The sequence below is a fragment of the Amborella trichopoda genome, chromosome 7, assembly GCF_054954075.1.
Source record: "Amborella trichopoda isolate Santa Cruz 75 chromosome 7, AtrichopodaSantaCruz75HAP2 v2.0, whole genome shotgun sequence".
Classification (NCBI taxonomy): Eukaryota; Viridiplantae; Streptophyta; class Magnoliopsida; order Amborellales; family Amborellaceae; genus Amborella; species Amborella trichopoda.
Window position 1 is genome coordinate 25,213,532 of NC_142342.1, and position 72,089 is coordinate 25,285,620.

The 72,089-nt window shown below is 41.0% G+C and overlaps 1 protein-coding gene and 1 long non-coding RNA gene across 6 annotated transcripts in view; one reads left to right on the forward strand and one right to left on the reverse strand.

Annotated features, from left to right (window-relative positions):
* The window catches only part of LOC18426790 (putative xyloglucan endotransglucosylase/hydrolase protein 32), a 7,075-nt gene extending 3,715 nt beyond the window's left edge, over positions 1 to 3,360 (reverse strand). Inside the window, exons 1-2 of one of the 2 annotated variants that reach the window (XM_006833430.4) lie at positions 2,455 to 3,360; positions 2,260 to 2,360 (exon numbers count right to left, since the gene is read on the reverse strand). In XM_006833430.4, coding sequence (XP_006833493.1) covers positions 2,260 to 2,360; positions 2,455 to 2,650 — 297 coding nt within the window. In that variant the 5' untranslated portion in view covers positions 2,651 to 3,360. The remainder of the gene's footprint in view (positions 1 to 2,259; positions 2,361 to 2,454) is intronic. The other variant, XM_088872850.1, reaches the window with a different exon arrangement.
* Positions 3,361 to 31,557: 28,197 nt separating this feature from the next.
* LOC110006615 (uncharacterized) lies at positions 31,558 to 41,238 on the forward strand. 4 transcript variants are annotated; one of them, XR_016059974.1, is made up of 3 exons: positions 31,565 to 33,395; positions 33,495 to 33,614; positions 37,566 to 37,808. It is a non-coding gene; the product is annotated as an uncharacterized LOC110006615 (long non-coding RNA). The 4 variants fall into 4 exon arrangements; XR_016059975.1 differs by lacking the exons at positions 31,565 to 33,395; positions 33,495 to 33,614 and adding exons at positions 33,931 to 35,181; positions 40,989 to 41,238 and having other exon boundaries at positions 37,566 to 37,653; XR_016059973.1 differs by lacking the exon at positions 33,495 to 33,614 and having other exon boundaries at positions 31,558 to 33,395.
* The last annotated feature ends 30,851 nt before the right edge of the window (positions 41,239 to 72,089 follow it).

Consider the following 72,089-nt stretch of genomic DNA (forward strand, 5'->3'; position numbering starts at 1 on the left):
AGTAGTCCGTTGAGTTAAAAATAAGAGAAAACTATAGATACCTCTTCACATAGTTCTAGGCATGCTCATCCCATTATTTAAATCACACCACTAACTTTAAAATTTTTTATTTTTATAATTATCCTCAAATAAAAAATTTAGAATTTTTAAGAAAAAAATACCAAATACAACACATTTTCTCGAAAAAAAAATCAAACTGGCTCAGCATAATGTGCACTAAACTAGTTTTATTTTAAAGAACCACACATATTATGCTGGACCGCTTCATTTTAAACAATCCGCCGGTTTGGCAAACATTATGTCAGACTAACTTTTTAAAAAATAAAGCCAACATGGCACAATGTGTGCTAGACCGGCTTTATTTTAAATAATCTGTCGGTTTGGCACACATTGTGTCAGAATGACAGTATTTTAAAAAACGAGAGCTGGTGAGAGAAGCTCATGTCATAAAGGGTATTTTTGTCTTAAAATGCTTCTTGACTGAGGAGGTAGTTGCAAATATAAATAATTTGAAACTAGTGGTATGATATGAAAAACAATGGCGTGTCTGAATAATTTGATCATGGGTAGTATTCATGATTTTCCCTTAAAATAAAGAAACATATCATAGGATGGACCCACTCACGCACGAAAATCCGTAGCCATGGACCAACTGCTCTCGCATTAATCCATATGGGCCACTTCATAGACGATGGTTTTTCCCGTTGTTAATGCATGCGGTGTCTACTAGCAACCACACAAACAAGGCATTGCCTCTATTCACAAAATGGACGGTGGAGATGAACCGTTTCATGGACATGACAACAGACTAGTCCAGGGTTGTAAAACATATCATCTCCTTCATCAATCTTCTTGAACAGATGGTGGATATGTTGTCAATGTACCATACATCATGCACAACGTGTCTATACAATACGATAGATCCCTGAGCTTCATCAAGCTTTGGTGTTTTGGGTGAAAATAGATAATATTTAAAATCTTTTTAGACTGGCAAGAGAGAAGTGTTCTAGGTATGTAGAGCTAAAATGCAGCATGAATTGTGTCACCTAGGCCCGAAGGTAGGTGGTCAGGGTTTGCAAAGCCCCATAACACAACATCTTGAATTCCAATTTTGACATGGGTAGAGGATCCATCCCTATTGAACTACTCAAAATAAATAAAAAAAGTAATAATATATATATATATATATATATATATATATATATGAAAAACTCTTCCCAACGCCTATAGGTGAAAATGAATCGTGATTTTACCGACCCTCATCACCATCCAAACTTTATCGCACGGTCACAGTTATTTGGTAGTGTTTCAATTTTCATTTTTTTCTACAAATTCAAATTACTTGAAATTTGGTACGTGTGTACATCTTAGTGAGGCATACCTAATAAAAATATGAAAAAATAATTCATAAAATATAAATTGACCAAAATACCCCCCAAAATTTATGGGGGTATTTTGGTCTATTTTTATTTTATAAATTATTTTTTTCATATTTTTATTAGGTGCACCTAACTAAGATACAGCCACGATTCAAATTTCAAATCATTCTAATTAGTAAAAAAAAAAGAAAATTAAAATACTACTAGACAATTGTGACCGTACGAGAAGTTTGGATGGTGAGGAGAGCAAACAAACCCACTGTATCATTGCTATAGACGTTTTATAATATCTTCATTTATATATATATATATATATAATGTTCCACCCAAACCGATTTTAAATGTTGGCTAAAAAACCTTGTCAGCAGTTCGGTTTAAAAGAGAGAAATACCACTCAAAAGTCTTGGTTCAAACGATTGATTATCTTTTTCGGGTAGTTTAACCATAAGAATCAATAATATTTTCTTTTAACAAAAATAAGTACGGAACTCAGAATATAGTGTTCCAATCATGAACAATAGTGATTGATAATCCAATAAATACTTTTGAACACAACTCAACCAATTATGTAACACAATTAAAAGGCAATTAGGGAAAAGTTACGGGTATTACATTATAGATTGGATAGGTAATGCCAAGAACCTCAAAACTAGTGCCCAACTTACATTATTTTTAGGAGAAAACAAAACAAAAATACATCATTTTTTTTAAAAAAAAATTAAATAAATAAAGTTCATAGAAACTTGAGCCTTCATTTTCTTTTTTTTTTTTTTTTAAAAGTAAAATCAATCGAAAGACTTGTTGGTATTACCACCAAAGCTCCAGCCTATTTCTGTCTTGAAATTTCTTTTTGGGAAGAAGAAGCAAAAGAAACACTTACGTAGAAGGCAGTTATAACACCTGCTGTGTAACCAGGCTGCAGCTTAATGGCTGCCCCGAAATACCCTGATCGAAATGGTCTCGTTGACTTAAACCCACTTCCTGCGACAAACACCAAAAACCAGATGATTAGTGTATCCATGGGCACGTAGAGAAGGAAAATAATTTTCAGAGAGAGAGGGAGAGAGCGCAAAACCGGAGCTCCTGTCGAGCCAAATCGCTAACTGGTCATTAGACAGTGTTTGATGCTGAGGGCCCCATAGATTACTGAAAGCCTGGCCAAATTGCAGAGCTCGAAATCGAGAAGTTGGAGAGAAACCAGGATAAGGCGGCCTTTGTGCATTGCAAGAAGATGAGTAGAGCAGCATCAAAAGGAGGAGAGGGAAAGCCATTAAAGCTCAATGAAGCTCAATGAGAACCCTTGAAGCCTGCTTTAATGGGGTTGATATGAGATGAGAAGATGAGGAATCAGAAAACCTCTCTCACCCCTCAGGCTCTTCCTTTCTCTAAGAAACTAGGGTGGTTCACAAATAAATAGGATCGCTATTGATTGTCGACAAAACATCGGAGGAGAAAGGGTAGGGCATCAAGCATTTGAAGAGGGAGGATAGAGTTAAAAAGGAGAGGGGGCAGTAATAATAAGTGCAGGTGGTTTTTTCTAGAAGTAGCATGGGTCATGAGTAAGGGTGCGTGTGGGGGCCTTTAATGGGGTGATGGGCGGTCCACCAAAATCACTGTTCGTTTCATCCTTTTAGTACTTTCTTGGCTCTCTCTCTCTCCTCCTGTTTAAAGACTAAAAGAACCCAAAAAGTTTTCTCTGTCACGAACAGTGTTCGAAAAATTGTGAACTAGCATTGGATACCGGCCAACCACTAGGTTCGCGTAACCCGTAAACCAGCCCATTCAACTGCCGTAACAAGCAGGTCCCGATTAGTTTAAAATCATTAAAAAATACAAAAAATATGTAAAATATATTTAAAATATGATTAAACAATATTTATACAAATGAAGTTGAATAGTAGTGAAAAAATGGTTTATACATAGGGGTATTTTCGAAATTTTCAAAAAATGTAAAAATAAGTAGTCATGCAAAACACTTTTCAATTTATACCTAAATGATAAAATACATTAAATAGATTCTGTTTGGACTTTCATATTTTTTTTATTTTTTATTTTTTAAATATCCGGCCAGACACCCAAAACTAATCAAAATCGAGTTGGCCGGAAACCGGTTCTGAGTTGGACCGCCCAAGTTTGGGAACACTACTCTTGAATGTGGTTGTGTTGTACGTTATAGGTCGCCAATGATCATAGTTGCATCCAACCGGCTACTAAATTTTAGAGTGTTTGTTTTGGGTAATTTAATGGTGAGGACAAGCTCCAAAAGGTATTTTTCTAAATAGAGTAGGCGTTAGTTTTGGTATTAGTAGGTGGTGTCAATGGGAATAGAGTGTTTGTTTTGGGTAATTTAATGGTAAAGACAGGCCCCAACAGGTATTTTTTTAAATAGAGTAGGAGTTAGTTTTTTACGGTATTAGTTGGTGGTGTCAATGGGAATAAAAACTACGCATGTAGGTATAGTGGTGACTACGGTGTTTGTTCGGGTGCTACCGCCACGACCGCAGCCCTTAATTCAAACCTCAACAACTAAACGCTCTTCTTGTTGTCGGTTTAGTCTTCTAACAAGTCTTGTGATGAGAATGTGAAGAGGGGGGTGTACAGGTCTTCCTTGCCGACACTCTTTATATTCTTCTTTTCAAATAGAAAACTTGATGCTTCTTTTCCTCTCAATTTATTTCAATCCTCTCTTGCTGACTCTTTGGAAAGAGATATATAGAATTGACTCAAATACGTAAAATATGGAGTAGAAAATGACTGAAATGACACCATCCTTTCTGTATAGGTACGATCGTTGCCATTAGCAATTGAATTGAATTGAAGAGTGCTTGATTGAAAAAGAGGAAGTGAAAATAAAAAGGGAAAATTTATCAGACTACACATAGCTTTTCAGCAATTTAACAGCTTACTGTTATCGACTGTTGTAGTTCGTTATCATGTGTATTTTGAACTTAAATCAAAAGATATAAAATATTAAATAGTTGATCCCTTATGTATATTTTAAGGAAAAAGTTTATGTAAAGTTGCAACTTTAAATGGTAGAAAAAAAAATACGTATCAAAAATTCATCAAAAAATGTTGTTTTGATGACAAAAAGCCCACTAATTGATCGTTGGGAAATTTACGTACAGACTGGATTAAATGTCAGTTATAACGAAATGGCCCAAAATTGGCCCGTTAGTACCTAGAAGGATGAAATCCCAATTTGTTTTTCATTTTTTGATAAGTTTGCCTCCTGTTTGATGTTTTAAATTTTGATAAGTTTGCCTCTGTTAACTCCCCAGAATTCTTGTTAAGTGCTTTTTCTTTTCTTTTTTAACTGTTTTCAACATCAAACCTATTTACTTGTACCCCCAACCTCGTTTTCTCTCCTTTCTCACTTGTTTTCTCGTATTCTCTCTCTCCCTCTCTCTCTCTCTCTCTCTCTCTCTCTCTCTCTCTCTCTCTCTCTCTCTCTCTCTCTCTCTCTCTCTCTCCAGAAGCACCCTTGCCTGCTCTCAGGTCTCTCCCTTTGAGCGAGAGCGAGCGAGTGAGGGAGAAAGGCCACAGGATAATGGCTTTGAGAGAGAGAATGTGAGAGAGGCCCGATAGCAAGGGGAGATAAGGAGTGAGACCGAGACTAGTAGATTGAAGGGAGAGAGAGGCTCGAGAGAAGGCCAGAGTGTTTCTAGAGAGAGAGAGAGGAAAAAAAGCGAGCATAGAGAGAAAACGAGGTTGAGGGTACATCGGACCGAGGCTAGAACAGTAAGAAAAAAAAAAAAAAACACTTAACAGAACCTCCGAGGGGTTAAAGGGAAGGGGTAATATACGGTCCGATGTTTAAAACATTGAATTGTTAAAAAAAAAGAGAAAAAAATTGGGGTTATGTCATTCTAGGTAATAACGGGCTAATTTTGGGTCATTTTGTTACAACAAACCTTTAATCCGGTCCGTAAGTAAATTTCCCTTGATCATTTCAACCCGCATATTATTCGGTTTATGTGACCATTCAAGGCCTTATGAGAGCTTGTAATCAAATTTTATATAGTGGAACATCAACTCAGTGAGAGTGAAGTCTTTTATGGTCTACGATAAGAAAATGCTATTTACCGAAACTCAGAATTAGTTTGACATGCTAGGCAAGCTGGAAAAACCCTAAATGCTTGGGCATAGAATAAAATTGACGAGGATTTATGGGTTATCCCTTGATGATGCCGGAGTTGCCTAAGGGAATGAGACAAGGGACTATGTGACCCTTATGTGTGATGGTTGACCTCTAGAGACGAGGGCCAAAGCCTCATCACTAATCATCATACAATGCATGCATATGATAACCATATTGGGAGAACAAGACACTATTGAGGGTGCAATATGCACATGTGTGAAAGATTACCACTATACAACCTGGAGTTGTGGTTGCCTTCGGTCTTGGTGACCATGGGTTCATCTCTAGGAGAAAACCTGTAATCCATAGACCGAAATTATGTCCATTTACCTATTGGCTGACTTTAGTAGCTCAATCATGAACCTCTGTAGTCGTTTGTGGATCATAGGAACTACTGGGTCAGTTTAAGAAAGTAAATGTGAATTATATTCTACAGTAAAAGATGAAGTGTTTCGGAATTATTTACTCCTAAACTGAGGATCCTATTTCTATCAAAATTATTTGGTTTTATTTATTTTGATGTTAATTGATTTTTAGAATGATTATTTAAATTTTTAAAAATCTCTGAATATTTTATTTTTGCAAAATACATTTATAAAATGAGAAATATTCAATTTTCAGTTTATAAATAATAAAAAATAAATTTTGTTTCACAAAAACTAAAAGTCAATTTTACATTTTTATTATTCACATTATTGGTGTGGGCTCGTGACGGGCCCATCAAAACCCTATTAGGGATATGCATGGGGCGCACTGGGGGGCCTTAGGTGGCATGCCCCACTTCTGTAGGAGGTCCTTTTATTTTTGGACTCCTCTTTATTTTGGATATGCGTTTTATGAAATCCTTTTTGAAGTAGAATTCTAAATGGAACATGAATATGCCTTATGGAGTCATAAGGAGATTGGACTTCTAAAAGGAATATACTTAAGTATTTTTTATATCTTTTAATCTAATGGGATAAAAGTTTAAAAAATTGAAGGATAGAGTTTTGCATCATCATTTGAATCATGATGGTTGTTCTAAGAAATGAATGATTCAGATATCTCACTTTGCAGGTCTCTTAAGATCAATAAGACTGGATCAATTAAAGGAAAGACAATTCCCAATGGAACCCTGACTCCCTTGAGAAGTTCATAAATAGGGACCTCCTCACCTCTCGTTCTCTACCCTAAAATTCTCTCTCTCTCTCTCTCTCTCTCTATATATATATATATATATATATATATATATATATATATATATATATATATATATATATATATATATATATATATATATATATATATATATATATATATATATATATATATATCCTCTCATCCTATTCAAGGTCTCATCTCTCTAATGAGAGATAGGGCATGCCTCCCATAAGAACCCAAAAGGTGGGCATGCGCCACTCATTAGAAATTACGTAAGGCAGGCCTAGCTTTGGGCACTGAGGCCTAGGCTTGACCCATGTAGTCCCTTGCCATCATAATTTTGTGAAGGGGTTTAGCCTGGCTTTCTCATATTTAGAAGATCTGAGAAAGTCCATTAATCTTATGTACTATTAGAAGAGGAGACCCGGTGTGGGGTGTTCTAAATCTGATTGAGGTATTCTTCCAGCATTTTTACTTTCATGTTTTGCAGTCTATTTATCTTTTGTCATTCAATAACGAAAGTTGCAATTAGAGTCATCAAGTGAGAACCGATTTATTTATTTATTTTTTCTTTCGAGTTGAATTTATTATAAGTGAACCACTATAAGTGTTCTAGTTAGTGTAAGAATTAAAAATAAAAATTATACATACCGTGCTAGATTTCCTTATCCCACTTTCAGATATGCACATGTGTAAAGAAACAAAAAAAGAGTTTTTAAAGTACCAAAAAAGGTATATATTGTAATATATTATCTTAGACCGTCTATTCTTAGTATTTGTATATATTTATAGATTTGCTCGATCGGTACCATTTTTTGAGTTCAAATTTTATAATTAAATATGAAGTAGTTTTTCAAGTCATGTTTGAAATTTATGATACTAAAATTACATATTTCAATGAGTCTCTATAGTGCGCCTTAATTAGATTTTTTAAGTTGTTTAAGGTAGACACCCTATAATAACTACACCCATATTTTATTAATAAATGAAGTGCTTTAGCCTATATAACATTAAGGGGAATACATCAAATAATAGATCAAGAAAGCATGATTTCGTACAAAAATCTGCACGGTATCGGTGCAATCATGTCAGAAATTTTAATACCAAAAAGGAAACAGTGCTCCTTTTGGCAAGAAGCACCCATATAATATACTTCAGCTATCATTGCATAAGCCACCGATCCATGCTGAAAACATTATCATTCACCCGCTCTTATTTGTGCTGACGCTTAACCATCTTCAGCCACAATTATAACTTTATTTATCAACCCACAAAAAAAAAAAAAAAAAATATAACTCTACACTCATTTGATTCCATGACAATTTTGGCTTTTGTTTTCTTGTGCCTCAAATCACAATGGGCCAAAAAACTGATCAACCACCATGCTCCATTTTTCGTGCAAAACATTTTATGCTCCAAGGGAACACACTATTTATCTACTTCCTCTCCAAACCTCATTTGGGAGTAATTTTAAGACGCAAATTTTAGGGACTTAAACTCTTCAACCTATATACTAAATAAAAAGAAATTCCAAATTGTACTCTCTCAATACACTTGAAAATATCATGTTTCAATATTGTAAAAAGACCGTTCAATTTTGAAGGGGGAAATCCAAGTATTAGAAAAGACATAATTGAAATTTAGTCATTTGAAAAATAAGCATCTAGTGATTCTTAAGTGTTCAAAATTCCATACCAAAAAATTCTCCCAAGCATGTCTTCCGACCAAGGGAGTAGGTGTACAATATTGCTCCTACAGAAGCATGGTATAATCACTCTTTATCGCTATTGGAAATAAATTGTGGAATCCAAGAAACATTTTAAACGGTGGGGTCTGTGGAAGATGAAGGTCGCGGTCTATAAACTCCAAAGGGCTATTTCCGCCCTTGTCTTACTGTCCAAAATCGAAACAGCAACAAAAATGTTTTAATGTAGTAAGGGCATTTTTGTCATTTATAGTTGAGGTATGGGACTAATGACCGCTTCGAATGCTTTTGGGGAACAAAGATCGAGATTTTAGAATTTTGGTAGCAAGAAAATAGTAATTTGAGCCGTTGGTGCCGGTTGGATTGGTTGGGAATGGGAGTCCACAATGAAGGCATGTGCAGTCGATAACCCAAGCCCTCTTCCTCTCATCTGATCACTTTGTCTCCTTACCCCTTGCTTGCACGTGCACTTTGCAGTTGGAAGGACCTCAAAAAGGTCCTTGTACTGTCTCCATCTCTCTCCCTCTCTGTCTCTCTTTCTTAGAGGGAAAGGGGTGTCTCACGCCAAGGTCCCCACTTTTAACCATATAAGACATGAGATTGTTATATCAGAGTGGAAGAGGATTCATAAAAAATGGTCAATTGGAGCAAAGAAGTGCGAACATTCCCTTGGAAACTAATACCCTTGTTTATGAGATTTGTAGGATAATAGTGCAGTGCTGCTATGGAGAATGAGAATGCAACCAGAAGGCAGATCCCTTGGCGCATCGGGACGATTTTGATTGTCAATATATAGCTGGAGACAATGTTTTTCCTCGCCCAGGCCTTTGACTCGGCCCTGGCCTTAGACGAGTAACTTGGTGGCGTCTGAGTGAACTCAGTCAAGTAGTACTCAAAAATTAAAAACAATTCAAACAAATTCAAATAAATTTTAAATAAAAAGAAAAATATTGAAGTTGAACAAAACCAAAGTACTATATAGAAGGTTTAGAAAAGATAAAAATATGTCAAACATGGATTTAGAATATTTGATCTAGGGTTGGAGACATTTCAATACAATTCAAAAAGAAAGGGGAAAATATAAAAATGGGGCTTGTGAAAAGAAAAACTCACAAATCATTGTTGCAAAAAAAAATCCAAATTACATATGTGATTTTATACATCGGTTCCACTTTTTTATATAATTGTTTATATTTTTTATTTTTTTAATGACCTGAGTTGCAACAAGGAGCCGAGTCTGACTTGATCGAGTTTTCCACCACTGATACTAGGCTTTGTCTTGTATGCTTATTTGCAACTTATTGAAATCGACTAAATGAAATAATTAAACATTAAAAAGAAAAAAAGAGATTTCCGTTGTTCTACCATTCACATTCACATGTTGGTTATCATTCATATGTTAGTGGCACATGTGATTAAACTGGATTCTTGAATCTCATTCTATCGAAAGGGGTCAGGACAGAGATGTAACTAAATCCTTGGGGGTTATCTAGGTCATCATCATTATTTTCAGAGCTTTTTCCCAAATAATTAGGGTCAACTAAACGAATCATGGTCTGTCTCTGCTCTACTCAGGGTTATACCCTCAGTGAGGCTATAAGTCCCTTTAGCTTTTGTCATTACTTCCAACTATATCCATTTGGCCCTACCCCTTGTCTTTTTTGAGCTTTTAACTTGAAGTAATTCGTACCTTCTAAGAAGTGATGTATTAGGTATACACCTTCTTACAAGTGATGAATTTCTTGGCCGTCAATCTTAACTATTTTCTCATATGTATTTCTATTATAACTAAACTTGTATGCTATATATTCTATTTTAGTCTGCCTTATTTTTAAAACCTATAGATTCTAGAGCATCCCTTCAAAGTACTAACTTTGTGTTGACACCATTTTGGATCTCATCGATCAAAATTGTCGTCTGTAAATGACATGCACCACAATACCTCATTTTGTAATTGCCTAGTTAGGTCATCTATAAACTAAGAGGTAAGGGCTAATTGTTGATCCCTAATATAGACCTATCCAGGTACCATTGATAATCTTAGTTTGGTTCTCCACACCATACTACTTGCCCACATTTGTTGTATTAAGTTGCATTGTAGAGGCTGAGATTAAGTGTCGTGTAATTTAATGAAAATGAGTTATATTTCAAAATAAGCATTGTAATGACATCTATGCCATATTTAGAGTTGTATTTTGTATTTAATCAAGCTCAATCTTAGTTTTAGTGAGTAGGAAAAGTTGTTAGGACCAAATTGAAATGTTTTCCTCTATTTCTGGAGTCATTGTAACCTTGTAATTGTGGTTTATGCTGAAGGAGTAGTGGCTGTATTTTCGTTTTTGATCTTGTATTTTTGGAGTTTGAGTAAAGAAATACTCTCGGGCAGAGCCCCATCAATATTCCTAGAAGAGGTATGAGAGTTATTCAAGAGAGTATGTTTCCCACTCTTGCATCTAGTTTGTAAACCTAGGCTTTCCACAAATCTAGAAATGGTACACACTACTTTGGATGCTTTAGCTCGCCCAAAGCCAGAACGTTAACGAATAGGGGATCACATTTGGACTTTTAAAGTGAACATCCACGAGCTCAAAGTTGTCGGCGTGAGTTTTGGTCCCATGTCCCATGCTTCTTTTGAAAGTAGGACAATGTGATTTAGTACTAATATAAATTTTTTTTTATTTTTCTTACTAGACCGTTCGCAAGATCCAAGTACAATAACATATCATTTTGAGAAAAGCAAATAACCAATAAAACAGTTCTCACTTGTTATCACTAAATACAACTCCTTTATTCAAATAACAAAAACTTGACACATTGCTTAGGAGAATTGAAGAGCACAAAAGGAAATAAAGTAAACCAAATAAACGTTGCCGGAGATTATCTCAATCGGGCTTAGTATACCCCACACTGAGTCTCATCTACTACTGGTGCTTGAGATCAATAATCATTCTCGAATCTACTAAATATGGTAAAATCCTGCAATTATGAGAATATATGGAACTAATTTAAACCAACGTGCCAATGCCTCAGTGCCTTAGTCAACCCCTTTGGCTTAACCTATAGAGATGAGATATGAAAGATGTCGACTTGGTGGGGTGTGCACCCTTCTAATTTCTATGAGAGAGAGAGAAGACTAAAGAGAGAGAGAGAGAGAGAGCTTGGTACGTGTGGCGTGCCTTCTAGAGAGAGCAGGAAAGAGTAGAGAGATCTTAGAGAGAGAAGAGAGAAGATTGGAGGTATAGAGATTTAGGAGAGAGGGGAGTCTGTTTGAGGGTATTTTTCAATACTTGTATCTCCAGTTCAAATAAGGGGAGATCAATTTGCGACCTAGGTCCGCAAGTACCAAAATGCCTGTGGACCACGGGATCCGTAGGTCAATAAGCCCTAATCCAGATTAAAATTTTGAACAGTCTCAGAATGGCCCAAGAATGCTAAAATGCGTGGCTATAGGTCTTCTAAGAACACCTGCCAAGTTTCGTCGTGATCCGATGAGTTTAAGGCAATATAGATGCAAAACCAGTTTCCGAAATTTTGCCTCTAGCACGCTGAATATGGACCTTATAACTACAGCCCTATCACTAAAGCGTCAAACGATCATTATACTACTGCCATTGGATTCGAAATGTTCGAAAACCCTCAGGGACCAAGGTTCGGGTTGATCGGATGTTTTTAGACCAAGTTATGGTACGCCCCACAGCATGGCCCGAGCCGAGAGAAAACCTAAAGAGAAGATCAAGATTCAAAGTGAAATTGCAGAATTTTTAGCAAACACGCTCCTTGATCAAGTGATCACATCACGATGCTCGCACGTCAGATCGGCCGGAAATCAAACCCGTTACGACCACATCGTCAAGGGCATTATCCGAGGCGAACCTCGCACGTGATGGACAGTTAGATTTGTCGCATGATATGGATAAAATTGATGGTCGGAAAGCAAATTTTGGTCAAAATACCTAATGTGGAAAGCAGTCGTTCGGGCACCAAATCAAGCCACGTTCGTTGCCAAATGTTCATGACGACATGCTCGTCAATATGCGACAAATAAATCAAAGAAAAACAGCAGGAAAGGGGCGTAATCTTGAATCAAAGATCACACATTTCTCACATTTTTTCATGTCATGATCGTGGCCTAAATCTCGGATCCATGGCTCGAAATGCATACCAAAACGGCTGTCTCCCCGAGCTGATTAAGAAAGTAATATTCTTTTGGACTGGCAGAGCCCGAAAAGACCGCGAACGGGCCACGTATGATACAAGAGTTGTATAGCAATGACAAGGACTAAATCAGAATTTTAGGAATTGTGGGTAAGGGGCAAAATCATCATTTTTAGTTAATCCATTTAAATGCTACTTTTCAACAATTAGGTCAACTATTGGGCATCCACTCATGTTTGGATAACCCCTCTATAAATGCACTTAATGTAATATATTGGAACAACCCTTGGATTGTTGGAAATTTTTTGGCTTCTGTGCAATCTTTGGGTCACGTTTTTTCTTTCTTGGAGATAGAAAGAGAGGAGAGAGAAAATTTTGGTTGGAACCCTTAAGATCCATTGGGATAACTTTCTATCTCCTCTTCTTTTCCTCTCTCCTCTTCTCTTTCTCTCTCCTCTTCTCTTTCTCTATCTTCTTCTCTTTCTTTATTTCTCTCTCCTAACTGAGATGGTAGCCTGAGCGCTGTCCCAAGCAACGAGCTCAGCCGCCGTCTCTATCATCTCTCTTCTGTCTATCCTTTCTTATCTCTCTTGATTGAGACAACCGCTTGACCCATTTCCCAAGCGGTCATCTCTGTTCTCTCTCTCTTGACTGAGACGACAGCCTGAGCCGTTTCCCAAGTGTCGCCATCTCTGTCGTTTTTCTTCTCCCTCTCTTTCTTTCTCTCTCCTGACTGAGACGGTAGCTTGACCCGTTTCCCAAGTGGCAGGCTCAGCTGCCGTATCTGTCATGTCTCTTCTCTCTCTCCAGTTTCTTCTTTCCTTTTCTCTCTCTTCTTTTTTCCTTTTCTCTCTCTTCTTCTTTCCTTTCCATGCCTTCTTCATTCTTTTCTCTCTCTTTCTTTATCTTGCCTTCTCTCTTTTGACTGGGATGGAAAGCTGAGCCCTTTCTTGAGTGGCGGGCTCAGCCGCTGCCCCTGTCTTTCTATCTTCTCTCCCACTTGACTGGGATGGCATGTTGACCCCTTTCCCAAGCGGTGGGCTCAGCTGACGCCCCAGTCTTTTTATTTTCTTTTCTTTCTTCTTCTCTCTTGTCTCTGGGATGGCAGTCTTACCCGACGTCCCCAACTCTTTCCATTTCTCTCCCTTCTTCTCTCACCTCTCTGGAACGGTAGGCTCTGCTGCTGCCCAAACTCTCTCTCTCTCCCTTTCTTCTCTCATCTCACTGGGATGGAAGTCTTACCCACCGTCTCAAACGTTTTCTCTCCCTTTCTTCCCTCATCTCACTGGGATGACATTCTTACCTGCCATCCCAAACTCTTTCTCTCCCTTTTTTCTTACCCCACTGGAACGACAGTTTTACCAGCCATCCAAAACGTTTTCCCTCACTTTTCTTCCCACCTCTTTAGGACGGAAGGTTCAGCTGTCGTCCCTGCTTTCTCTTCTCTCTCTTCTCTTCTTCTTTCTTCCCTTCTCCCTTCCTCTCTTTCTTCATTCTTCTCTCTCCCTTCTTTTTTCTTTCTTCCTCTTTCTCATTTCTCTCTTTTCTTCTTCTCTTCCTTCTCTCTTGTATTTCTTCTCTCTTCCACTCGCTCTCTTATTTCACCTTCTCTCTTCTCCATCTCTGAAGGACTAGGTGAAAACCAGACTTGCCTTAATTCTCTATTTTTCTCTCTTTCGGAAGGATTAGCGATAGCCAAGCTAACCTTCATCCTCTTTCTCTCTCTACTTTCTTTTCTCTCTCTCTGAAGAGCTGGGTGAAAACCAAACTAGCATTCGTCTCTCATTTCTTTCTCTACTTTCTACTCTCTCTCTCTCTCTGAAGGACTAGGAGAAAACCATTCTAGCCTTCGTCTCTCGTTTCTCTTTCTCATTCTTTCTCTTTTCTTCTTTTCTCCAAAGCACTTGATGGAAACCAAACTAGCCTCTGTTTCTCTTTTCTCTCTCTACTTTTCCTCTGTCTTTCTGAAGAACTAAGTGAAAGCCAAACTAGTATTCGCTTCTCTTTTCTCTCTTTATTCTCTTCTCTTTATGTCTCTTATCTTTTTTATTCCCTCTCTCATTCTCTCCATGTCATTCCTTTTTTCTTATTCTCTATTAAGGAACACTGTCGTGAGTCCCCTATTATGAAGACACCAAAAGGCTATCCAATTGACATAGACTCAACAACACTATTCCCCCATTTTCCCTTTGAATGTGCACACTTGTGTGCATTCACCCACTTGTCTATACCTTTAGTGTGTATGTGTGGATGTAAGAAGGAAGAAACAGGTCAAGGGAGGCGATTTCGAACCAGCCTCAGGCCAGAGGGCATTCCTCGTGATCTAAGAGGGCCCCCACGCGAGCCACCCTAGAGTGTCACGAACCCATGTGAGGTAAGTCCCACCTCACGATCAAATTCCTCTCTCACCGGTTGGTATTCCTGCCCCCATCCTCTTTATGCGGTTCCCGAGAGAGCGATCTCCTGTCCCGGGCTCAACACGAACCTGGAGCCATGCCACCAGGTCATCCCGACCCGGAGGGCGAGATCGAGGCACCTAACTAGAGCCCTATTTATAGATTTTTTAAGGCTTAGGGTTTGCCATCTTTAATGAGATAAAATCTAGATCATTAATCTTAAGATATTTGTAGGGTGAGAGATGTGAGTCATCCATTTCTTAGATCCACTATCAAGATTCAAAGGAAGGTACTGCAATTTATCATTCATTTCGTAAACCTACTCTTATCAAATATTGCTATATAGAAAATAATCTCATACTTCCTTAATTTATGAATATTTATTCCACATTCACATAATCTTCAAATAGTCAAATGTGTTGATTCACAAGATATAGCAAATTTCATTATCTTGATTCCTAATGCATGAAGGATTTACATCAAAATGGAAAGTCAACAAGGAAGAATTCTTGAAAAAAAAAATAGTAAGCCAATTCTTCTATGGGTAGGGCATGCCACCCTAGGTGGCCTCATGTGGGGCCCCACCCAATTCTACTATGTGATAAATTTATTAATGGACCCACCCCTTTTGGTGGGCCCCATATTTTTAGTGAATATTAAAATGTTTAAAATAATTTTTAGAATATTAAAAATGTAACTTATTTCCCTTTGATTATTTAAAACGTTGAAAATTTATTTTCTCTCATTTTATAAATCCAAATAATAAAAAGAAAATATTTAGAGAATCATAAAAAATTCAAATAATCAACCTAAAAATCATATAATTTCAAAATAATTAAAATTAAATAATTTTGATGGGAATCAGATCTGTACAGGTCTTGGAATTATGAATATATTAAAGCACTTCATCTACAAATGTAGACTACAATCCACACTAGCTTCTCAAACTGACCTAGTAGTTCCCATGGCCCACTGACTACTATAGGGCTTCATGCTTAGGCCACCAAAGTTAGTCAATAAGTCAGTGAATGTAATCCCAGTCTATGGACTATAGGTTCTCCTCGTAGACAAATCCATTGTCCCCTAGACCATGATACAACCATAGCTCTATGGTGCATAGGGGTAATCTGTCTCACATGTACATACGTCACCCTGAAAGGTAGCTCTCTTTCCTGAGATGGCTATCTATGTTTATGTCGTGCAATAGTTTGAGGTTGAGGCTTTGGGCCTCGTCTTTAAAGGCCAACCATCTAGCACAAGAGTCACATAGTCCCACGGTTCACTCATATGGACAACTCTGACCTCTTCAAGGGATAACTCACAAATCATCGGTTTAGTTCTATACTCAAGTACCATGGGTTTTCCAACTTGACTAGCCTAACATGTCAAGCCAAGTCTGAGTATCGATAAATAACATTTTCCTATAATGATCTACAAAGGATCACACTCCCACTGCCTTTATATTCCACTATAGAAAATGTTTATATACAAGCTCTCATAAGGCCTTTAATGGCCACAAAAAACCAACTTCTCTCTCTTGGCCTTTTAAGGCCTTATAATATCTCTTCCTCACTTTCTCTTTTCCCCATCTGTCTCACATGCTTTACAAATACATTTGGAGCTAACCCTTTTGTAAGCAGGTTTGCTATCATTACCTCAGTAGGTATGTAACTGATCTTATTCTCTCCACATTACACCTCATTGCACAGATGATAGAATATATTGTGGTTATGTCGTCACAGATAATTTTCACCCATTTGCATTGTATGGGCTTGAAATCAAATTGATTACAATACTTTTTAATACACACTCCCTCTTTAGTTGCCATGCAATATGCCCCATACTATGATTCCATGGTGGGTGATGCAACCACATCTTGTTTCATCAATTTCCAAGAAACAATTCCTCCCTTAAGTATAAACACATATCTAAATGTGGACTTTGCATCATCCTGATCTCCCAAGTAACTAGCATCGGAATATGCTTGGAAAGCGATTTTCAATCCTCCCCTATATGTAAGCGTGTAGTCCATAATCCCTTTAATGTATCTTAAAACTCTCTTAACCGTCTTCCAATGCTCAGTCTATAGGTTGCATTGGAACTGGCTAATCATGCTCATAGACGGATTTGTTAAGTTTGTAGACTAGGTTTCCTTTATCCTTTCTTCAAATCCCTTGGCTTGTTTCATATAAATTTCCTCTTTTAAATCCATATTTAGGAAGGTTGTCTTTACGTCAACGTCAAAATGGGATGCTATGGTTATTCGGATTCTAATGGATGAAAACTTTGCAACTTGAGAGAAAATTTCCTCATAGTCTATCCCTTCGTTTTGGGTGAATCCCTTGATTAATAACCTAGCCTTGTATTTTTTTAGTTTCTCTTCGGAGTTAAGTTTTTTTCTTGTAAATTCATTGTCACCCTATCGCCATCGGTTTCAAGGTTGGGGTACTAGCTCTCAAAAATGGTTTTGGTTAATTGAAGAGTATTCATCTTTCATGGCTTCTACACAATGGTTCTTTTCAAGATAGATTATGGCCTCTTGGTTGGTCTTAGGCCCATTGTCTGGTTCATCCTCAATCCTTTCATAATGTTCACCCAAGTAAAATGTTCAAGATATTGAGGTGGTCTAGTAACTCAGTTGCTTCTTCTAGGTTTAGGTCCAAGTTTGGGTTAAAGTTCGGGTTGAAGTTCGGGTTTCGGTTCTCGATTTTCAGCCTGGTCACTAGCTATTGATCAGGGTGTCTGGGTTCACAGGCACGCGCGGGGGTCTTGTGGGTCCCCTCGAGGGCCTAGTTTCCCCCCTCTCGGACAACTGCATGGCCTCCCGAGTGGTACGCTTGCGCGGCTCTCGTTGTGTCACTTATGGGCAGATAACCTTGTCCAACTTTGTGAGAGGATTTAAAAGAACGATGAAGATATGAATTGAAGCACCTACCTCATCGTTGTTGGGGTCGTGGGAAAAGCCAGGGCAAAAACGCCTTCTTAAATCACCTCAAGAAAGCGCTCTGGTTGTCTATCAGTGCGGTTTGGACTTAAATCCCTTTCACACTGTTTACGATGAAAATCTGATAGATCTTCAGATGAAGATCCCTCGGATTTTGATACCTTAAACTTATAAAAAAAGTAAGAAATAAAGTGGTAAAGAAAGTGGGACAAATAGAATTTAGGTTTGAGGCTAGATCTGCCTGGCAACTAGCAGATCTATGGTAGGGCCAGTATGATCCAAGACATTACAAAATACGATTTTTAGGAAAAATGAAAAGATCAAAATGAAATTAAAATAATAAAGTAGAAGAATTAAAATGAAAGAAATGATATCGAAATGGGCCAGATGGCCCGGGACTCTCGAGCCTTCTAGAGCTCACCCGTATCAGAACCAATCATCTTTTGCCTCTCTGATTCAGATGTCGACCGGCCAGTCTCTGGTGTAAAATAGATCTAGGGTTGTTGTGCCCTAGCTCTAGTTATGATCTAAGATCTTTTGCCCTAGGTCTAGGTTTCCTCAAGCTAAAGGGTCAGGGTTTCAGAAGGCTATTTCAAGAGGCTAGGTTTTTTTGAAGCTATCTCTAGGGTTTCTAATCTCTCTCAGGTTTTTTATCACCATTCCCCGTCAAATGGCTACGAAAAGAGGTTTTATAGGGGTTAAAATCCATTGGAAAGGATATACTCACGTAACAAACACATCCCCATCCAAAAATCCAAGTTTTGAGGGTCTCGAATCTGGGCGACACGGGCAGTGTCAATCGAGCAACACGCCTAGTGTCGCCCAAGGCGTGTCGCCTAGTCTATGTGGGCGACATTGCTAGTGTCACCCAAGACAAACCTGGTCAAAATTGATATTTTAAACTATGGGTGTGTTCCTTAGCCTTTTTTGAAGCTACCAGAAAAAAATTGGGTCAAAACAAAATTTTTTACTATTTTTAATAAATGTTTTAGTAAAACAGGACATTTACAAAAATCTGGGACAAAACAGGGTTTTTATAAGGTTTCGGGAAGGTAGATTAGTTTTGAGTCATAAGATAGGTTGTATGAACTATGAATTTGGGTTTACTAGGTTAATTTTAGTCTTAAGGGTTAAAAAAATCACCGAATTTGCCAGATTTAAAATGGGGTGTCTACATTTGCCTCTCTTTGGCACTCCCTGTCCTTCGAGGGACAGGCGAGTCGCAAAGAAGTAGACACTTTGGCGTTCCCTATCCTTTGAGGGGCAGGTGAACGTCAAAGACAATGCAGACGTTTTTAATTTCATCCCGAGGTCAGGTGGTTAGTGGGAACACCAGCTAATCCCTCCAAGTCATAGTGCTCATCGAGCTCACCCACTTAGGGCATTTTTCCTCCTAGATTTTTTGGCGTGAGATGTTTGTGAGTTACACAAGCTTGAAACTTGAGTTGTATTTTCTGGCCATGCCACTTAACTTCAGGGGTTTTACGGTTTGAAATTTTAGACCCTGAGATGATTTTCTTTGACTTCCTTAGGGCTTCCTAAAGCTGTCTATTAGAAAAGGCTTTCTATAGGAAGAGACTTGTCTGGCCGTTCTGAAGAGAGAGATGAGGCAGCAACGCGAAAATCACGACAACGCAGTAATCATCATATACGGGTGTCCAAGCTCCTTTATTTTGAAAGTCGTTTTAGAAATTTTGAAAGTAGGGGAGATTTGAAATAGAACCTAGAGCAGGGACAAGTTACGATTTTAATAAAGAAATTAAATTATTTGAAAACGCAAGACCTATAGTGAAAATTTTAAAAAGAGAAAGATATTTCTAAAAACAGGGTTGGATAGCAGTTTTAACTCCTGCAACCATAGAGCCCTCTAAGCAGTTTAGCGTCATGCAGCGATGGGCCATACACCTGACCCTTTTACGTCATATGGGGATAGACGGCATACACCCGACCCTTTTATGTCATACGGGGATAGACGGAATACACCCGTCCCTTTTACGGCATTCGGGGACAGACGTTTTCCATTGAAGAGGGTGGTTGTGGCCTTAAACCCGACCTTTTACGGCATATGGGGCTAGATGTTACCTGTCTCGCCTCTTTTATGTCCCATGAGTTTGACGTTGAATTGAATATGCCCGACTGGTTAGGTGCCTCGATCTAGCCCTCCTGATCTGAATGATCAGGCGGCATGTGTCTCGGGTTTCAAGGGAACCCGGGGCTTGAGATCGCTCTCTCGAGAATCTTGCTAAAAAATAAGGGCAGGTATACCAACTGATGAGAGAGGAATTTAAGGTAAGAACGAGACTTACTCGGGCTGGTTCGCATGGGCACCCTCATAAATCACAAAGAAAGCCCCCCAGTCATAAAACTGGTTCGAAATAGCTCCCTTTGGCCTTTATTATTCTGTTTCTGCAATCACACACATATGGCAAATGTTACAAGACAAGTGGGTCGAGGGACCCCACCTTGCCTTTGGGGAACGTACACGGGCGTGCACATTCAAAAAGAGGAAGAAAAGAATGAGAGAAGAAAGATTAGGATTAGAAAAATTTGACCAAATGGTGAGACTGACACAATAGCTAAACTAGTAAGTAATTGACCTGGTGTAGCAGTAAAAGGGGACTGGTAACTCAGACCGGCTCACAAAATTACTATTAGACAACGATATCAATACCGATTAGCTTGACATTTTGGTTAGTCCATTGTGATAGTAAAGCGGGCATAGTAACTCAGATCGACACAACGACATTGCTGCTACACAACTGGACTACCATGGAATGCTAGTCTCTGCCTCTCTTGGTCAAACAAAAGGGTAAGAGAAAGAAATAAGAAGAATAGAAAGAGAGAGAGAGAGGAGAAGAAGAAGAAGAAAAGAAAAGGAAAGAGAAGAAGAAACAGAGTAAGAGAGAAAACAATGAGAGAAGAGGAAGAGAGAGAAGGGAAGGAATGGAGAAGGAGGACATAAATGACAGTAAGATGGGGAGAGAGAAGACTCAGACGATGATGGCTTCCGCTAGCTATGATGTGAGGAAGAAAAGTGAGGAGGAAACACATGCGACAATGGGCTCGTGCCGTCTGTGAAAAGAGAAAGAGGTAGATGAGACTCAAGCGGTGATGGTCCTCCGTCAGCTGTGACATAAAGAGAGAAGAGAGAAAAAGAACATAGGCAGTAATGTGCTTCTGCTGTCTGTGACAGAAGAGAGAGATAATGAACAGACGCGACAATAGGCTTGCACCAGCTGTGTCAGAAGAAAGAGGAGAGGGAGAGAATACAGGCAGCGATAGGTTTCTGCCGTCTGTGAAAGAAGAAAAGGGATGGAAAACACAGGAGATGCTAGGCTTGCACCGACTGTGACAAAAGAGTCGAAAGAGAGAGAAAACACAAGCGGCAATACGCTTACGTCGTCTGTGACCGAAGAGAAGAAAGAGAGAGAAAGCACAAGTGGCGATAAGCTTACGCCGTCTGTGACAAAAGAGAAAAAAGAGAGAGAAAGCACAAGTGGCGATAGGTTTGCCCCGTCTGTGATGGAAGAGAAGAAAGAGAGAGAACTTGGACAGAGGCCCGGCTCGCCAGCCGGGCTAAGGCCTGACTCACTAATCATGTCTCATGAAAAGGAAGGCATCACACCAGACGATAGGTCCGCCATGCATGAATGGAGAAAGAAAGAAAAGCAGGGAAAGAGACACATGATAGACTAGAGGAGGAGGAGAGAGAAAAGATAAAGATGAAAGCAGGAAAGAGAATGGGAGTGATGAGAGAGAAAAGAGGAGAGAAAAAGAGAGAGATAGAATTGAGAGAGAAAATAGGAGAGAGAAAGAGAGGGAGAAAGGAGGAGAAGAGAGAGAGATAAAGATGAGAGAGAAAAGAAGAGAGATAAAATTACCTTATCGAGGGGTATCGGCCCTTTTCTTCTCTCTCCACTCTCTCTCTCCAAGATGCACCCACGAACTTAAGCAAGAATTGAAATATTTATTGAATGATTGAAGAATGAACCAAAGGTCCAAGGGGTTTTTCTACATTTAGGTTTAGCATGTTTATATAGAATTGTGCCCAAACATGGGTGGATGTCAAAAAATGACCTAAATTGATGACAATTACAATTTAATTGAATTATAAAAAATTAAGAAAATAGGGTAAAAAATGACTGTTTTGCCCCTGCTAACAATAGAGGGAATTCCAGAGCAGTCCATGTTCTGCCCTAGAACTTTCACAATCTTCCGTGATTGATCCGTGGTTTCTTTGATTCCTGTTTGATGAAAAGATGATTGTTTTCTTGTAGAGCTCGACATGGCGATCAATTTGATACCAACTTCGAGCCATGAATCGTGTTTTTAGGCCACGTTCATGTGACTTGAAATTTACATTAATCTTGAAAATTTCAGACCTATAAGGTGCTCGTTCCTTGATGTTTTTCTGTGATTTTCTTCACTATGGGGCATACCACATATCGAAAGGCTTGTCTTGACGAGACAAACACGCTAAAAAAATTTGAGCACGATCCGACTCGAAACGGGTGAGATAGGGGCATTGAAAGTTACTGCCCATGACTATAAAAATAGTCACCTTGAATGGTGTTTTGGTCCAGGGTGGGCACACGGGAATAGTGTGCGGCTCCTCCTATTTCCATATTTTGCACATAACTTTGTCTTGGAGTGTCCAATTATATCGAAACTTGACCCATTAGGTTTTTCGACCATTCCGGATCCAATGGTGATCGTCCCACAGTTGTTTGACGTACTGAAAATATAGTTCTAGTTAAAAGTTCCGTTTCACGGTGCTAGCGGCTAATTTTTTGAAATTGTTTATTTGTGTTCACTGCCTTAGACATGTCGGTTTGCGACGAAACTTGGCAGGTGGCCTTTTGAAGTGCTTAGGAAGATCTTGACCAGTTTTGGGGCTCTTTTGAGACTGTCGTGAATTCAACCATTTTGTCAGGCTTTATTAGCTGGCTTCCTCTTTATTCTGCATCAAGGACCAAGGTGCTGAAAAATGTGTTCAAACACCAACCTTTTCTGTCATACGGGCCTTAACGTTACCTGTCTCGGCTCTTTTACGTCTCACAAGTTTGATGTTTTTCCATTAAACAGGTGGTTGTGCCCTGGATACACCCAAAGTTTTGCATCATACGGGGCTAGATGTTACTTGTTACGACTCTTTTACGTCAAACAAGTTTGACGTTTTCCCTATCTCAGCTCTTTTATATCTCACGAGTTTGAGGTTTTTCCTATCTCGGCTCTTTTACGTCACACGAGTTTGACGGTTTTTCTGTCTCGGCTCTTTTACGTCACACGAGTTTGACGTTTTCTGAATTGGATGTTGGTTGGCAATTTAGACTCATGCCAACAAGGAGCATTTTTTTTTTGAATTTATTTATTTATTTATTTTTTGAAATTTTGAAAAATTGATTGGAAGTTTAGGCTCATACCACAGAGGAGCAAATCATTCTTTTTTTATTGATTTTTTTTGAAATTTTATTTTTCTGGAAAATTGGTTGGCAGTTTAGGCTCGTACCACTAAGGAGCGCTTGAAATTTTTTAAAATTAATTAAAATGATATAGAATGGTCGTAAAAACACATAATAACACCAAAAACGATCCTTGGAAGGCCCCAAAATTGAGTCGAGGAAGATTTGAACAAACGTTTTTGGGCGACACTAGGCATGTCTAGGTGACATGGCTGGTGTTGCCCACTTAAAAAAAATATATATATATTTATTTTTATTAAGTGGAAGTTGGGATAAAAGGGAGAGGTTTAAACAAAAAGGATTTGGGTGACACGAGGAGTGTCGCCCTCACAGGCTGGGCGACACGCTTGGTGTTGCCCAGACAAAAAATGGGGAAATGGGATTGAAAAGGGACCTTTTCTTCAAAAAACATGTGGGCGACATTGGTAGTGTCGGTCGGGCGACACGGGTGGTTTCACCCAAGTCTGAGTATGGAATTGGGCGACACCAGGCATGTTTCCTAGACCTCCAACCCTCAAAATTCATGTTTATCATTTTTCTGGGTTTTACGATTATCTAAACTCGCTGTTGGTTGAAGTGGATAGGTACATGACGTATTTTGGGTCTGGTTTGCTTTTTTTCTATAAAAATCATCCCCCTTCCCATTCTTCTCTCATCTTTCAAACTCAATTTTCTTCCTCCCATCTTCATCTTCTTCCATCTTCATCATCCTCCCTCTGATCTTACTGATTTTTCTTGCACTCATCCTTAGGCTTTCATGGCGCCTAAGAAGGACAACGCAATCTCCAAGGGCAAGGGGAAGGTTCTCGAGCGGGTTGGCAATGGAAGACAAGAAAATGCCTCTCCTCTTATCCCTAGGGTTAGGCACTTCTCTGAAGGTCCGCCCTCTCATATCTTGCTGGGTCTTCGATCGGGTGATGTTCCTCGATGTGTCAATGGCTTTCCTATCATCGGACCTTGGTTCTGGGATTGGTTTCTAATCGCTCGGTAGTGGCCCGAGCTCAGGGCCTTTTGGCTTCAATTTTGATGATAGGCATCTTAAACATGGCCTCTTGTCATGTGAACTTTCCACTCTTTGAAGCTCTTGCTGAGAGGTTCAACCATCAAACAAACACCTTCTTCCTTCCTATAGGCGAGACAATGCCAACTTTGGAGGAAGTCGTCACGATTTTTGGCCTGAACCTAACCGGGATTGCGTATCAACCTTCTACTGCCACCGACGACCATTCTATCATGGGTGTACGATTAATGGAGGCTGCTTATTCTTCACATGGTCAGTGGGTTGATATGGAGTTGCTGGTCAGGAATCGAGAGCGATCTCGAGCCGCTGAACAGATCCGTATTTTTTTTTTTCGCTGTTAGGCTCCATTCTTTTTCCGAGTGGTCATAAGACGGTTCGTAGTTCCCTTATTCCTTTAGTCCATGCCTTCTAGGAATGAGAGGGTTACGCCATTGTTTCGACCGTGTTGGCGGGCATTTTCCGGGGTCTTCACGACTGGGTCACGCGAGGTGACTGATTTATTGAGGGCAGTGTCTTGATTTTGCTGGTATATTTTTTAATACAATTTTAATTTATTTTTCCCCTGAAACTAAGTTTTTTGTCTTGTTTTGGGCTTTGGAAACCATATTTCTGCAACAGGAATTAACTGGAAAAAGCCCGGCCCCATCTGGGAAGACCTAAGTTGGGCGACACTGCTAGTGTCGCCCAAACCAATTTTTCCTGGATGGCTCCTTCTGGGTTCTTGTTGTGTGACCCTTTGGGGTAATTTTGGATACTATTTTCTGCAGATTTGGGCCTATGAACACATCGCCATGGTCCGTCCTCCTCGATCAACGATGGCTGTATCTACTATTTTGGGACTAGCGTATGTCAATGATACCACCTGACCTCGTGATGTCAACCATTAGCATAGGATTCTTGATGAGTTATCGTCCTTTGATTGGGTGATCAGAGGTCTTGAAAACGTGGTCCTATTGCTGCCTGCTATGGAGCATTCATGTCTTATTCTGGCGGGGCAGCACTTCACAGAGGGGTATTTCCCTCAGAGGGTGCTTCGCCAATTTTGTCATACTCGAAATTATACTTCTCCAGGAGAGGTGATCGATCATCGACCTATCTTTCCGCTTTGACGGCACTCTTCCACTCTCTTGGTCAAGGCTAGTTTGTCGTGGAAGGGAAAGAAGTCCTCTTCTAGTGAGGGGTTAGCTAAGCAAGACAAGCCCACAACCACTTCGAACTATGATTCTTGGTGGGAACGTACCTGCCCTCTTCCATTATGCCCCAGATTTTCAAGACTTCATGGAGAGTCTTCTGCTCCTATTTAGGATCTCGTGCCTCATTAAGAAGATGGCGCCTCTTGTTCAAATAAATGAATCAAATCCAATGAGGACGCATCTGACATCAGCTTGGAAGAGGTTGAATTTTAATCGGCTCGATGGGTGGCCTTCGTGGCAGAACTCAAGGGGAAGGATGTTGATCCAAAGCCGAAGATCGAATAGCCAAAATATTTTCTTTTCTTTATTTTTTTTCTTGGCATGAATAAGTTGATCTCATGATCAGCATTATTTTTCAGCAGTTTTATTTTTGTTGAAGTCTGTTAGGACAGTGGGAATTTCGGTCATAGGACCAAGTTTAATCCGTGTAAATGCATGTAATAAGTTACGGACCCAGGTTGGGTCACCATGTAGGTGGAGCTCGATGGGGAATAGGTTTGTGGATGGTAATCCGACTCCCTGGGGATAAAAATGGTTAAGACCATTCACAAACTGAGGGCTCAGATGGAATTGGTGACCTGATGAAGGATGGCCAATAAAAGCAGACTTCACTAGGGCTTAAAGGGGTAGTGTACTCCTTCAGATGAAAGATGAGACTCTATGGAGAATAGGTAACTCGACTTCCTAGGGATAAGATAGCTTAGTGTGAAAAAAACCCACTGGGAATTGAAGAGGTAAGATTGATCCTAACTCCACTGGGGATAATGGGCTGCAGTTTAGGTGTGACTCCTATGGGGATGATAGGTCATGGTTTGGGTGCAACGACCTGGGTGTAAGTCCACCGGGGATGACAAGACATGCCCTGGGTACTACTCCACTGATGAAAGTGGTAGGACACACAGGGCTTCAGCTTGGAGTAGTTGACAATAGGCTGCATGAAATACAGCCGACACCAGGTGTAGGGATTATTATTTCTTGTGAATATTCAACTGGCGCTGAGTTTTGAAAACACAACTGGCCCTAGGTTGTTAAAAACTCAGCTGGCGTTGCGAATGACCGGTGATATTGTTTGAACACAACCGGCACTAAGTTAACCGGTGCTAAGGTCGTTTTGAAACTCACCCAGTGCCAAGTCGACCGGCGTTAGGGTTGTTTGGAATTCACCCGACGTCAAGTCGACCAACACTTTTGAAATTCACCCTGCACCAGGTCAACCGGTGCTAGGGTTGTTTGGAATTCACCCGGTGCCAAGTCAATCAGCGATGGGCATGGATTGATGAGAGTTACTTCGAGCCTCGAGTCAAAGTCCGACCCGGCTCATCGTCGCTTGGGTTCCCTTAGATGCGACTGTAATTTGTAGTTTGTGAGGGGCATTTGAGGGTAGTGTGGTTTATATAAGGGGGTAAAACCCCATTTTCTTCGGTTTTTACCCAGGTTAAGAAAACTTAAACAAAAGTTTCTTAAACAGTGTAGTGCCCAGTTGAAGTTCGGGCAAGCAGTGGGACTCCAGTAAAACTTTTGCAAGAAAGGTTTTCTTCAGACAGTGGGATTCCCGACAATTTTGCAGGGAAGGCCTTTAGCTAGCAGACTTTGCCAAGAATTTGGTGAAGCATTTTCAATAGATGAAATAAGTTAGAAATTTAAGATACCGAAAAGTTTATTTTCTGTTATGCTTGATCTCTTTTTTTTTTATTGCCCCTGTTGGGGGGTCTTTTAACCTGTACGTGTGCAATTGATTCGTCGAAGCATAGCCGGGTACTTTCTTTGCATACACTTTTCAAACTCAATTTTTACAAACTTAGTCCCCTAGTTGTAGGGTGTTTATCTCGAATTTCTGGCTATTGGGTCATCATATGCACACATAGAGATGAGCTTGCCTCATTTTTCTTCAGGGGATCCAGTCGAGAGAAAGACACTCCCAGACTAGCCAATTTCATCATTGGCGAGGTTCACCCATCTCTGATATGTGGTAGGTGGTAGTTATACTCATACAACCATGGAGTGCGTGGCTAGTTTCAAGCCTTCATAAAAGGCGTAGAAAGTCGGCTTCGAGAACAAGGGCAGACGACTAACAGTTTAACCTCTTGTAGTGATGGAGGAAGTCTTTTCTAAGAAGAAGGTTTTGTTTTTTAAAATGGATGGTTTAAAAATCAATTTGAAAGACATTTTCAAAAAGAATAGGCCTTACAGTTTTGCCACCTGTGGCCCCTTTGGTGGCCATTTTCTTTATCAAGTTTTATCCAAAGATGATGAAAGGATTTCCTTGTGGGATAGTGAGAATTCAAAAGTCTCAAAGTTGTCTTTTTACCTTTGGAGCTATCATCTCGTGCTTCGCGGGTCCATGAAGAGTTCTCTGGATTCTTGCCGGGCTTCCATCTTGGAGAAGTCTCGATGTCCTTCCAGGGCTCGTCAAAGTAACTTTGGTCTTCCATTCATGTCACCCTCCCACATCTTTCTGAGATGGTTATGTTGGGAACCTGCAGGGTTTAGGAGGAGTCTTCGTCTTTATGGTCTGCATGTGCAGTATTGTTGAAACTTGCAAGTACTTGTTTGTACTTGAGTGTTTTGCATCAGAAGCTCCTTCTTGGAGATTTTTTTATTTTTTTTCTTTTTACCCGTGATGCCTTTTCAGGTTTTCACCATGTCAAATTTTGTTTCGTTTTTGCATTTTGTTTTTTTTTTTTGTCTTTATGGTGCATTTTTAGGTTTTCACCACTCTTTTGAGCTCGTTATGGGTAGTATTTTCTGAGATATATCGAATTAATGGAGTCATTGAGCTCGTACCCCTCCTGGTTTTTTTTCTTGTAAGAATTGTCTGCGTGCACTCGGGAAGCCACGAATGGCCCCTCCCAATTAGGTTTGAACTTACCTAAAACGGTGTGGATTTGCACAAGTGTGAAAGAGTTTCTTGAGTACCATGTCCCCTGCTTTGAACTGTCGAGGAACAACTGTTCTTTGGTATGCCCTCTTGATCCTACACTGATAAGCAATAATATTTTGTGTTGCTCATAATCGTCTTTTATCCAAATTAATGAGAGCAGCTATTCGTGCTTCGATCTTTTGTTTCTCATCAGAGTTTTTGTGAATAAGCACTCGGAGAGACGGTGTGTCAACTTCAATGGGCAGCACTGCTTTCATACCATACACCAATGAATATGGGGTCATGTAGGTAAGCGTCTTCTCAGTTGTTCAGTAGGCCCATAACGCCTCATTTAGCTTTTGCACCAATCTTTGCCACCTTTTATTATTTTGTCTATTATTTTGAGAAGTCCTTTGTTCGTAGCCTCTGCTTGTCCGTTTCCTTGAGGATAATAAGGTATGGAGAATTTTTGTATTATCTCGAACTTTTTGCACACTTTAGTGACCCTTTCATTTTTACAATTGGATCCATTGTCAATAATGATTGACTCAGGAACATCGAATCTGAATACAATGTTTTTCTTTATGAAACAGACAATATGTTGTCCTTCAATTTTGACAAATGATGCGACCTCTACCCATTTGGTGAAGTACTTTGTAGCCATTAATATAAAACGGAGGCCGTTTGAGGCTTTCGGTGAAATCATTCCGATGATATTAAGACCCCACATAGGAAAGGGCCATATAGGCGGTGTTGAGTTGAGTGGTACGAACGGTGCATGGATGAGGTATCCATAAAGTTGACATTTGGGACAACTCTTAATGACCTTCCAACAATCTTCGGGCATGGTGGTCGAGTAATAGCCTTGGCGCCTAATTTTATGAGCTAAGGCCACTGCTCCAGAGTGACCTTCTTCATTACGTAACTCTGTTAATACTTGTCATTTTCTGGCTGATCGAGACACTGTAGATGGATGCCATCGAAGGATTTCTTGAACAAGAGATCACCTCTTACTAAGAATCCCATAAAAACCCTTTGAAGGGCTTCTTTATCGTTTTTGGTGGCTCATTCGGGGTATAACCCATTTTTAGCAGGAACAAAATATCGTGGAACCATGGTTTTGCCTTAACTAACACATTTGAACCTACGAGAGACATGTCTCTATTGTTATCATTTTCTTGTTCTATTTCTTCTTTGATCTTTGGTGGGGAAGGGTCACGTTTGTTCCTGATGTTGAATGACAGTGTGGTGATTTTTGGAGGAATATCAACCATCAAGGAAAGGGTTCCAAGGGTGTCAGCAAACCGATTATTTTCTCTAGTTACGTGCTGAAAGGTGATTTTCTTAAAATATGGGATCATCTTTTCCACCTTTTCTTGGTGAGGTTTGAGCTTTTCTTCTTTCACCTTCCAAATCCCTTGAACTTGGTTTATAACGAGTAAGGAGTCCCTAATTACTTGTATTTGCTGGATTTTCATTCCTATAGCGTTCTCGAGCCCGGCTATTAAGGCTTTATATTCAGCAATGTGGTACATGGTGTTGGAAGACATTCCATCATCATCGGTCCCACGTCAATAAAGCTTAACAAATAGTAGAAATGTCGATAGTTTCAGAATGGCCCCAGAACTGGTCAAGACTTTCATGAGGATTCCTAAGAGTCTCCTGCCAAGTTTCGTTGCATTCCGACATGTCTAACGTAGCGCAGACTGAGAAACAGTTCGACAGAATCAACCTCTAGCGCCCTGAAACGGACCTTTATAACTAGAACTATATTTTCTGTAGATCAACTTGCCATGGGACCACCGCCATTGGATCCGACACTATAGATATACCTCAAAGGTCAAATTTTAGCTTAAACGAACACTCCAGGAATACGTTATAGGTGAAAGATCGAAACCAGAGGAGTCGCACACTATTCCCGTGAAGCCACCTTGCAACTAAACTCCATTAAAGGGACAGTGATGAACAGTGACTTGCGGCACTTATATCTCCCTCGTTCGAAATTGAATCATGCTCAAACTTGATGGAGCGTGTTTGTCTCGTCGAGACAAGCATTTTGATATGTGGCACGTCTCGCGACGATGCCCGAGCGCGATGAAAAGCCAGAGAGAAGTTGTTGATAAGTAAGAAAGTTGCAGGAAAATCAGCAGCGTTGCACCTCGCTCGATTGGCCAAATCACTCCGCACGTAAGCCCGATCGACACGAAACTAGTTCCATCACGTGCGTAAGGTCTAGGGCTTTCCTAGTTTGACATGATGAACAATCGGATTCCGCACACGAAGCCCACGAAATGACTGTAAATTTGGGCACCGGAATTCCAAATTCCAGCCAAAACTCCACAGTTGCAAAATCTTTGTTCAGACACGGAATCGAGTTGCGTTTATTGCCACGCGATCGTTATGGCATGCTCAGTGTGATCCAATGAAAAAATCACAAAAAACATCAAGGAACGAGTACACTATCGATCCGAAGTTTCATGATTCATCCAAATTTTAAGACCCATGATCGTGCCCTAAAAACACGATCCACGGCTTGAAGTTTGTATCAAATCGATCGTTATGCCCAGCCCTATAAGAAAACAACCATCTTTCGATCAAACGGGCATCAGAACAACCCTGGATCATCTATGAAAAATCATGCACGTTCCAAGGCAGCACATGAACGGTTTTGGAATTCTCCAAATTGTTAAGAATAGGCAAATCTGTCATTTTGTACCTTACTTTTTAATTTCTTTTATATTAATTAAATCTTAATTTCTAACAATCAGGTTTAATTTTGATCAATCCACCCATGTTTGGGCACAATACTATATACCACGTACTATCATTGTACGCAGACTTCACTTGCTTAATAAAATTTTTATCTTCCCTATTGTCGGGTCACGTCTTGGGAGAGAGAGGAAGGAGAGAAATTTTTTGGTCGATACCCTTGGGCTTAACATTTCCTTTCTCTCTCTTCTTTCACAGACAGCGGAAGCTTATCGCCGTTAGTGCTTCACTCTTTCTTCCTCTCTTTTTCTCTCGTCCTTCTTGTGGTCCCACATGACCACTAACCCCCTTTCTTTTTCTTTTTACCCCTACATGACCATTTTTACCCTATGCATCCTCGGGGTTTACTTGCCTCTCCTTTTTTTGGTAGTCCCTCATGTACTTCTTTTTTTGGCATACGGGCGCCCCTTTCCTAACACTATCGCCCTCATCTTCACAGCCGTCCACAACCCACATGGCAGCAACCTGCTACACCCCACCTTTCTCCGCTGCTTCCTTCATCGCAGCCACCACCCATGATCAACCCAAACTCTCCCAGTTCCTTCTCCCATACACACGCGACTGCCCATGACTTTCCCTCTTTCTTTCTCACCCCATCTCTCCCCAGCTCACCGCGTTCTCTCTAATCACTGCCATCCCCAATTCACTGCTGTCTCTATCCCTCATCGCTACCACCAGCAGCCCAACATTTGCTTCCCTCCTCTTCCACCATTACCACCTCAGCCGCTCAACTTCCTCCACCTGCTGCAACCTCTCGCAGCCTCATCTCCCTCGATCACCTGCTGCTACCACTACAGTAGCCATCGTCTCTCCCCTCTCTTCATATCTCCTTGCTCTCAGCCTTCACCTCACCCCTCTTCTTCTCCATGGCCACCATCTGCCTCCTCTCTCTGCCGCCACACTGCCACCAGGTTCTCTTTCTCTCTCTAAGAGTACCTGCAACCTGCTCGCTTCCCACTCTCTCAAATTGCAGCCATTCTCGTTACCTTGATGCTACCATCTCCAGCCACCGCCTCCATCTCTTCCACCTTGCTGCGTCCACCTCCATCTTCGACACTCTGTTCCACCCATCTACAACCACTCGCCCACCTCTTCTTTCCCTCCCGTGACCAAGCTCCGACTTTCTCAGTCACTTCCGCCTCTCCCGCTCTCCAGCCCCTCTCGGTCACCTACTCATTTCGTCCCCACTTGTTTTTTTTTTTCGTTTTCGTTGCTCCCACTTGTGTTTTTTTCGTTTTCGTTGCTTTCTTTTCTTTTCAAAACTTTCAGTCAAACTTTAGTTTCATCCCACTTTTCGTCGCGCTTCGCTCAAGCCCTCGCACCTTAAAAACCCAATGCCCCAACTCTGCATTTGTCTTTCTTAAGCAACTTTATTTATTTTTATTTGACTCCATACCCTCTCGTTCCAATAAAAACCTAATGCCATGTCATCCAAATGACTCAACACTCAACCCTCTCTCTCTCAATCAATTCTTTTTTTTTTATATTATTTTATTAACTTACACCGTTTTACTTCCTCTACCCTTTTTTTTTACTTTATTCCATGATACTATTGCACTTTTATTTCATTCCATTTTATTCCATTCATTTCACCTCACTCACTTTATTACACCATAGCCTACTCTTATTCCATCCATTTATTTTATCATCTCATCTCATTTTATTTCCTCCCAATTTATTTTACTCCACTTCATTTTACTTTGTCCCACTTCATTTTATTTATTTTAGTTTATTTAATTCTAATTCCATTTTATTTAATTCACCTACTTCCTTTTCCTTTCATCTTATTTTCCATCATTTTTATTTCACCTTCACTTTTATTTTCACTTTCGTCTCTCTCGTTCTCTCAATCGCTTGTTTGACCAGAGGGCAGGTTGAACCTCGCGCTCGTGCGAGACTTGTCGTCGAGCAGTATTGCTGTCGTGCCAGTCTGAGTTACCGTGCCCGTCTTGCTGCCACAACAGATTTGCTTTTATGTCAAGCCGATCGATGTTGATTTTGACATCGCGAAGCCTTGTCGTCGCGCCAGTCTGAGTTACCGTGCCTGTCTTGCTACCACGTAAAGTAGATTACCGGATCAATTTTGCCATCGTGCCAGACTAGCTGTTAGGATAGTCTCGTCGTCGAGCAATATTGCCGTCGCAGCCGGTCTGAGTTACCATGCCCGTCTTGCTGCCATGTCAGACCAGCCGTTGCGCCAGTCCTGTCACTGGATCAATCAAGTCACCTGGTCGAACTTCTTCTCTCATTTTCATTTCTTTTATCTTTGTATGGCAAGGCAGGGTCCTGTGACCACACCTCTATTTTGACATGTGTGTGTGCTTGCAAGAAAGGAGAAATAGGTCAAGGGAGGCGATTCCAAACCGGTCGTAGGCCATGGGGGCTTTCCAACGTGATCTAAGAGGGCACCCACGAGAGTCAGCCCAAGTGTGTCACGGACCCATGTGAGGTAAGTCTCGCCTCACAACCCAAATTCCTCTCTCACTAGTTGGACACTTGCCCTTGTTTTGTGAACAAGATTCCCGAGAGAGTGATCTCAGATCCCGATTCTTTTGAACCCAAGACACGTGTCACCTGATTACCTAGATCTGGGAAGGCGAGATCGAGGCACCTAACCGGCTTGGCGATTCCACTGGGGATACGCTACCCCATCATTGGATCGTTCTTGTTTGACTTTCCTTTCTCTTTATTCCTGCTCACTATACACAGACCTATCTCTAGGGTTACTTAACCCCTTCATCAGAGTCAAGGGTTTCGTAGTCCACGCACTCATGAGTCTTCATTGGGAACAGGTTCCGTGAACCTCATGCAAGACCTTTCTCCTGAGCATCGACCCTGTGTTGCGTTCTCAGTTCATCACCTGGGTAAAGGTGAGGATAGACTTACAAGTCCCTCACTCCCTACGTCCTTGCAATGGTGGACCTTCTGCCAACGCACCTTGCATTGGTGGCACATATGAGACCACACAAAGCACACACCCTGCTACCGGCATTTCACACGCTGTTCCCACTGCTTGGGGCAGCCCGAAGGTTGCCGCTCCCTCTCCCGCGACTGACAATTCATTTGTCATAACTCATGCGGGTCACCCCGAGGCTACCCCCCATTCTCTATCACTTTGAGCCCCTATAACAAGAGGCTCAACACCTAGGAGGAGGTGGCTCTGAAGCCACTACCTCGCACACACTCATCAAAGCTAGGGAACCATCCATGCAAGCCACAACTTGAAGCAACCCACCAGAGCAAGGGAACCATCCATGCAAGCCACACCCTGTGCGCGTCGAGGTGTAGCGCCGCACGTGAGTTGGGCTAGCAACGACTATGTTGTGTGCAGTGCCGACGGTGTTGTGTGCAGTGTCGACTGTGTTGTGTGCAGCGCCGACTGTGTTGTGTGCAGCATCGACTGTGTTGTGTACAGCGCCGGCTGTGTTGTGTGCAACACCGGCTATGTTCTGTCTAGTGCTGCTCTGTGGTGTGCATCACCGACTGTGTGGTGTGCAGCGCTAGCTATGTTGTGTATAGCACTGACTATATTGTGCGCAGCACCGGCTGTGTGGTGTGCAGCGCCGGCTATATTGTGTGTAGCGCCGGCTGTGTGATGTGCAGTGCTGGCTTTGTTGTATGTAGCGCCAGCTATGTGGTGTGCAGCATCGGCTGTGTTGTGTGCAACGCCGGCTGTGTGGTGTATAGCACCAGCTGTGTTGTGTGTAGTGTCGGCTGTGTAGCGTGCATGGGCAGCGAACGCCACGTGTCCCTTGCTTGTTGTTTAGTGTGCCTTGAGCTTGCCACTTGTTGACCATGTAAGCCCATGTTTGCCACTTGTGAACTCTTAAACACCACTTGTCACTTGCTGCCCTTTCCTCTCTTACAAATAAAGCCCTTTTTATCTCTCCAAGGACTTTTGTTCTCTCTCACTCTCCCATGTCCTTATTCTCTCTACCACACATAGAGCCTCAAGCTTTGGGAGCTTTACCTTTGAAGGGGATCTTGGTGGGAGGTAAACTTCGAGTTGTTGTGAGGTTAGTGGATCCATCACCATTGCATTATAGTCATAGGGATGCATGAGTTTTATGCTTGTGAGATGAGTAATGAATGTGTGAGTGATATATAAATTCCTTTTGCCTTGTTCACTGAATTTTGGGATTTTTGTTCTATAATGGAACTGGATGCTGAGAATGAATGTATGATTCTTAGATTGTGCAAGAAATGCATGTTATGTGTGTTCTTTGTGAGAGGATTGTTGTTATCATGTTCTTTACCATCGAATGAAGGTTATGAAATGTGTTCTTGAAACATGTTATATGCTACTGTGAAATTCTAGAACTATGTGTGTTCTTGAAAGAGACTTTTGAATAGACAAACAAAGGCTGATTGATCTCAAATCACCACCATTAAAAATATATGCGAGTATAGTAAAATGTTCAATTTTACCCAATGCCCAAATTATTTATAAAAATGAAGTTATGATTCAAAATGTATGAATAGGTCAATGTTGGTTGTTTTCCAGAATTTTCACTGACACTGCTATGGTTACTGGTTTTAACTAGCCAAACGAGGTCTAGTTTTCAGTCAAACCACTGCCATTTGAATGGCCTTTGAGTGGACTAAAACTTGCATGTAAAAATTAGTTTGAAATTCACTTTAGATTAGAAGTTATACACCATTTTATGAAGATATGTTACTGTAGACAATATTGATAAAATTTAGAACTATTACCTTGTTTGGAAAGAATCTTTGAACCACCAAATGGAGTTGAAATACTTTCAAATTTGCTTGTTAGAAAGATATATGTCTTGGCTTAAACTTATATTTTGAAACCGTCACAAGTCGCTTCACAGTTTGGGAATTATAGTGTTATGAAGCAGGGTACGTTGCTGCCCCCTGTACACAACAGGTTACAGCTGGTAAACTGGCATCTCTTTGAACCTTTATGACGCCAAACGAGGTCAAACCACCCCCATTTAAAACCCTATTTACGAGTATTTAGAACCCTATTTACGACTAGATGTCATGGCTTGGAATTGTAGTTGTAACACTTGTTCTGTGATATGGACACTGTTATTATGTGAGACTGATATTGTCATTCCATAATATTGATACTATCATTATGTAGTATTGATACTGTTGTTCTATGATAATTAGCATGACCATTATGTGACATTGATACTGTCTGATTCTGTTATATGAATACTATGATATGTGTTATGACCACTATGCAATGGGTCCTCTATTGGTAGTGGGGTATACTGTAGCGGAATATATGACTTCTGAGTGCGCATGAGGTGATATGTAGCCGTTGGCATACTATGTATGTGAATGGGTACCTATTGTGTGAAGGATGCTACAGTGCTACTTACGTGATATGTGAATGGGTACCTACTGTGTGAATGATGGTACCTTACTGCTTACATGATACGTGAATGGGTACATACCGTGTGAATGATGGTACCATGCTGCTTACGTAACATGTGAATGGGTACTTACTGTGTGAATGATAGTACCGTGTGGCTTACATGATATGTGAATGGGTACCTACTATGTGAATGATAGTACCGTGCGACTTGCATGATATGTGAATAGGTACCTACTGTGGGAATGATGGTACCGTGTTGCTTACGTGATATATGCCTACAGTGTGAATGATGGAACCGTGCTGCTTACGCGACATGGGAATGGGTACCTACTATGCGAAGGATGGTACTGTGCTGCTTATGTGTTGTGTGAATGGGGATCTACTGTGTGAATGATCGTGCTGGCAGCTAAGATCTTTCCTTAACTCCCCATGACAGGATAGGAGTCAGGATGTGAATATGAATAATTAGGATGGTCGCGCCCCCCTGATTTATATGGGCACAGCGCCATGGGTCCCCCTTTGGTAGTTGGATATTGTAATACTGTGACTGTTATGTGATTACTTGGCATGTTTTGAGCATGTCACATGGCAAAGTGAGGTACGCATGGGGTGACATGTGATTTTCTTAGCAATGCCTTATGCCTGTTACATCGTCCGAGATGGGTAGTCGCTTGAGTTATGGGATGGACTTGAGATATATGATTTATCTGAGTTATATGATTGATTTGCGAGATATGGGATTGGCTTGATAGATAGGGCTAGAGAGTGGGGTGTATCTGTTGATTGTTTTATGCTCTCTTGTTTGTGTTGATTGGTTGAGATTGATGGATTGCTAGTGAATGAGATCTGATAGCTTATATTATGCCTGCTCTACCATGAAAATCATCATTCTATAATTGTGGCATAATTGTGATGCACAATTCCTGTTTTATGAGTATGACATAGAACCTTGGGCATTGTTGTGATATTATGTTTTTAGGCAGGGAAGCCTGATGCTGTGATCTACTTACTGTGATTTTTTAGTTCATTCCTTTGTTTCCATTCTTGTAGATTTTCCGCTACAGGTCGAGGACGGTGGGAGGTGATCGAGTTTGGTGAACTGAAAGCCAGTGCTCGACGAGTGGATCTCTATTCTTGTGTAGGTGTTTGTTAATTGTCGGGCATGCAATGGTTGTTTATGAAGTTATGTATTTTGTGGTCAGGCATGTAGTGCCTTGGATGAATTGTAATATTCTGGATACTGTACTTATGACTTTTGGAGACTCTATATGGATATGAAATGGTTTTAAATTATCCAGCTTTTGTTGTTGTTTCTTGTGGAGGTTTGTGCTTTTTCTTGGGTTTTTCTTTGATTCCACACCTTTAACACGTGTTGATGCCACTCCCACCTGAGTGACGTACATAACCTTCGATCGCGATCCCACACTCTGTCACCCTCCAATAATGGACGGTAGGGGTCAGGGGGCGGGGTCGTGACAGTTTCGGTATCATAACAACCAGGATAGGTTCCTTGGCTTAGGGAGCTTTTAGGAGCATCATTAGAGTGGTTTTAGAATGGAGTAGTGACTGGGTATTCCTATGACTAGGTTGAAGATGCCGAGAGATCGTGGCTACTATGCGAGTTCCAGCAATTATAACACTGCCTCGATGAATTTTGTAGAACTTTGGGGGCCTTGACACAGATGATGAAGGAAGCAATGCCAGCCCTATCCACCCTTACCTCAAGACAGAATGATAGTAACCTGAGAGAGAGGTTTAAGAGGCTGGCACTACCAACTTTCTTAGGATAGGGAGGTGTAGAGAAAGCAGAGAGATGGCTAATTCAAGTGGAAAAAATATTTAAAGTCCTCTAGTGCTCAGATAAGCAAAAGTTGAGACTAGGTGTCTTCATGTTAGAAGGGGATGCCGAACATTGGTGGCGTTCGGTCCAGCAAGCCTGGGAAGAGCATGAGATACTACCTACTTGGGAAGGATTTTTAGAGGCCTTCAATGAAAATATTTTCCTTAATCAATAAAAGAAAGGAAGGAGGTTCAATTCAAAGAGCTACAATAAGGGAATCTAACCATTGATAAGTATGTGGCTAAATTTTCAGAGTTATCCCGATACGCGTCATATATCATCAACACAGAGGCTAAGAAGGCAAGCAAGTTTGAGAGAGGTTTGCGGCTCGATATCAGATGGAGAGTTTTGTCAGCCAATCTTAAGGCTTTCTCTCATTGGTGGGCTTGGCTGGGAAGGTGAAAAAGGACTGTGACGAATATCAACTAAGGGAAGAGAAGCGAAGGACAGGGCCTCAGCCCTCTGGTGGTCCACGAGAAAAGGGAAGTTGGAGGAATGGAAAGACCCAAAAGACCTCCCGGGGTGACGTCAAACAGAGCCAGCTCATGTATTGCACCTCTTGCAGGAACCCGGGCTATGCAGCTTCTGAGTGCTGGCTGAAGACCAGGACATGTTACAACTATGGCAAGTCAGGCCACCTGATTAGAGACTGCCTGATATTGAAGGATGAACCAAACCCAAGACTCAGGGTCGGGCCTTTGCACTCATCGGGGAAGGAGTTAAAGCCCCGACATTGGGGAACTACGAGTGTATTTTGATTGGAATGTAGAATCTAAAGTTTTATTAGATCTTGTTTCTTCTCACTATTATTGTAGTACCATGTTTTGACATATCTAATGAAATTTGGACCGTTACTGCATGATTATGCTTAAATTGTTGCAACTGATTTGGGGGATGCTTAGAGACCCCTTTATTATGATACGACCTGTGTGGCCAATTGTGTGATGAATGGAATGTGATGTGTGAAACATGATTTGATTGTAGCGAGTGCTATGAGGTTTTGGGAGCATACTGCATGACCCTAGTTGATATTGTGATTGTGATAGTTAGGTGCCTGCTTTGAGCCTAATGTAGGGCTCAACTTTGTGATTTGTTAGGTGCCTACTTTGAGTGTATTGTAGGGCCTGACCTTGTGATAGCTAGGTGCCTTATTTGCGCGTATTTTAGGGCCTGACTTTGTGATTTGTTAAGTGCCTACTTTGAGCATATTGTAGACCCTGACCTTATGATAGTTACATGCCTGCTTTGAGGGTATTGCAGGGCCTGACTTTGTGATTTGTTAGGTGCCTACTTTGAGTGTATTATAGGGCCTGACCTTGTGATAGTGAGGTGCCTGCTTTGAGCGTATTACAGGGCCTGACTTTGTGTTTTTCAGGTGCCTACGTTGAGCATATTGTAGGGCCTGACCTTGTGATAGTTAGGTGCCTACTTTGAGCATAATGTGGGGTCTGACTTTGTGATTTATTAGGTGCCTACTTTGACGGTACTGCCTGACTTTGTGATTTGTTAGGTGCCTACTTTGAGCGTATTGTAGGGCCTGACCTTGTGATAATTAGGTGCCTGCTTTGAGCTTATTGTTGGGATTAACTTTGTGATTTGTTAGGTGCCTACTTTGAGCATATTGCAGGGTCTGACTTTGTGATTTGTTAGGTGCCTGTTTTGAGCGTATTGCAGAGCTTGACTTTGTGATTTGTTATGTGCCTACTTTGAGCGTATGGTAGGGCCTGACCTTGTGATAGTTATATGCCTGCTTTGAGTGTATTACAAGGCGTGACTTTGTGATTTGTTAGTTGCCTACTTTGAGCGTATTGTAGGGTCTGACCTTGTGATAGTTAGGTGCTTGCTTTGAGAATATTATAGGGCCCGACTTTGTGATTTGTTAGGTGCCTATTTTATGGTGCGACTCTGTGATTCTGTGGTGCATGCTTTGAGCATATTGCATGACCGCGACCAAGATTGTAGGGTTCTTACTTTGAGCATATTGTAGGACCCGACTATTGTGATTGATACTGATAGGGTACCTACTTTGAGCATATTGTAGGACCTGACTATTGTGATTTATACTGATGGGAAGGGCCTGACCTTATGATGGATAGTAGTGAGGCCCCTGCTTTGGGCGTAATGTAGGGCCTGACCTTATGTGATTACTTGGCATGCTTTGAGCATATTGCGTGGCCTTTACTGACACTAGTGAGGTGCGCACAGGGTGACGTGATTTTCCCGGCAATGCCTTGTGCAAGTTACATCTCCCGAGATGGATAGTCGTCTGAGTTATGGGATTGACCAGAGATATATAATTTACCTAAGTTATATGATTGATTTATGAGATATGAGATTGGCCTGATAGATAGGGCTAGAAAGTGGGGTGTGTTTGTTGATTTTGTTATACTCTCTTGTTTGCGTTGATCTGTTGAGATTGATGGATTGCTCATGTATGATATCTGATATCTTATATTGTGCCTGCTCTACCATGAAAGGCATCATTCTATTATTGTGATGCACGATTCCTATTTTATGAGTATGGCATATAACCTTGAGCACTATTGTGATATTATGTGTTTAGGCAAGGAAGCATAATGCTGTGATCTACTTATTGGGCTTTTTAGCTAATTCCTTTGCTTCTATGCTTATAGATTGTCCGCTGCAAGTCGAGGACAGCTAGAGGTGATCGTGTTTGGTGGACTGATAGCCCATGCTCTACGAGTGGATCTCTATTCTTGTGTTGGTGTTTGTTAGTTGTCGGCCATGCAGTGGTTTGTTTTATGAAGTTATGTATTTTGTTGTCAGGCATGTAGTGCCTTGGATGAATTGTAATATTCTGGATACTGTACTTATGACTTTTGGAGACTGTATATGGATATGAAATGGTTTTAAATTATCTCACTTTTGTTGTTGTTTCTTGTGGGAGTTTGTGCTTGTTCTCGTGTTTTGCTTTGATTCCACACCTTTAACACTTGTTGATGCCACTCCCACCTGAGTGATGTACACGACCTCCGGTCGCGATCTTGCACCCTATCGCCCTCCGACATGGGATGGTAGGGGTCAGATGTCGGGGTCGTGACACAGCCTCCTACACATCTCTTCCTACATCCTTCATCACGAGCCCCTAGTTAAAAGACAAAACCCCTTTGAGGTGTCCTCCCAAATCAAGGTGTACCTCGGTTCCGACTGCGAGGTTTCGTAGCAAAGCATGTAACCATCAAGGCGTGCGATTTCCTCTATAAGGCCATATCACAAAGAGGTGTAACACAGTTTCAACTGTGAGGTTTCGAATCATAGTATGCAACTGTCAAAGCATGTGATTTCCTCTATAAGGCCATACCACAATTTTGATTGTGAAGCTTCGAAGCATAGCATGCGATCGTCAAGGCATGCGACCACCTCTACAATGTCATATCACAAAGAGGTGTATCATAGTTTCGACCGTGAGGCTTCAAAGCAAAGTATGCAAGGCATGCACTCGCTTCTACAAAGCAAAATCTCAAAGAGGTGTACCACAGTCTCAACAATATACCCCTACACCTGATATGGTGCTTTCACCACCCATTGTAACCCCATTACCGATGAGTGTGTTCTACCACTATCCCTAGTGGGGTTACACATGTGCTCTGGCCTGTCATCCCTAGTGGAGTTACATGAAGCCTCATCCTTCACCCCAAGGAACGACATTCCCTTACTATGGTATGGTTCGTGTTGCATGACCTTAAACTGCACGGCCATGGTCTAGATGCACGACCCTAAAATGTGTGGTCCAAACTATATGACCCTAAACTGTAGCAGAGATCTTGTCATACGCCCTTAAACTGCATGGTCCTACTTGCATGACTCTAAACCGCATAACCATGTCCAAACTATATGACCTTAAACTGTAGCGGAGGTCTAGTTGCATGACTGTAAACTGCATGGTCCTAGCCGCATGACTTTAAACTGCATAGCCATGGTTCGAGCTACAAGACCTTAAAACTGTAACGCACAACGTGACAAATAGTCCATATGCATGACCTAAATTGTGAAATGGGCGCATTGCTTCACCAGGTGTATTCCATCAACATCCTCAGTCGAGTTAGACGTATTCCATCAACATCCACAGTGGAGTTAGGCGTATTCCATCAACATCCCTAGTGGAGTTAGGTTTATGTAAAAGAAAAGGTGGTTCATCTTACCCCTTCAATCCCCAATGGGTCTGTTTCACACCAACATCCCCAGTAGGAGTCACATCCTATTATGACCCACTATCCATAGGGAGTTATGGTGCCAATGGGGTTGCATTTGTGCTCTGGCTTGTCATTCTCAGCAGAGTTACATGCATACCATTACTCGTTATCCCCGGGGAGTCACACTTGCCCTCTTAATCCCTAGTGAAGTTCGTCTCCGTTTGCCACTCCTCGTAAGGCCACCGTCTTCATCTTAAGGCTCTCTGCTTGTGTATAGCCTTAGCTATTTTTATCCCCAAGAAGTCAAATTACTATCCACAGGCTTATGCAGCTTCACCTACATAGCGACCCACACCTTGGTCAGTGCTGCATGACCTTAAACTACACAGCCTTGGTCTTAGCCGCATGACCCTAAACTGCATAGCCATGGTCCATGCTGCATGACCTTAAACTGCATAGCCATGGTCCTTGCTGCATGACCTTAAACTGCACAGCCATGGTCCGTGCTACATGACCTTAAACTGCACAGCCATACTCCATGCTGCATGACCTTATACTGCATAGCCACGGTCCATGCCGCATGACCTTAAACTGCACAGCCATGATCCATGCTGCATGACTTTAAACTGCACATCCATGATTCGCATTACATGACCCTAAACTGCACAACCGTGGTCCAAACTATATGACCCTAAATTATAGCGAAGATCTAGTTGCACGACTTTAAACTACCTAGTCCTAGCTGCATAACTATAAACTGCATAGCCACGGTCCGAACTATACGACCATAAACCATAGTCTACATCCTAGCTGCATGACATTAAAAGCCTAAGCATCATAGTCCAAACTATTTGACCTTAAACTGTAGCGGAGGTCTAGTTGCAAGACCTTAAACTGCCTGGTCCTAGTTGCATGACTTTAAACTACATAAGCACGGTCCAAGCTATATGACCTTAAACCATAGCGCGCATCTTGGCACGCCTTAAACACACCACATACGTGCACACCCCCTTTATGTGCACTTTCATTGACACTTTCCTTAACTGACCCAATCGTGTGCGCGCACCACCTTCATCTTTTCCCCAGTGAACCCATTAACTTCACAATCACTATTCATCATTCCCCAGTGAGTCTCACCCATGCTCACAAAATGGAAAACCATCTCGCCGTCAGTTAGTGGGTCACCACTTTCACCTACCATTCATACAACATCCATCTTTCATAGGTAGCCTCATGCCATCTCCCCGAAGTGAGTCAAAACCATAACCATACTCACTCTATGGCCTCCACAGACTGTCATTCATCACTACTACGGTCCAGCTGTATGACCCTAAACTATAGTGCATGTCCTGGCAACATGACGTTGAAAGGCTTCGCACAGGTCTCGAAGGTATGACCCTAAACACGCCTTCACAAAAAAATGGGCATGGTGTATACCTGGACAAGGGAATACCATGAGTAAAAATGACGAATGGGCATAGTCACTAAACCATGAGTAAAATATTTTTGTAAAAACAAAAACCCAAGCACGGTTAAAACCCCAAAAGGGCACCGTGAGAAAAAACGAATGAAAAGGGCACTCCCGGTCCAGTGTGTGTTGGAGTGTGTAAAGAATCACACAGTTAAAATAAAGTCAGCCACACAATGCATACAAACAATAAAGTAAATAAGTGAGCGCTCGGCACTGATCTTACCAAGCGATGTGCGCTTCGAGCCAAAAATCGTGCGAAGCACAGTATAGATGGAGGGATAAGTAACCCCTCAAAAAGTAAACTCAGAACAATGAGACCAAGCACAGTCCGTGCTAAGTCGAGCAGCTCTCGATGTATTTATTTTTATTTTTAAATTTTTTTATTTTTTTTTAAATTTGATGGAATACAATTAAAATAAGCATGGTGAAAGCAGCGAAAACATGGTTTCAGTTAAAATTAACAAACTAAAATAAAATAAAAAAGTCGAAAATAACACAGACCTATCTAAAGAAAATATTCTTTTTATATTCTTAAAAAAATTATTTTAAGTAAAAAATTGGTCAACAAGGATCCAAAAGTCCCTAGAATAGGCCCGTGGGGTCCCAAAATTTTTGGGACACTTGCAGTTGGGCGACACTACTGGTGTCGCCCTTGCAAGGTGGGCGACACTGCTAGGTCGCCCAAAAACATTTTTTATTTTTTATTTATTATTTTTTTCTTGTTAATATTGATGAAATAAGACTATGTTAAACTTGGAAGAAGCAGAAAAAAAAATCTTTAAGATGAAATAAATTAAAATTGAGTAAAGAAAAAGTGTAAACATAACACTAAAATGTTTTTTGGTATTTTTAAAAATTTTATTTTGCTCTGAAATTTTGTGATTAGTCACAAAAGAGACCCTAGAAATGATCTAAAAAGTTTCAAAAAATTATGAAACTTTTGAATTTGGGCAACACGGGGAGTGTCGCCTGAATCTGGGCGGCATTGGTGGTGTCGCTCAGGCGACACTGTTGGTGTCACCCAGAAAAATCAGGGTCTCGCAGAACCAAACCCCTGGATCCTGGTTACTACCAACTTCTGGGACTTTTTGTGACTGAACACGGTGAAAAATAGTGAATAAAATTTGTATTTTAGCACTTGGATCAAGCTCAAAATGCCCCACGATGGGCGCCAAACTGTTTACGATGAAACTATGACAGATCTTCAGATGAAGTTCCCTCGTATTTTGACACCTTAAACTTATAAAAATGAAAGAAAGAAAGTTGTAAAGAAAGTGGGACAAATCGAATTCAGGTTTGAGACTAGATCTGCCTGGCAACGAGCAGATCTACTCTCAGATCTGTGGCAGAGCTAGCATGTTCCAAGACATTACAAAATATGATTTTTAAGCAAAATGAAAAGATCAAAATGAAATGAAAATAATAAAGTAGAAGAAGTAAAATGAAGGAAATGATACCGAACAGGGCCAGATGGCCCGGGACTCCCAAACCTTCTAGAGCTTGCCCCTATCAGAACCGGTCATCTTTTGCCTCGCTGATTCAGATGTGGACCGGCTAGTCTCTAGTGCAAAGGGTTAGATCTAGGGTTGTTGTACCCTAGGTCTAGTTCTGATCTAGGGTTCTAATACCCTAGGTCTAGGTTTCCTCAAGCTTAAGGGTTAGGGTTTCAAGACGCTAGGTTTTTTTGAAGCTATCTTTAGGGTTCTAATCTCTCTCAGGTTTTTGATCTCCATCCCCCATCAAATGGCCACGAAAAGAGGCTTTATCGGGGTCAAAATTCGTTGGGAAGGATATATTCATGTAACAAACACATCCCCATCCAAAAATCCAAGTTTTGAAGGTCTTGAATCTGGGCGACACTAGGCGGTCGCCCAAGTCAAACTTGGTCAAAATTGATATTTTAAACTTTGGGTGTGTTCTTTAGCTTTTTGTGAAGCTACCAGAAATAATTTGGGTCAAAAAGGATTTTTTTACTATTTTTAATGATTGTTTGGTAAAACATGACATTTACAAAAATCTAAGTGAAAACAGGGTTTTTGCAGGTTTCGGACATGCAGATTGGTTATGGGTCACAAGATAGGTTGTATGAACTATGAATTTGGGTTTAATCAGTTAAGTTTAGTCTTAAGGGTTAAGAAAACCACCAAATTTTCAAGATTTAAAATGGAGTGTCTACACACACATCAATATTTCATGTTATATCTTTCTTATAAACTGCTATGAGAGTTAAAATGGAAATGTTCCTCTTTGATAGGTTCGGTGAGTGAGTGATTCCGGTATGATTTAGGATTGGGAGCAGGGCAAGTCCTTTCACTACTGAAACACTATGTAACGGGGTAATGGAGACAAAGAAAGAATCATAATTCTAAAGAAAACTAACTCAGGACGATTACAACTCGAGTAAAAGGGTGCCAAAGAAATAATGTCTCTTATAACCTCAATTTATTGTGCAATAAGGTAGTTAGAGCAGTAACCCCAGAATTAAGCTTCTAAGACACTTCCTTGTTATACCCTGGATTAAGTGTTTCAAGCGATGAGAAAGACGATTGATGGGATAGAGGGGGAGATTTGAATGGCTAAGCGCAAGTGTTTGAGTGTGATATGAGTGAGGCATGAAGAATGCACGTTAAAGCGCCGCTGAACGGGTGCGCGTCAAAGCGCAGGTGGACAGGGAGGCGTGAAAGCATGGAAGGACAAGTGCGCGTGAAAGTGCAGGTGGACGGGTGCACGTCAACGCGCAGGGGGACGAGTGCACGTTAAAGTGCGAGTGGACAGGTGCACGTGAAAGTGTAGGTAGACAGATGCGCATCAAAGGGCGAGGGGCTATTGTACATCATTTTTGACATATCTACATCCCTGGCGCAAATAAGAAGAGAGCCAGTGACAACCTAGTCTTGTTAGTACCCAAGACACCGCTAGATCAAAGAACATTGCAGAATAAACCTAACACTAGGCAACCTTGGAAAAAGTACCATCACACTACAAAGAGACCTTATAAATACAACCCTAAGCTAGGGGCTTCAAAATAGTACCAAGCCACCATTGTGGCATCCAGAACATCAAAAAATCCCTAGGGATCAAATTTGGCCTCAATCGGACCTCTCAGGAATATTTTGGGCCCAAATTACATTAAACGAGTAAAGGCATACACTATTGCGGTGGGGCCTTACCAAAACCAGTCCCCAATCATGGAGGTCGTGATCTTCACCTCATGGGATGACTTGCAAAACACCCTTATGTCATTTGATTGAAGTCAGAGCAAGCTCAAAATCAAACACAAGATAGGTCTCGACGACCCGGTCATTTTGACATATGGCACGCGTCGTGACATGACTCAGAATCAATGTTTTTCTACACAAAAGATGAGTTTGAAACCATGGAAATCAGGGCCTTTGAAGAAAAGACATCTTGAACTTCATGAAATAATAAACTTGAGATTTGTACATCGGATCATCGTAGAGAAAGTTCTAATGAGACCGTATCACAAAGGGCTACAAGTGGGTATAACTGTTACATTCAATCTAACGTCAGATAAATGGTTCCAAGTATAAAGGAAGCAAGATAGCCCAGTCGCCTGGATTCCTTTTTCCAACGATCTCCCAAAATCAGAAAGTACTTCAAGAAAGGATAAAAAAAGATTAAAATTAGTGCAAAACGACTGTGGAAGTCTCCTCTTTAATTTGCAATCAAAATAAATTCTTGAAACACCATGGATCCCGTTGCATTGACGGCTAAAAAGTTCACGATTTAGCCGGATTTCTACCTCATAGGAAAATTTCCACCTCAAGATGATCAACAGATAGCAAACTCTTCAGAATCAAACAAGCATCAAGACTACGATGATGGATCGTCTCAAACACCATCACGAGCATCTGATCAAAATCTTCTAAGATCTAGCAATAGCGAAAGGCCCCTCAGAGAGGGATGGTTTCATCATTAGCACAAAAGGTCTAGGGACATTTTGGTCTTTATTCCTAAATTCGGGATTTTAATGTAATTTCTTTTAATTGTTTTTAAGCTTAGTTTTGAGCATCCACCCCTATTCGGTGGGTCTTCCATATAAACAAGCTTAGGTCACTTGTAAAAGGGCCGGATCAGTTAGTAATGAAATAGAGGCATTAAGCTAGTTTCTTCTTGTCTTTTGCTCCTAACGCTTGGATCCAATGCCAAAGAGAAAGAAAACATTTTACAGAGAGAAAATACCCCTAGCCCACCCTAGTGCAAATAAAGAGAAAGCCACTGATGACCTCGTCCTGTGGGTCCCCAAGACACCATTAGACCAAGAGAACTAAAAGACATCAATCTCTTCAGAATCAAATAAGCACCAAGTCTAGGATGATAGATCGTTTCAATCACCGCCACAAGCATCCGAAAAAGCCCCAAGATTTGGCAATGACGAAAGACCCCTCAGAGAGGGATGGTTTCATCATTAACACAAAAGGATTAAGGGGCACTTTGGTCATTATTCCTAAATTCAGGATTTTATTATAATTTCTTTTAATTGTTAATAAGCTTCGTTTTGGGCATCCACCTCTATTTGGTGGGTCCTCTACATCAACAAGCTTGTTAAATGTAAAAGGACAAGATCTTTCATTAATGAAATAGAGGCATTAAGCTTGTTTTTACTTATCTTTTGCTCCTAACCCTTGGATCTAGCATCAAAGAGAGAGAAAAATTTTAAGAGAGAGAAAATATCCTTAGCCCACACTAGTCGCATTGCTCTATTCTCTCTCTCCCTCTTCTTTGTTTCTTCTCTCTCTTCACCTGTTACTTGCCCCATGTAGTAACCCTTGCCCGCGAAAAACATGTGGTCTCTCCTCTTTCCCCTTGCATCTCTAGCATAAATGCAGCAATTTTGCAGTACCATATAGCACCCTGCTATCCGACATAAGCTAGATCCAATACCTTTCAGAGTCAACCTAAGGATTCCAACCCTCATATCATCGCTCTAACTTCCTCTCCATACAGTCGAGTTGAGTTGTGAGAGACACATACGCTCTCTCCCTCAGTCACTCGGGAAGAATCTTTCTGAGCCAATAGTCAAGAGAGTTCTAACCCTTCGATTGCCCTAATCGCCCGAGCGCATAGTGTTTGCCCGGATAGGGGAATTCTCATCACCTTTCTCCCTTATCCCTTCGTTTTGTTAGCCAACCCTCATTCTAACGAGTCACTATAGAGGAGTACAATCGAATCCACATTGCAGTTTCTAGCGCAAGAGAACGAAATGACGAGTTAAAAAAGCCTAACGAGAGTCTGTGTCCACACCACGCTGGTAGACAGCCAGAGAGCTTCGTAATTGTTCTAAGAGGGCAAATTATCTGGGTGTGTTCTGAAACCCAAAACGACGAGTTAAGCGCCTCAACACACCCCCATCTTAAAATCTCTCACTTTTTTGGTTCCTATCCGCACATAGGAGAGCACACGTGCGTACACTCACAAACGTGTAGCGCGCGCGGACCCTTTGATGTTGTTTGAGAGAGGATTTTTCCCACCGTACGCATGAAGAAAAATCAGGCCTGACCAATCATCCCCATATTTGTGACCTCACCTATGGAGAGCAGAATAGTTAATCCTGTTCTCCCCTCTCAAGCGGCCTGACTAGCCCTACCATCCTAGTTCAGGCTAAGAGAACTAGGGGAAAAGGTGCTCAAACCCCTTCTCCCCCTTCCTTTGGCATCAAAAGGAAATTCATTGACGAAAAGGAAATCCACTGAGAAAATAATGAACATATTATGAAGGAGAGAGAGAAAGAAATAAAATGCATAATTATAATAAGAGAGAGAAAGAGACTTACATAAAGAGAGAAAGAGGTGGAACTTTAATGAGCTTCATCATTTGCTCATGAGGGGGGAGAGAATGTTTCTAAAGTGAGGGAGGACACTCCCCATCTTGACACATGTTAAGGCATGTATCCTCCCATCCTATTTTTTATATTTGTTAATTATTTAAGGATGCCACTAGTTGGGTGCCTCGATCTCACCCTCCGGGCTGGGATGTCTTGGTGTCTACGTTCTAGGTTCACGACGAGACTCGGGGCTGGAGATCGCTCTCTCAGGAACTTCATGGAGAGGACATGGGGAGGGTACTAATTAGTGAGAGAGAAATTAAGGTCGTGAGGCGGGACTTACCTCATGTGGATCTGTGACACGCTTGGACTGACTCACGTGGGCACCCTCTTAGATAAAAAAGAAAGCCTCTCAAGTCTGAGACTGGTTCGGACTCGCCTCCCCTGACTTCACTGCTTCCTTCTTGTAGCCACACACACGCACATAAAATGTCAAGACAAGTGGGTCAGGGGAGCCCAACTTGTCTATTAGGTGAGCTCACATTCGAGGGAAGGAGAGAAAGAGGGAAGTGTGAGATAAGGAGAAGGCAGAGAGGTCATAGAGAGAGAGAGAAAGAAGGGGGAGAGAGCAGAGAGGGAGAATGAGAGCGATGTAGGATAAAGAGAGAGAGCGAATCAAAGGAATAAAAAGTGAGATATCTTAGAGGAGGAAAAGAGAAGGAGATATGCTTTTGAGAAGGGTAGAGAGAGACAGAGAGATGGAGAGGATATTTGAGAAAATAGAGAGAGAGTTGGGGGAGGAGAGGTATCTTTGAAGAGAAAGAAAGAGAAGAGAAAGAGAGAGATTTCTAAAGAGAGGAAGAAAGAGGATAAATATAAATATTTTCAAAGAGAGAGGGAAAGATATGGAGAGAGGGATTTTTGAAGAGAGAGGAAAGGGAGAAGGATTTTTTATGAGAGAGCAAGAAGAGAGAGAAGGATTTTTGAAGAGAGAGAGGAGAAAGGGAAGGATTTTAAAAGGGAGAGATAGAAGACAGAGAAGGATTTTTCAAGAGAGAGGAGGATTTTTGAAGAGGGAGAGGAGAGAGAAGGATTTTTGAAGAGAGAGGAGAGAGAACGATTTTTTAAGAGAGAGAGGAGAGAGAAGGATTTTTGAAGAGAGAAGAGGGAGAAGATTTTTAAAGAGAGGAGAGAGATGGATTTTTAAAGAGAGAGGAGTGAAGAATTTTTTAAAGGAGAGAGTGGAGAGAGAGGAGAGAAAGAAGGATTTTTTAAGGGAGGGGGAGAGAGGAGAGAAAATGATATTTTAAGAGAGGAGAGAAAGATTTTTAAGGGAAAGAGATGAGAGAGAGGATTTTTTGAGAGAGAGAATAGAGAGAAGGATTTTTGAAGAGAGAAGAGAGGAGAGAGGAATTAAGAGAATAGAGAGAGAAAGGAGGAAAGAGGGTGAGGCAGTGACTAAGCCACCTCTCGGGGAAGAGAGAAGAGAGAGGAGGATTTTTGAAGAGAGAGATTAAGAAGATGGAGAGGGAAGAGAAGAGGGCGAGGCAATGGCTAAGCTACTGCTTGAGGAAGGGAGAGGAAAGAAGAAGAGAGAGGAGAGGAGTGAGAGAGGGAGTTCGAAGAAGAGGGAGAAAGTGAGACAGTGACTGAGGCTGCCACTCAGGGAAAGGCCTTCAAACTGCCGCTCAGGGAAGTGAGAGAATGAGGAGACGAGACGGAGGGTAAGGCCTATCAGTTGGGAAAAGGCTCTGACCACCACCCTGAGGGGAGGAAAAGTAGGGAGAGGGTGAGAGAGTGGGATGGCGTCTGAGATTGCCACTCAAGAAAAGTCCCCTGATTACCCTTCAGAGAGGAGAAAGAGAGGGGAAAGGAGGAAGGAGGAAGGAGAGAGGAGTGAGAAGAGAGAGAGAAATAGAGAAAAGTAGAGAGAGAAAGAGAGAAAAGAAGAGAGAGAAATAGAGAAAATTAAAGAGCGAAAGAGAGAAAAGAAGAGAGAGAAATAGAGAAAAGTTGAGAGAGAAAGAGACAAAAGAAGAGAGAGAAAGAGATAAAAGAAGACAGAGAAGAGAGAAGAGAGAAGGATAATAAGAGAGAAGGAGAGGAGGAGAAGAAAAGAGAAAGAGAGAGAAAGAGGCGGGGTCGGTGGCTTGGCCATCAGCCTCAACCTCACATGTAGGAAGGGATGTGATTACTTAACAGTCCTTGTCTCAACAGCTAAGACCAGGGGGCCATGACAAAAAATATTCTCTCTCCTCTCTCTCAAACACAGGGCATAGGAAAAATAATGGGGGAAGCACTCAATAATCTGAATTAAGTGGAACAAAATGAAGGATCGGGGAACCATCCTCTTGGTTATTACAGGCTAGATATATATAGACAACCACTAAAACATGGGTGGATGCTAAAAAACTAGCCTAAATTCCAAAATATACAATTGAAATGAATTAATGAAAAGTGAGAAATTATGGGTAAAATGATGATTTTTCCCCTTATACGCAACAAGCTGAGAAATTCTAGATCAGTCCCTGCCATGGTCGTGCTCAATTGACCACTTTCTCAATTGAGGAATTTTGGCCTGAGTTAGGATTCCAGTGGCCGAAAATTGCTTCTTCTTTGTCTTGAAAAACAGTAAATCCGGTTGTTCATCAAGCGCAAGGTTTGGCCTGAAGGAGGTCCTTGATCCTATGGTTGCGATGCCTTAGTTTTCAAGTCGATCGAGTATGCAAGCGTTGTGATATGGCTATTAGATCAAAAGGGATTTTCTTCTTCAAATTTCCTGCAACTTTTGCCTTCCAATGGTGATCTTCTATTTTTTATTTCTCCTGGCTCAGGCCACGCCAGTGGACCTGCCATATGTCAAAACGATCGGGCTAATGACATAAACATCCTCTCCAAGTTTGGGCTCAGTTTGTGTAAAGACCCAGACTTTTCCAGCATATTATAATGTGTCGGCAAGTCGTTGGCACGAGTGAACTAACGCATGGACACTTTTGAGAGTGCTGACGGATGAGTGAGTTATTAAGAATGTTTACGATGAAAATTTGATAGATCTTTCGATGAAGATCTCTTGGATCTTAACACCTTAAACTTATAAAAAAAAAATGTGGTAGAGAAGGTGGGACAAATCGAATTCATATCTGAGGACAGATCTACCTAGAAACGAGCAAATCTACTCTCAGATCTGTGGTAAAGCCAACATGATCCAAAATACTAAAAATATGATTTTCAAAGAAAAATAATCAAAATATATCAAAATAAAATAAAACAGTAAAAGAAGAAGAAAGAAAGAAAAAGAACCAATATCAAACCAGGTCGGATGGCCCAGGACTCCCGATCCTTCTAGGGCTTGCCCGTATCAACACCGGTGTCCTCTTTGCCTCTTTGATTCAGATGTTGACCAGTAGATCTCTAGTGTAGAAGGGTTGTTGTGCCCAGAAAATGGTTTTAGAATTAGGGTTGTTGTGCCTAAGAGATCTAGGCTTTTGACTTAAAGTTAGGGTTTCAGGACGCTAGGGTTTTTGAAGCGAACTCTTTCCTAGGGATTTCAGCCTTTTCATAAGAAGTTTGTCACTCTCCCCATTTCCAATTTCGTATGCCCTTATGTAGCCACGAAAAAGGGATATACCATCCACTGGGAAGTATTGTCACTCCATTTTAAATCTTGTAAATTCTATGGTTTTCTGAACCCTTAGGACCACACTTAACCTATTAAACCCAAGTCCATAGTTCACACAACCTATATTGTGACCCCAAACCAGTTTGCCTGCCCAGAACCCTGCAAAAACCCTATTTTGACTTAGATTTATGTAAATACCCTGTTTTACCAAAACAATCATTAAAAATAGTAAATAAATCAGTTTTGATCCAAATTTTCTCTGAGAGCTTCATAAGAGCTTGAGAAAGACACTCAAATTGAAAAATATCAAATTTTACAAGTTTGGTGTGGGCGACACTGGTAGTGTCTCCCAAGTCATTCTAGTAAATGTCATGTTTTACCAAACAAATCATTGAAAATATTAAAAAATCCGTTTCATCATAAATGTTTTCCGGTAGCTTCGTAAGAGGATGGGGAGTGCATTAAAAGTAAAAAACAAAAAAAAAGGAACTTTGACGAAGCCTAGACTGGGTGACCGCCTAGTGTCGCTCAGATTTGGGCGACATGGCCCATGGCGACACGGCCCAGTCGCAAATTCCCTTTTCCCCCAAATCGAATTTTTGACTCTTGTGACCTTTTTTTGACTTTTTGTGGGTGACACTAAGCATGTCGCCTGGCCCATGTTGCCTATATCCGTGACTCTCAAAATTTGACTTTTTGATCGGGGATTTGCTTGTTACGTGTGCTTATCTTTCCCAACGAGTTTTGACCCCTATAAGGCCTCTTTTTGTGGTCATTTGACGGGGATGGATGGAAAATATGATTGGAGATAGAGAGACAAAAACCTAGAGAGATAGAGATGGAAACCCTAGAGCTTAAGTGAAATGAGAAACCCTAGAGCTAGCCTCTTGAAACTTCAACCCTAAAACCTGAGATAACCTAGAACCATCTATAGGGAAAAACCACCCTTTCCTAAATGGACTTGCTGGCTAATATCCGGATCAGAGAGACAAAAGAGGACCGATTCTGATATGGGTGGGCCCCAAAGGGCACGAGCGTCTCGAGCCATCTGGCCCAGTTCGGTATCACATTCTTCCTTTTCTTTTTTTTTATTCTTATTTCGTTACCTTAATTAATTTTACTCTATTTTGGTTAATTTTCTTAAAAATTGTATTTTGGATATTTTTGTATCATGCTGGCCCTACCACAAATCTGAGAGCAGATCTGCTCACTTTCGGGTAGATCTAGCATCGGATCTGAATTCGATCTGTTCCACTTTCTTTACCACTGCATTTCATTCATTTGCATATTTTAAGGTGTCAAATATGAGAGATCTTCACCACCAGATCTGTCAGATATGCATCATAAACAGTTTGGCACCCATAGTGGGGCCTTTCGAACCTGATCCAAGCGTCAAAATACAATTTTTTATTTTTTGTTTTCACTGCTTTCTATCACAAAAAGTCTCAAGAATCTGCAGTAATCAGGATCCAGGGTTTCTGACAGATCCAAGGTTTTGGTGGTTCCAAACCCTACTTTTTCTGGGCGACACCAGTAGAGTCGCCTGGGCAACACCACCCGTATCGTCTAGATCCAGGGTGACACCACCCGTATCTTCCAGATCCAGGGCGACACCACTCGTATCGCCCAGATCCAAGGCGACAATCCCCATGCCGTCAAAAACGCAAAAGTTTCAAATTCTTCTGAAACATTGCATATCTATTATAGGGCATCTTTTGTGGCTGGTCACAAAATTTAAAATCAAAATAAAATGTTTGAAAATACCAAACAAATATTTTACTGTTTCATCTGCACTATTCTACTTTGCTTTGTTTTTTTCTGCTTCTTCCAAGTTTAAAGTAGTCTTATTTTCTCAATTTTGACAATAAAACAATATAAAAACAATAAAAAAATAAGTTTTTGGGCAACACTAGCTGTGTTGCCCATCCTGCGGGGGCGACACTAGTAGTGCTGCCTGGGTGACACCAGGTTCCGCCTTGGTTCGAACCTAGGCCCCTTTTTGGTCCGAGCCAAGGGCTCACGACTAACTCAAACTTGATCCAGTTTGGGTCCATACCCTGTCTGAGTTTCATAACCCTCTTGGTCCAAGCCTAGGCTTGCATCCAGCTCATAGTTAGGTCTGATCCTAGACCCATCTTGGTTCGAGCTAAAACTCGTACTTGTCTAGTCTAGATCTTAGTCTAGGTTCTGGCATAGGTCTAAGCGTAGAATTTCCTCTAGAGCTAGACTAAGCTTACCCTAGTTCAGGGTCAAACCAAAACCTATTGAGTTTAGCATCCAGTCTAGTCCTAGCCTAGATTTTAGCTAGGGTTTTGCCCCTAGAGTCAGATTAGGTCTACCATGAGGTGTCAGGTTTAGATCTCACCGAGTCTAGAAATCATGACCCAGGATCATATTAGGGCAAGGTCCAACCCTACGGTCCTAGCTTAGTCTAGGTGTAGAGAACCTAGTTAGTCTGAGAGGCACCGTCACAGTGGTCCCTGACAAATCACCCATAACACTCATGGCAGTGAGCTGACTCTAGACCTAATTGAAACCAAACTTAGCCGGTCCAAGCTGCCTTCATGGCCACCCTTTAGAAGTCACGAGTCAACTTGTTGGTAAGGTCCGTAACACCTTGAATAGTCAATGAGTCAGGCCGAGAGCAATCCTCCAAGACATAGGGGTTAACCTCAAATCTAGTCGACACAACAAGAATAAGGCCCTGACCCAATTCTCTAAGTTAGTCGATCTCAACCGTGTGAACCTCGATGGTCAATCAGCAGCCCAACATTCCAGTCTTGGCAATCAGCCAGTTAGTGGGCAAGTGGGTTCACATACAACTAGATAAAGTTTACCCAATCAACCCATCACCAGTGAAGATTAAGGTTTTAACCTAACTCAATGTAAAGACAATCCTAAAGTGCATGCTTACTTTCAAGACCTCCTCAATAGATGATACACCATCCAACGCACTCAATCAAGAAAAGTCAGGTAAGAAGCTCAAGTCATAGGCTAAGTTCAACATTTTGGCTTAAACCAGGATGATCCAAGGGCTGTTAGCCTGCCAATCCAACCCACTATGGGTCAGGTGTTTAGTTCTAATCACCACTCGAGCCCAAGTCTACGTCAAGGTTAGACTCCACCTGGTAGTAACTATGGCATTCCTTCACTCTTTCAGTCCAGTGCCATGGCAAGAGAACACCCTAGCCCTATGGATAGATCATCCAACCAAGGTCAGGATTAGGTAGACCTAGCCGCCCAAGGTCAGAGGTCTACTCATCACAGCCGTTTGAGTCGTTCATCCAAGTTAAGCGATGATCCGATCCTGCAGGCCTTCTTGCATGGCCAAGTTGTGCAACCTCGGAGTAATGGGTACGCTCTGACCCAATTCTACTCAGATGAGCCCGCAAGCCGACAACTGACACATCAAGTTCAACACATTTCTCAAGTTCAGTCCTTGGGGCAACCCGCTACATAGGCCCAACAATCGGTTCATACGAGTCACATACCATAAAATCAGGTTGAACAGACCATACAAATGAGCCAGTCACTACCACAACAACTACTCAATTCTCTCATATGAAACACCTCCATGACTCCTTAGAGAAAATGGGAATATGGGATTTCTCAACTCCTAAAGCTTAGGTACAAGAAATTCTAGGAAACCTAGAATATCTACCAGTGGGGTTTGTGATGCCACGGTTCAGAAACATATTTTCAAGGAAAGAGTATCCTGAGGCACACATCAACGCCTACTTATTGATGGTCCACACACTGCGAGACTGACCCAACCAACTTAAGGTCATGTTCTTGCATAGCTTAAATGAAGAACCCTTGATGTGGCACTGACGATTCATGAAAGAGGAACCTCAAGCAACTCCCGACGAAATGTTAAGGAAAATTTACTTCCGTTATGGTGGAGGAAGGCCAAGACCCATCACCCTTGGTGAGTATACTTTCACCAAATAGAAGTCAGGTGAGTCTCCTTCCTTGTTAATAACCAGATTCAAAAAGGCTATTATGCGAGTCACTGAAGCTTCACTCCCTGAAGCCACAAAGGTAAGCCTAACATTAGAGAACATGACTCAAGAATATGTTACGTTCTTCAGTATGGGGGCAGTCCCTTACTCATTTAATGCTATTCTTGAAAGAGTATCGTGGTATCAGTGAGACAAGGAAGATAAGGTCGTAGCAAAAAAACCCTCTAAAGATGGAGAAGTGAACATTATCAAGAGAAGCAATCCTTGTGCAAACCATTCACAGGGAAAGACTAAATTTATTCTACCACATGGAGAATACAGACTTCTACACCAAGGGAATGCACTCTCATTGATGAGTCTATGACCGATGTCATGAAGAAGTTGCTTAAGGCAAGGCTCATAGAATTACTGACATAAGCCAAGATTCCTCATTTCCATTGAGGCAATACATCTAAATGGTAAGATTAGCGTCAAAACTATGCATAACACTGAGGAATGTCGAACTTTTAGACATAGAGTTTAAGAACTCATTGATAATGGCAAGATAAGTGTCAGAAAGAAAGAGGCTGATGACATAGAAAAACCAGAAACTCTAGATGCTTTGATAAACAAATCTAATGTCAAACCTAATTAACTCAGGAGAATCACAAGCTGTGCCCAAACTCGAAGAACACCCACAAAGGCCTTGGAGTACAAGAAGAAATCAACTGAAAAGTCCAGTAGATGAAGAACAAAACGAGCATAACCTCACTTAGGAGTTAATGACTAAGGGTACTCAAGATCAAAGCAGTGAGGATGATCTTAGCTCCAAGCCCATAACTGAAGAAAGGGGTATCGCATATGGAATTCCACTCCAAGATACAGTCCCAAAATTGGCACAAGAAATCCTCATCATCAAGAGTCACACTAGGGCATATGAACCCTTCAACCTGTTTTTTCAAGTTAATACCATAAATAGTTCATACGTGTGTGGTAACCAATTAAACGCACAAGAGCAATAAGCTCAACCAAGGTTTTAAAGCTATGGATTCTCAAGCTCATGACGACAATAAAAATCTTAATTTTGGGGCAATAACTTGTGAGGGGGCAAATGATCAAGTACTAAAAGGAAGCCCTTCACCTCAAAACCTTGGCGACCTACCTAAATGGGATCAATATGATAATGAAGACGTGTTAGAAATTTATGCGGTCCATATCAACGAGAAGGGATCACCTTCTAAACAAGGGGTGAACATCCAAAAGTCTCCCATTACGCTTCCAGACAAGGGGCCAACACCTCAACTATCAAAAGAAGTGGAACATTTGGAAATTCTAAGGGGCCCACCTGGGTCACCTTCACCAGACTTCTTTCCCAATCCACCTATATGGGATGAGGAGCCCAAAAGTTTAACTGAGTTACCACTCGAGGTGAAACCAGCTATAAATGATGGAAAAGTAAAGAGCCCAGATTTGACTAGTCCAAAATATTTGGCATCTTCATTAGAGTTGATAGAGCTCGAACCTTTAGAAATTATAAGGGGCCCACCTGGGCCACCTTCACAAGAGTTCTTGAATGATCCACCAATCTGGGATCAATAACTGGATATTGAAATCCGACCATGTTACCTCCTCAAGAGGCAAGCTCTTTAAAAGTCATTAACGACATGAGCACATCTCTGATAACCGGAACACTACCATATCAAGAGAATTCATCCTATGAAGAATAAGTTCTCAATGGAACAGAAAGCCCTGTAGGGGCAACCCCATCAAAATGTTCAATAGGAGCAAACTCCTATCATGAAGAGGATAAAATAAAGGAAACTAATGAGACTGAACCCTTCTTCCTCTTCCTTTGTCACTGTTTTCTTCTTCAAATTTTTTTTTAAGAAATGCATTGGGCTAAAAATCCGAAAGGAACCCCAAGCATTGGACGAAAAGGCTACTGGGCACCCAATAGGGACCCTGGAGCAACAAAAAAAAAAAAAAAATCTGCTGGGCTAAAAATCTGAAAGGAACCCCAAGCATTAGAGAAAAGGCCATCGGGCTAAACAATTGAAAGGGACCTTCAGGCGATGAAAAGAAGAAGTTCTCTCCTTCCTTCTACTCTCCAAAGTCTTTTCTCTCTAAACATCTTCTCTTCCTCCCCATGAGTCAAAGTGGTGTTAAAAGGAAATCAATAAGCATTAGCCTGAGGGAACGTTGTTAAGCATCTAGAACGTCTAAAACTTTGAAAGGGTGAGTGCAGGAGGAACGAAATTGAAAATCCAAAGAGATTCTGAATACCTAAGAAAGTATCCTGTATTTTCAAGACTCTGTTTCACTCGAAACTCTCGAGAACTCTCTTTGAATTGCAATACAAGGGCTGAGGTTGGAAGATAAAGAAATACTTGATGATTCCTCATCTCAAAGATTCAAACAAGAACCTGATATGCTCACATAGGGTCCACTGAAGGGGTCACAAGTGGTTAAACTGTAAGACCTACATTAAAAGAAAACCAACCCCCAATAGGGATAGCAAAAGAATAATAGTAATAATAATGAAAAATAATAAAAACTCCACGGTTGTATGAGTACAACTGCCGACTACACCATCCATCACTGCATGACGCTAAAACGCCTAGAGGGCTCTATGGTTGCAGGAGCTAAAACTGCTAACCACCCTTAATTTTTGAAATGTCCTCCTCTTTTCAAAATTCTCTCTATATGTCTTGTGTTTTCAAATACTTCAATTTCTTTTTTAAAATAGTAACATGTCCGTGCCTCCGCGTTCTATTTCAAATATCCCTCTACCCTCAAAATTTCTAAAGGCTTTTAAAAATGAAGGAGCTTGCCGCGATTGCTGCATTACTGCCTTGTGTCTCTCTTTCGATTTGGCCTGTCAAGTCTCTTCATATAGAAAGCCTTTTTCCTACAGACAACTTTAGGAAACCCTGAGGAAATCCAAGAAAATGCCGGTTTGTAGATTTAAAACTGAAATTAAGTGGCATTGCCAGGAATCCAACTCGAGTTTCAAGCTTGTGTAACTCACCGACATCTCACGCAAAAAACCCTAGGAGGAAAAATGCCCTAGGCGGCTGAGCTCGGTGAGCGCAATGACTTGGAGGGATAGTTGGTGTGCCCTCTGACCACGGGACATCAGGAACAAATTTTCAATGTCTGCATTATCCTCTCTTTTCCTAAACTTATAAAAAGCCTTAGGAAACCCTAAGGAGATCAAAGAAGATGCCTGGGTTAAAATTTCAAACTGCAAAACCCCCTAAAGTTAAGTGGCATAGCCAAAAAATCTAACTCGAGTTTCAAGCTTTTGTAACTCACCGACATCTCACGCCGAAAACCCTAGGAGGAAAAATGCCCTAGGTGGGTGAGCTTGGTGAGCTCAATGACTTGGAGGGATAGTTGGTGTACCCTATGACCACATGACATAAGGAAGAAATTTTAAAAGTCTGCAGTATCTTTGATGTTCACCTGCCCCTCGAAGGCAGGGAACCCTAAAGTGTCTACTTCTTTACTACTCACCCGTTCCTCGAAGGACAGGGAGTGTCAAAGAGGGGTACCTGTAGACACCTCATTTTAAATCGAGTAAATTCTAGGATTTTATGAACCCTTAGGACAACAGTTAACCTAGTCAACCCAAATCCATAGTTCACACAACCTATCTTGTGACCCGGAACTAGTCTATCTACTCGGAACCTTGGAAAAACCTTGTTTTAACCTAGATTGTTGTAAACGCCCTGTTTTACCAAAAAACTCATTAAAAATAGTAAATAAATCTGTTTTGATCCAAATTTTATCTGAGATCTTCATAAGAGGATGAGAAAGACAAACTTCAAAAATATGAAATTTGACAAGTTTTTATTTGGGCGACAGTAGTGGAGTCGTCCGGGCAACACTGACAGTGTCACCCAAGTCATTCCAATAAATGTCTTGTTTTACCAAAACAATCGTTAAAAATAGTAAACAAATCTGTTTTGACCCAAATGTTTTCTGGTAGCTTCACAAGAGGATGGGGAATGCATTCAAAGTGAAAAAAAGATGAACTTTTACCAACTTTGACTTGGGCGACCGGGTAGTGTCGCCAAGCCTAGACTAGGCGACACACCCAGTGCCGCCTAGATTTGGGCGACACTACCAGTGTCACCCAGTCCCTTTTGCTCCAAATCAATTTTTTGACTTTTGTGACCTTGTTTTGACTTCTTTACGGGCAACACGGCCAGTGTCGCCTAGATCCGTGACTCTCAAAATTTGACTTCTTGACCAGGGATTTTCTTGTTACACGTGCTTATCTTTCCCAACAAGTTTTGACCCTTATAAGGCCTCGTTTTATGGTCATTTGATGGGGAGGGACGGAGAATACAATTGGAGATAGAGAGAGAAAAACCTAGAGAGATAAATATGGAAACCCTAGAGCTTCAGAGAGATGAGAAAACCTAGAGCTAGCCTCTTGGAACTTCAACCCTAAAACTTGAGATAGCTTAGAGCCATCTATAGGGCACAACCACCATTTACTGAAGGGACTTGCTGGCTAATTTTCGGATCAGAGAGATAAAAGAGGACTTGTTCTGAAACGGGGGGTCTCAAAGGGATCCGGCATCCCTGACCGTCTAGCCCGGTTCAGTATCACTTTCTTGCTTTTTTTTTTTTTTTTATTCTTATTTCGTTACCTTAATTTATTTTGCTCTATTTTGGTTAATTTTCTTAAAAATCAATATTTTTGTATCATGCTGGCCCTGCCACAGATCTGAGAGCAGATCTGCTAGCTTCTGGGTAGATCTGGCCTCAGATATGAATTCGATCTGTCCCACTTTCTTTAGCACAGCATTTCCTTCATTTTCACAATTGTAAGGTGTCAAATTCGAGAGATCTTCACCACCATAGACAAGGATATACACATGTAACAAACACATCCTCATCCAAAAAATTGAGTTTTGAGGGTCACGGATTTGGGGGACACGGGTAGTGTCGCCCAAATCAAACTTAGTCAAAATTGAAAATTTTCACTTTTAGTGCATTCTTTATTCTCTTGTGAAGCTACCAGAAAACATTTGGGTCAAAACAGATTTTTTTACTATTTTTAATGTTTGTTTTGGTAAAACATGACATTTATAAGATGACTTGGGCGACACTGCTAGTGTCGCCCAAATCAAAACTTGTCCAAATTGATGTTTTTATTTTTGGGTGTGTTCCACCTCTTGTGAAGCCACCAGAGAAAATTTGGGTCAAAACATATTTTTGTACTATTTTTAATCAACGTTTTTGGTAAAACAGGGCGTTTACAGAAATCTTGGTCAAAACAAGGTTCTGGGCAGGCAAACTGGTTGTGGGTCACAGGGTAGGCTGTGTGAACTACGGATTTTGGGTTTACTAGGTCAGTGTGGTCTTAAGGATTCATAAACCACATGATTTTCCAGATTTAAAATGGGGTTTCTACAAAGCGCAGGCAGACTATTGTGCCGTTGGGCACGGATGGATTGTGCGCAAGGTGCACTGATGGCTATTGCGCTTTTGTGCACGGGAGGTTTGGGGCACAGTTAAGCACGGATGGACGACATGCATGTCGAGAGCATGGGCAGACGAATCCACTGATAGGAATGTGTGTGGTTGTGTGCGCCATTGAGCAGAGGTGAGCACACGAGAGAGCGCGGGTGGTTTATCACACAGTTTGGTGCAGATGGCTGGATGTGTGTTGAGGGCGCGGGCCGATGAGCGTGACACTGGGCACAGTGGTGTACGGTAATCTAGGGAGCTCCTCCTCTCTTGTTCTCTCTCTCCATGCATGTGTGACAAGTGGCCAATGCTTGCTGTACCCATAATCATGATGTGTCCCATGTTTGTCTCCCATGCTACTTGTACCCATAATTATGATGTCTCCCATGCATGTCTCTTATGCTTACTCTCTCTCTCTCCTCATGCATGCCTCTTGTGTGCCATTTGTCATTAGCATGCTGCCAGCCCTTTTTGCTATATATATACCCCCTTCACAACCATCCATTGGGTATGCTTTCTAACTCTACCCCCTTCCCTCTCTCGCCCATGTTCTCCCCCTCTTGCCTTAAGACTTTGAGCTTTGAGATCTTTCCCAACCTTAAGCGCTTGAGTTTGAACCCAATCTTGTTGAGCTTGGTATTTGAGGTGAAACTTGTGGAGAACTTTGGTGTTTCATTTGATGCAAAGTAAGTGGATCTAGTTTTTATATTTTCATGCTTTAGATTGATGCATGTTTGCTTTGCTTATCAAAGTATGAGATTTAAGTATGAGTATGGGTGTGAAAATGGGTGTGGATGCATGTTACTGAAATCCTGCTAGAGTGTACTCTGTTTCCCAGAACTGTGGCTCCGATTTGAGAAACTGTTTGAGTATCCTATATATCCTTTTAGATCATGAAATTTTGTGGGAACATAGTTCATTGAGTCTATTTTATCATGGAAAATACCTCTTGTGAATATCCTTTTTGGTTTAAAGGTTATTTACCATTTTCTAAAGCCTATCAGATTTGTGAAATGAAATTCTAGGGATTTAACATGTTTTTACGTAGAGCTTTTTAATGACCAAAACATATCAGAATGAGACCAAACATCTTTTAAATGATATCTAAATGATTCTATTTTGAAAATGGCTTAGGAATCATGATAAAATTCCATAGAGTTTGAACGTTATGCCCAATTTCCATGAGGATGTCACACTGGGTTTTCTGTCGTAAAAACAAGAACTTTCTAAAACTGTTACTTGTTTTGTGTGAAACATTTTGCTAACCAAAATATGTCAGAATAAGACCCTGTTGTTTTAAAGTTACGCCCGTTTTCCTCTGAGTATGTCATCCTGGATTTTCTGCTGTGAAAACAAGAATTTTGTTCAAGAACATCAAATAGTTTGGAAAACATCAACCCAAAATTTGGAGTTACCCCCTTCATAAAATTTGTGTTTCCATGAGCCTAGGTTGTTATAAAAGTGGTCTGAGGTCTAAATGATATTTTTATCTCATGATATGCCTTTATAAGTGGACTGTGTTCACTGTGGAAAAACCAGAAAAATAATCAGAAGATGTGTATTAAGCTAATGAGCTTGATGATACGTAGTATGCTTTGGACATATTGTTGTTTCATATGAACCTGTCTCTATTATGATATGTGTTCATGAAAGCGTGATTTGTTATGAAATGAAGGCATTTTGCTAACCAAAATATGTCAGAATAGGGTGAAACCACTTCTAAATGAAAAATACATGAATATATTTTGAAAATGGTGGAATCATGATAAAAGACCTTGTTGTTCTAAAGTTACGCCTGTTTTCCTCTGAGTATGTCATCCTGTCTGCTGTGAAAACAAGAATTTTGTTCAAGAACATCAAATAGTTTGGAAAACTTCAACCCAAAATTTGGAGTTACCCCCTTCATAAAATTTGTGTTTCCATGAGCCTAGGTTGTTATAAAAGTGGTCTCAGGTCTAAATGATATTTTTATCTCATGATATGCCTTTATAAGTGGACTGTGTTCACTGTGGAAAAACCAGAAAAATAATCAGAAGATGTGTATTAAGCTAATGAGCTTGATGATACGTAGTATGCTTTGGACATATTGTTGTTTCATATGAACCTGTCTCTATTATGATATGTGTTCATGAAAGCGTGATTTGTTATGAAATGAAGGCATGATAACGAGGCATATTTTGCCATGAAATGAAAGTATTCTCTGTTATTATATGAATGCATGTAGTAAGATGTGCTTTGTTGTGATATGAATGCATTATAATGAGATATGCTCTGTTATGTTATGAATGCATGTAGTTAGACATGCTCAGCTATGATATGCATGCATGAATGCATGATAATGAGATATACTCTATTATGATAAGAACTCATGTGGTAAGACATGCTCTGTTATGTTATGAATGCATGTAGTGAGACATGCTCTGTTATGATGTGTGTCCATGTTATGATACATGTTTTGTTGTGACATGTGTACATGATTTTGAGACATGTTATGTGACATGTGATATGTGATATATGGAAAGACTTGTGTAGTCAGCTATGTAATATGTGATATGTGATTTATTAGCATACTTTGAGCACCATACTGTGATATGTAATTTATTGGCATGCTTTGAGCATATAGCATGACCATACTGTGATATGTGATTTATTGGCATGCTTTGAGCGTATTCCATGACCATACTATAATATGTGATTTATTGGAATTCTTTGAGCGTATTGCATGACCATACTGTGATATGTGATTGATTGGCATGCTTTGAGTGTATTGCATGACCATACTGTGATATGTGATTGATCGGCATGCTTTGAGCGTATTGCATTGCCTGACTTCTGACCTCTCTGGCTCATCCAATGATAGGACAGGAGTCATGGTAAATGATTGGTTTGGTGCCTCGATCTCGCCCTCCGGGTCGAGATGACCTGGTTGCATGTGTCTCGGGTTTCAGAGGAACTCGGGACTTGAGACCGCTCTCTCGAGAATCTTGTTACAAAACAAGGGTAACTATACCAACCAATGAGAGAGAAATTTAATGTGATGCAAGACACACCTCACCTGGGTCCGTGACTCACTCGAGCTGACTCATGCGGGTGCCCTCTTAGATCACATCGGAAAGCCCCACAGTCTCACAACTGGTTCGTAATCGCCTCCCTTAACCTGTAATCTCCTGTTTCTGCAATCACACACATATGGTTAATTTATAAGACAAGTGGGCCGAGGGACCCCACCTTGTCTTTGGGCGAAGGCACACAGGCATGCGCATTCAAGGAAGAAAGGGAAAGAATGAGATGAAGATTGGGGTGAGAAAAGGATAAGAAAGAGATATAATAGAGGAAAGGGAAATAGAAGAATTTGTCCAAGTGGCTAGACTGACACAGTAACTAGACCAGCAAGTGATTGACCTGACGTGGTAGTAAGACGAGCACAGTAACTGAGACCGGCAAGGCGGCAATATTACTCAACGACATAACCAACACCGACCAGCATGGCACGATAGCTAGCTTATCGTGTTAGTAAGAAGGGCACGGTAACTCTGATCGGCATGATGACAATACTGCTCGATGACAAGACTACCATGGTAGTGCTTGACTTAGCCTCCCTTGGTCAAACGAGAGGGAAAGAGAGAAGGAGAAGAAAAGAGAGGAGAAAAGAAGGAGAGTTAAGAGAGAAGAAAGAAAGAGAAAGAAGAAGAAGAAGAAGAAGAAGAGAAGAGAAGAGAGAGACAAAGATAAGAGTTTGAGAGAGAAGACATAAGAGAGAAAAGAAGAGTAGAGAACAGAGAAGAAGAAGAGAGAAGAGACGAAGAGGGTTGCAGAAAGGAACAGAGAGAGGAAGAAGAGAGGAAGAAAAGAACGGAGAGAAGCGAGAGGAAAGAAGTAAGAAGAAAAGAAAAAAGTGAGAAAGAAGAGAAAGGAGAGAGAAGAAAAGAGAAAGGAGAGAGAAGAAAGAAGAGGGAGCAAGAAGAGAGAGACAAGGAAGAGAGAGAAAGTGAGAGACAAGGTAAGAGAAACATGGATGGCGATGGGGTTCCACCATCCATGATAGGGGAGAGAGAAAAGGAGGGAGGCATGGACGATGATGAGGTTCCACCGTCTATGATAGGGGAGAGAGAAGAAAGACAGGAGCATGGACGACAATGAGGCTCCACCGTTCGTGACAGAGAGTGAGAAGAGAAAAGAAAACATCGATGGCGTTGAGGTTTCACCGTCTATGATAGAGAGTGAGAAGAGAAAAGAAAATACGGACGACGATGGGGTTCCACCATCCATGACAGAGGAGAGAGAAAGGAAAAGAAAACATGGACGGTGATGAGGTTTCACCGTCCATGCCAGAGGAGAGAAAAAGGAGAAGAAAACATGAACGATGATGGGGCTCTGCCATTCATGACAGAGGAGATAGAAAAGAGAAGAAAATCTGAACGATGATGGAGTTCTGCCGTCCATGTTAGAGGAGAGAGAAAGGAGAAGAAAACATGGACAGTGATGGGGTTCCACCATTCATGACAAAGGAAAGATAAAGGAGAAGAAAACATGGACGACGATGGGGTTCCATCGTCAATGATAGACGAGAGAGAAAGGAGAAGAAAAAAGAAGAAACGCTCGACGATTGGGATTACCGTACTTGTCATAAGGGACTCAGACATGACCCGACCTGTCACTTTGGGAAAGGGCCCGGTTCAATGTCTTTGTCAGAGAACAGAGGGAGAAATTTCCTGCGCAGTGACGAGCATTATTGTGCACAACATGGAGACAGAGGAGCTTGGTTAGAGACCTAGCCCGCCACTAGAGTTAAGGCCCGACTCACTGTGCATGTTCTAGGAGATTAAAAGAAGAAAGAGGATGTCGTGCTTGGTGATGGACACCGCCATGCATGATTGGAGAGAAGAGAGAAAGGAAATATCAGAGAGAAAGAAAGATCGAGAAAAGAAAAAGAAGAGAGAGAAAGAAAGAAGAGGAAGAGGAGAGGGGGAGAGAGAAAAGGAGAGAAAGAGAGAGAAGAGAGGAGGAGAGAGAAAGAGAGAGAAGAGAAGAGGAGAGAGAAAGTTACCTTCATCGAAAGGTACCAGACTTTTTCTTCTCTCTCCTCTCTCTCTCTCTCCAAAACATACCCACAATTCCAATGTCACTCTCAAATTTTATTCATGAGATTGAAACATGAGAGAAGCCCATTACAATTAGGTTTAACATGTATTTATATACTTGGGCCCAAAACATGGGTGGATGCCCAAAATCTAACCTAATTGATGATAATTGCAATTTATTTGAATTGAAATAAAATCTAAAAATGGGGTGCAAAATGATGGTTTTGTCCCTACCCAACAATACATGAAATTCCAAAATCATCCTTGTTGCTGTTGTACAACGTGCATGATCTTCCATGATTGATTCGGGGTTAAGATGATTACTTTCTCATTGGGCTCAGCATGACGATCGATTTGATACAAATTTCGAACCACAGATTGTGTTTTTTGGCCACGATCATGTGACTTGCAATTTGAACGAATCTTGGAAACTTTCGATAGATAGTGCACTCGTTTCTTGATGTATTTCTTTGATTTTTCAATTTCATGCCCGGTCGAAGATTTTTTCATCTTAGGTTTTTTATCGGAATCTGCAGCAACTTTATTGGCTTTGTGTGCGAAATTCAAACATTCATCATGTGCCAAGTTTGGACCAGATGTAGCCTCGGACCTTACGCACACAATGGGACTAGTCTCGTGTCGATCCACTGCGTGAGCGTCATGATACAACTGCTCGAGCGAGACACATCGATGTTGAATGTTAAGCAACTTTTGTCGCGAATCGTCATCTTCTCTCTAGCTTTTCTCCCAGCTCAGGCATCATCACGAGGCATGTGTAACGACCAAAATTTCATGAACTTGGTGAGCTCGTGCGGCTGTGCGAAGAAGGAGGACTAACGCAGTGTGAAGAAGAAGGGAGAAACATCGTGCGAAGAGGAGTAACATCGTGCGAAGAAGAAGGGAGAAACACCGCACGAAGGAGGGAGAAACACCATGTGAAGAAGAAGGGAGAAACACCGTGTGACGTGCGACCTGGACTCGCACTGTGCGCGAAGAGAGGCCAGCGTCGTGCATGTACCGCTATGCGTGTTGTGAAAGGACCACCAGGACTATTGGAGTATGGTCGTCCGTGAGGGACTACCTCTTTTTCCCTCTTTTCCCTCTTTTTCCCTTCTTCTTTCTCTCTCCAAGTGTCACCCTTTTACTTGCCACTTGGAGGTGGCTTGTTGCCATATCACCCCTTTTGCTTGTCACTTAGAGGTGGCTTGTTCTCCCACCTCTCCTCCCCTTCTCTCACTGCCCATTTAATCCCAGCTCTCATCTCTCATCCCTCTCTCTCGCCCCCACGCTTTTCCCTTTTTGACCCCTTAGAAATTCCAGCCCTTTGTGTCCATTGTTGAGATGCCTGAAGAGTGAGCTGTGTGAAGGACTTGGGATCACCATTGAAGCACAAGGTAAGTAAACTACGCTATTATATGTTCATAGTATGAAGTATAATTCTTATGTATGAAAGTATGAGATTTAAGTATGAATTTCTATGAATTATGAGATTTAAGTATGAATTTCTATGAATTAAGCATGAATAAAGTGTGATTTAAACATGAATAAAGAGTGGATTAGGCTTGAAGTTATGCATGTATGTTAGTGTTCTTATTTTTCCAGAAATTAGGTCTTTTTTGTATGATTAGTTGGGCACTGTTATCACTCTTGTGGATCTTAAAATTATGTGGAATAATGCTTGTGCGAGTCTAGTTTAAGATAGAAAAGGTTTCATGTTGTTATCTTGTATAGATTTGAAGTTATGGAATAGTCTTTGGAATGTGCCATGTTTGCACTGTGATTTTCCAGGGAATTTTCATGCTTTTGTGACGAAATTTTGACTAAGAAAATGACATCCAATTGGGCTCAAATCACCATCATTTGAAAGGTCTGTGAGTCTAATTCGAGTTTGGTATGTATGAGTAGCTGAGATTCTTGATAGTTTGGAAGATATATTTTGTTTTGTGTATATATGTCACTGTTAGCAGACTGTGATAATTTCTAAGAATGTTACTTTTGTTGTACTAAGAGTTTAACTAAGAAATAGAAGTCCAAATGACACACTATCACTGCCATTGGAAAGATTTTTTAGTTTATTTTAATGTTCATGTTTACATCTTTCTCGGGTTCTTTATTTATGTAAAGTTATACTTCGAATGATGTCAATAGATCACTATGGACAGTTTTGGTAAAAGCAAAGAATTAATGTGTTTGATGTTAAGGGTTTGATAGAACAAATGAGGTCCGTTTTCGTCCAAACTATTTCCGTTTGAAAAAATTTTGAGCAAACTTGAGATCACGTGCTTAGCACTTTTTTAAATTCTCCATAATTTGAGAGTTATATGATTAATTGTAATAATATGTCACTGTGGACAGCTTTTATAAAACTCAGAATTTATGCCTCTGTCGCCATGGATTTTGACAAATAAAAAAGGGTCCATTTTCTTCAAAACCATGATCATTTGAATGGTTCATGAGTAAAATTAAATTCACATGTTGATCACTTTTTTGAATTTCTTCTGGATTGTGAGTTATAGACTAAATTTAAATACATGTACCTGCCTTCACTGCACATCGGAGTTTAGATGAAATACCTCCATTCTTTTGAATGAGGGGCTAAACAAGATCCAATTATTTTCAATCCACCCTGATTTGAAATATAGGTGTGTCTAGTATAAAATTCATTTTGGAACCATCTTCAAATTCCAAATGAATCAAAAGTTAAGACCATATTTACGACCAGATGTCACGGCTTGAAATAGCAGCTGTAACACTCATTTTGTGATATTGACACCATTATCTTGTGAATCTGATACTGTTATTCTGTGAATTTGATATTGTTAAAATGTGATGCTGATACTGACATTCTATGACATTGATACTGTCATTCCATGGTATGGATACTCTCATTTTGTGATACTGGTACTGATATTCTGTGATATTAACACGACTATTATGTGACACTGATATTGTCTGATTCTACTATATGAATACTGTGATTCATCTATTTTTAGCACTGACCACTACAAAATGGGTCCTCCATTGGTATTGAGTATTCTAACTCTGTTATATATAAAATTGATATCTGTGATAAGACCACTACAAAATAGATCCTCCATTGGTAGTGGGGTGTACTATACTAGAATATGTGACTTTTGAGTGTGCATGAGGTGATATGTAACCATTGGCATACTGTGAAAGTCTGAGCAGATGTGATATTGATCATTTGGCAATGGGTCACCCATTAGTAGTTGGATATTGTGATACAGTGACTGTTATGTGATTACTTGGCATGCTTTGAGCGTATCGCGTGACCATGACTGAAACTAGTGAGGTGCGCACGAGGTGATATGTGACTTCTCGGCAATGCCTTGGGTAAATTTCATCGCTCGACATGGGTAGTCGCTTGAGTTATGCAATTGACTTGAGATGCGTGATTGACTTGAGTTATGAGATTGCTCTGAGATATATGATTTCTGAGTTTTATAATCGATTTGCAAGATATGGGAGTGGCCTGATAGATAGGGTTAGAGAGTGAGTTAAAGTCTATTGATCTCGTTCTGCTCTCTTGATTGTGATGATCTGTTGAATTTGATAGATTGCTAGAGTATATGATATCTGATATCTTAAATTGTGCCTACTTTATCATGAAATGCATCATCCTATAGATGTGACAAAATTGTGATGCATGACTCCTGTTGGATGAGCATGTCTTACAATCTTGATCTGTGTTGTGAGATAGTATTCATAGGTAGGGAAGCATGATACTGTGATCTACTTATTGGGTTTTTTAGCTCATTCCTTTGCTTCCACCCTTGTATATTGACGGCTGCAGGTTGAAGACAGACCGGCAGTGATCATCTTTAGTGGACTGAAGGCCCACGCTAGATTAGAAGATCTCCTTGTTTTTGTAGGTGTCAACTGGTTTTCGGCAGTACAGTGTTGTTTGTGAAGCTTTTTAATTTTGTTAATAGGCTTTGGTGCCTTGGATGCATTGATATATTGGATATTGTTGATGACCTTGGAGACTATATATGAATAATTTAATGGCTTTAATTTATGTCAGTTTTTAGTGCTTGGTGGATGAGTTTTATTGATTTCTCATAGTTTTCCTTGATTCCGCACTCTCAACACGTGTTGATGCCACTCCCCCCTGAGTGATGTACGCGACCTCCAGTGGTGATCCTGCACTCTGTCGCCCTCCGGTTTGGGACGGCAAG